This window comes from Ranitomeya variabilis, chromosome 4, assembly GCF_051348905.1.
Source record: "Ranitomeya variabilis isolate aRanVar5 chromosome 4, aRanVar5.hap1, whole genome shotgun sequence".
Taxonomy (NCBI): domain Eukaryota; kingdom Metazoa; phylum Chordata; class Amphibia; order Anura; family Dendrobatidae; genus Ranitomeya; species Ranitomeya variabilis.
Genome location: NC_135235.1, coordinates 290,867,232 through 290,939,320, shown reverse-complemented (window position 1 = coordinate 290,939,320; position 72,089 = coordinate 290,867,232). Strand labels below are relative to the sequence as shown.

The 72,089-nt window shown below is 45.7% G+C and overlaps 1 protein-coding gene across 2 annotated transcripts; it reads left to right on the top strand.

Moving 5' to 3' along the window:
• The first annotated feature begins 19,486 nt into the window (after positions 1–19,486).
• SLC35E2B (solute carrier family 35 member E2B) lies at positions 19,487–70,835 on the top strand. Of its 2 annotated transcripts, none has more exons than XM_077250173.1 (9): positions 19,487–19,615; positions 46,460–46,920; positions 59,508–59,643; positions 61,342–61,469; positions 62,533–62,653; positions 66,321–66,374; positions 67,327–67,399; positions 68,921–69,066; positions 70,068–70,835. In XM_077250173.1, the coding sequence occupies exons 2-9, from the start codon at positions 46,599–46,601 to the stop codon at positions 70,297–70,299; spliced, it is 1,212 nt and encodes a 403-aa protein (XP_077106288.1). In that variant the 5' UTR covers positions 19,487–19,615; positions 46,460–46,598; the 3' UTR covers positions 70,300–70,835. The 2 variants fall into 2 exon arrangements, with proteins under 2 accessions (XP_077106288.1, XP_077106289.1); XM_077250174.1 differs by lacking the exon at positions 19,487–19,615 and adding an exon at positions 37,669–37,777.
• Positions 70,836–72,089: the final 1,254 nt, after the last annotated feature.

Genomic DNA, 72,089 nt, shown 5'->3' with positions numbered 1-72,089 from the left:
CCCAGCCACCCCAGAAAAGGCACATCTGGAAGATGCGCCTATTCTGGCACTTGGCCAATCTCTTCCCACTCCCGTGTAGCGGTGGGATATGGGGTAATAAAGGGTTAATGTCACCTTGCTATTGTAAGGCGACATTAAGCCAGATTAATAATGGAGAGGCGTCAATTATGACACCTATCTATTATTAATCCAATAGTATGAAATGGTTAATAAAACACACACATTATTACAAAGTACTTTAATGAAATAAAGACACAGGTTGTTGTAATATTTTATTATACTGGTAATCCACCTGAAGACCCTCGTCCTGTAACAAAGGAAAAATAAAAAAACAACAATATCTCATACCTTCCGTCGCTCAGGTCAAGTCCCACGAAGTAAATCCATCTGAAGGGGTTAAATCATTTTACAGCCAGAAGCTGTGCTAAAGCAGTGCTCGTGCCTGTAAAAACCCCGGGGAATGGAAAGCCGGGTGACCTGTAGTTACCTTGAGTTGCGGTGATGCGCCCTCCGCTGGATGTCCTCATATGAACTCGAGCGTGGGAAACGTTCCCAGGCTCCAGTTCATGAGGACATCCAGAAGAGGGCGCATCACCGCAACTCAAGGTAACTACAGGTCACCCTGCTTTCTGTTGTGAATTCCGTTCTCAGGCTCCCTCCTGTGGTCATGAGTGGTACTGTGTGAGTTCTGTTCTTGGGCTCCCTCTTGTGGCCCTTAGCGATACGGCTGGTCTGTAGGTGGCTCAGCTGTCCCGTTTCCTGCTATTTTTGTTCCTATTTAATTCACCTGGACCTTTACTGGTTGCCTGCTGTCGTTGTATTCAGTACTGGTTCTGATCTCTCCTGGACTTCACTTGTGACCTGTCTCCTCCTTGAGAAGCTAAGTCTTGCTAGTTCATTTGCTCATTGTTTCAGTGAAAATGTTTCTCACTATCTGATTAGTTCAGTCCAGCTTGCTTATATGTGATTTTCTCGCTTGCTGGTAGCTCTGGGGTGCGGAGTGCGCCCCTCACATCGTGAGTCGGTGTGGGGGTTCTTGTATTCTCTGTCATGAATCCCCAATGGCTAGGGATAGCACAGGACAAGCAAAGTATAACACAATATCGGACGAGCTCTAGGGTGATGGAACCTGGGCTGACCGCTGCCCTACGCCTGACAAACGCAACTAGAGATAGCCAGGGAGCGTGCCTACGTTGGTTCTAGACGCCACGCACCAGCCTAAGAGCTAACTAGTACTGCAGAGAAAACAAGACCTCACTTGCCTCCAGAGGAATTAACCCCAAAGGTATAGTTGCCCCCCACATGTATTGACGGTGAAATGAGAGGAAGGCACACACATAGAGATGATGTATATAGCTTTAGCAAATAGAGGCCCGCTGAAAACTAGAAAGCAGAATGATACAAAAGGGGACTGAGCGGTCAGCAAAAAATCCTAATCAAAAAAACCATCCTGAGATTACAAGAACCCATGTGCCAACTCATGGCACATGGGGAGAATGTCATGATCTCCATGGCCAGAGAACTAGCATAAGCCTCTATAGGAACAAGCTCTTGGAAGATGTAACTGTACTGACCATGAACTAAACCAACCGCATCATCTAGAAGTAGCCAGGTAGCATGTCCTACTTTTTATCCCTATATGCCCAGCGCCGGCCGGAGAACTAAATAATGCTAGCAGAGGGAAATATAAGACCTGACTCACCTCTAGAGAAATGCCCCAAAAAAGGAGACAGAGGCCCCCCACATATATTGGCGGTGATTTTAGAAGAAATAACAAACGCAGCAGGAAAATAGTTTTAGCAAATTTGAGGTCCGCTTTCTAGATAGCAGAAGACAGAAAGCATACTTTCATGGTCAGTAGAAAACCCTAACAAAACACATCCAGAAATTACTTTAGGACTCTGGCATTAACTCATAATACCAGAGTGGCAATTCCTGATCAACAAGAGCTTTCCAGACACAGTAACGAAACTGCAGCTGTGAACTGGAACCAAAATACAAAAACAAAACATGGACGAATGTCCAACTTATCTAGTAGATGTCTGGGAGCAGGAACAAGCACAGAGAGGCTTCTGATAACATTGTTGACCGGCAAGCATCTAACAGAGAAGCCAGGTTATATAGCAACACCCAGATCTAATCAGAACAGGTGAACAGGGAAGATGATGTCACAAGTTCAATTCCACCAGTAGCCACCGGGGGAGCCCAGAATCCAAATTCACAACAGTACCCCCCCCTCAAGGAGGGGGCACCGAACCCTCACCAGAACCACCAGGGCGATCAGGATGGGCCCTATGAAAGGCACGAACCAGATCAGAGGCATGAACATCAGATGCAGTGACCCAAGAATTATCCTCCTGGCCATATCCCTTCCACTTGACCAGATACTGGAGTCTCCGTCTGGAAACACGGGAGTCTAGGATTTTTTCCACAACGTACTCCAACTCACCCTCAACCAACACCGGAGCAGGAGGCTCAACGGAAGGCACAACCGGTGCCTCATACCTGCGCAATAACGACCGATGAAAAACGTTATGAATAGAAAAGGATGCAGGGAGGTCCAAACGGAAGGAAACAGGGTTAAGAATCTCCAATATTTTATACGGACCGATGAACCGAGGCTTAAACTTAGGAGATGAGACCCTCATAGGGACAAAACGAGAAGACAACCACACCAAATCTCCAACACAAAGCCGAGGACCAACACGACGGTGACGGTTGGCAAAAAGCTGAGTCTTCTCCTGGGACAACTTTAAATTGTCCATCACCTGCCCCCAGATATGATGCAATCTCTCCACCACCGCATCCACTCCAGGACAATCCGAGGATTCCATCTGACCGGAGGAAAATCGAGGATGGAACCCCGAATTACAGAAAAACGGGGAAACCAAGGTGGCAGAGCTGGCCCGATTATTGAGGGCGAACTCCGCCAATGGCAAAAAAGCAACCCAATCATCCTGGTCAGCAGACACAAAACACCTCAGATATGTCTCCAGGGTCTGATTAGTCCGCTCGGTCTGGCCATTAGTCTGAGGGTGAAAAGCAGACGAAAAAGACAAATCTATGCCCATCCTAGCACAAAATGCCCGCCAAAATCTAGACACAAATTGGGTTCCTCTGTCAGAAACGATATTCTCAGGAATACCATGCAAACGAACAACATTTTGAAAAAACAGGGGCACCAACTCGGAAGAAGAAGGCAATTTGGGCAGGGGAACCAAATGAACCATCTTAGAAAAACGGTCACACACCACCCAGATGACAGACATCTTCTGAGAAACAGGCAGATCTGAAATAAAATCCATTGAGATGTGTGTCCAAGGCCTCTTAGGAATAGGCAAGGGCAACAATAATCCACTAGCCCGAGAACAACAAGGCTTGGCCCGAGCACAAACGTCACAAGACTGCACAAAGCCTCGCACATCTCGTGACAGGGAAGGCCACCAGAAGGATCTTGCCACCAAATCCCTGGTACCAAAAATTCCAGGATGACCTGCCAACGCAGAAGAATGCACCTCAGAGATGACTTTACTGGTCCAATCATCAGGAACAAACAGCCTATCAGGCGGACAACGATCCGGTCTATCCGCCTGAAACTCCTGCAAGGCCCGCCGCAGGTCTGGAGAAACGGCTGACAAGATAACTCCCTCCTTAAGAATACCTGTGGGGTCAGAGTTGCCAGGTGAATCAGGCTCAAAACTCCTAGAAAGGGCATCCGCCTTAACATTCTTAGAACCTGGTAGGTACGATACCACAAAATTAAACCGAGAAAAAAATAATGACCAGCGCGCCTGTCTAGGATTCAGGCGCCTGGCGGTCTCAAGATAAATCAAATTTTTGTGGTCAGTCAATACCACCACCTGATGTCTGGCCCCCTCGAGCCAATGGCGCCACTCCTCAAACGCCCACTTCATGGCCAAAAGCTCCCGATTCCCAACATCATAATTCCGCTCAGCGGGCGAAAATTTACGGGAAAAGAAGGCACAAGGCCTCATCACGGCGCAGTCAGAACTTTTCTGCGACAACACTGCCCCAGCTCCGATCTCAGAAGCGTCGACCTCAACCTGAAAAGGAAGAGTCACATCAGGCTGACGCAACACAGGGGCAGAAGAAAAACAGCGCTTAAGCTCCTGAAAGGCCTCCACAGCATCAGGGGACCAATTAGCAACATCAGCACCCTGTCTAGTCAAATCGGTCAATGGCTTAACGACATCCGAAAAACCAGAAATAAATCGACGATAAAAGTTGGCAAAGCCCAAAAATTTCTGAAGACTTTTAAGAGAAGAGGGCTGCGTCCAATCACAAATAGCTTGAACCTTGACAGGATCCATCTCAATGGAAGAGGGAGAAAAAATATATCCCAAAAAGGAAATTCTCTGAACCCCAAAAACGCACTTAGAACCCTTGACACACAGAGAATTAGACCGCAAAACCTGAAAAACCCTCTTAACTTGCCGGACATGAGAGTCCCAGTCATCCGAAAAAATCAGAATATCATCCAGATACACTATCATAAATTTATCCAAAAAATCGCGGAAAATATCATGCATAAAGGACTGGAAGACTGAAGGGGCATTAGAAAGACCAAAAGGCATCACCAAATACTCAAAGTGGCCCTCGGGCGTATTAAATGCGGTTTTCCACTCATCCCCCTGCCTGATCCGCACCAAATTATACGCCCCACGGAGATCAATCTTAGAGAACCACTTGGCCCCCTTTATGCGAGCAAACAAATCAGTCAGCAACGGCAATGGGTATTGATATTTAACCGTGATTTTATTCAAAAGCCGATAATCAATACATGGTCTCAAAGAGCCGTCTTTTTTTGACACAAAGAAAAAACCGGCTCCTAAGGGAGATGACGATGGACGAATATGTCCCTTTTCCAAGGACTCCTTTATATATTCTCGCATAGCAGTATGTTCAGGCACAGACAGATTAAATAAACGACCCTTTGGGTATTTACTACCCGGAATTAAATCTATAGCACAATCGCACTCACGGTGCGGAGGTAGTGAACCCAGCTTGGGTTCTTCAAAGACGTCACGATAATCAGACAGGAACTCAGGGATTTCAGAGGGAATAGATGATGAAATGGACACCAAAGGTACGTCCCCATGAGTCCCCTTACATCCCCAGCTCAACACAGACATAGCTCTCCAGTCAAGGACTGGGTTGTGAGACTGCAGCCATGGCAATCCCAGCACCAAATCATCATGTAGATTATACAGCACCAGAAAACGAATAGTCTCCTGGTGATCCGGATTAATACACATAGTCACTTGTGTCCAGTATTGTGGTTTATTATTAGCCAATGGGGTGGAGTCAATCCCCTTCAGAGGAATAAGAGTTTCCAAAGGCTCTAAATCATACCCACAACGATTGGCAAAGGACCAATCCATAAGACTCAAAGCGGCGCCAGAGTCGATATAGGCGTCAGTAGTAATAGATGACAAAGAGCAAATCAGGGTCACAGACAAAATAAATTTAGACTGTAAAGTGCCAATGGAAACGGATTTATCAAGCTTTTTAGTACGCTTAGAGCATGCTGATATAACATGAGTAGAATCCCCACAATAGAAACACAACCCATTTTTCCGTCTAAAATTCTGCCGCTCGCTTCTGGACAGAATTCTATCACACTGCATGCTTTCTGGCGTCTTCTCAGTGGACACCGCCAGATGGTGCACTGGTTTGCGCTCCCGCAGACGCCTATCGATCTGAATGGCCATTGTCATGGACTCATTCAGACCCGCAGGCACAGGGAACCCCACCATAACATCCTTAATGGCATCAGAGAGACCCTCTCTGAAAGTAGCCGCCAAGGCACACTCATTCCACTGAGTAAGCACAGACCATTTACGGAATCTTTGGCAGTAAATTTCAGCTTCATCTTGCCCCTGCGATAGGGACATCAAAGTTTTTTCTGCCTGAAGTTCCAAATGAGGTTCCTCATACAGCAAGCCCAAGGCCAAAAAAAACGCATCCACATTGCGCAACGCAGGATCCCCTGGTGCCAATGCAAAAGCCCAGTCTTGAGGGTCGCCCCGGAGCAAGGAAATCACAATCCCAACCTGCTGTGCAGGGTCTCCAGCAGAACGAGATTTCAGGGACAAAAATAGCTTACAATTATTTCTAAAATTCTGAAAGCTAGATCTATTCCCTGAGAAGAATTCCGGCAAAGGAATTCTCGGCTCAGATACCGGAGCATGAATAATAAAATCTTGCAAATTTTGTACTTTCGTGGTGAGATTATTCAAACCTGCAGTTACACTCTGAAGATCCATTATTAACAGGTGAACACAAAGCCATTCAAAGATTATAAGGAGAGAGAAAAAAAAGAAAGACTGCAGCATAGACAGACTGGCAAGTGATCCAATTAAGAGCACAGAGAAAAAAAAAAAAAACTCTCAGCAGACTTCTTATTTCTCTCCTTTCTCAGCCAAGGATTTTAACCCTTTAGTGGCCGGTCAAACTGTCATGATCTCCATGGCCAGAGAACTAGCATAAGCCTCTATAGGAACAAGCTCTTGGAAGATGTAACTGTACTGACCATGAACTAAACCAACCGCATCATCTAGAAGTAGCCAGGTAGCATGTCCTACTTTTTATCCCTATATGCCCAGCGCCGGCCGGAGAACTAAATAATGCTAGCAGAGGGAAATATAAGACCTGACTCACCTCTAGAGAAATGCCCCAAAAAAGGAGACAGAGGCCCCCCACATATATTGGCGGTGATTTTAGAAGAAATAACAAACGCAGCAGGAAAATAGTTTTAGCAAATTTGAGGTCCGCTTTCTAGATAGCAGAAGACAGAAAGCATACTTTCATGGTCAGTAGAAAACCCTAACAAAACACATCCAGAAATTACTTTAGGACTCTGGCATTAACTCATAATACCAGAGTGGCAATTCCTGATCAACAAGAGCTTTCCAGACACAGTAACGAAACTGCAGCTGTGAACTGGAACCAAAATACAAAAACAAAACATGGACGAATGTCCAACTTATCTAGTAGATGTCTGGGAGCAGGAACAAGCACAGAGAGGCTTCTGATAACATTGTTGACCGGCAAGCATCTAACAGAGAAGCCAGGTTATATAGCAACACCCAGATCTAATCAGAACAGGTGAACAGGGAAGATGATGTCACAAGTTCAATTCCACCAGTAGCCACCGGGGGAGCCCAGAATCCAAATTCACAACAGGAGAACCTCAGTCCACTAGAGCAACCAGCTAGCATAGAGACATTCTAAGCAAGCTGGACCAAAAACCAAACAACTGAAAATCAGCACTTAGCTTATCCTGAAAGATCTGGGAGCAGGTAGGCAGGAACCAAACAGTGCACATCTGAACACATTGATAGCCGGCAAGGGAAATGACAGAAAGGCCAGGTAAAATAGGAAACACCCAGCCTCTGATGGACAGGTGGAAACCAAAGGCCGCAACCCACCAAAGTCACCCAGTACCAGCAGTAACCACCAGAGGGAGCCCACCAACAGAATCCACAACAGTACCCCCCCCTTGAGGAGGGGTCACCGAACCCTCACGAGAACCCCCAGGGCGATCAGGGTGAGCTCTATGGAAGGCGCGGACCAAATCAGTCGCGTGAACATCGGAGGCGACCACCCAGGAATTATCCTCCTGACCATAACCCTTCCACTTAACCAAATACTGGAGTTTGCGTCTGGAAACACGAGAATCCAAGATCTTTTCAACAACATACTCCAATTCTCCCTCCACCAGCACCGGAGCAGGAGGCTCGACCGAAGGAACAACGGGCACCTCATACCTCCGCAACAACGACCGATGGAACACATTATGAATAGCAAACGATGCTGGGAGATCCAAACGAAAAGATACAGGGTTAAGAATCTCCGAGATCCTATAAGGACCGATGAACCGAGGCTTGAACTTAGGAGAGGAGACCTTCATAGGGACAAAACGAGAAGACAACCACACCAAGTCCCCAACAAGAAGTCGGGGACCCACGCGGCGACGGCGATTAGCAAACTGCTGAGTCTTCTCCTGAGATAACTTCAAATTGTCCACCACCTGATTCCAAATCTGATGTAGCCTGTCCACCACCACGTCTACTCCAGGACAATCCGAAGATTCCCCCTGACCAGAGGAAAAACGAGGATGAAACCCCGAATTACAAAAAAAAGGAGAGACCAACGTGGCAGAACTAGCCCGATTATTAAGAGCAAATTCGGCCAGTGGCAAAAAAGCAACCCAGTCATCCTGATCAGCAGAAACAAAACACCTCAAATAAGTTTCCAAGGTCTGATTAGTTCGCTCCGTCTGGCCATTCGTCTGAGGATGGAATGCAGACGAGAAAGACAAATCAATGCCCATCTTGGCACAAAACGTCCGCCAAAATCTAGACACAAACTGGGATCCCCTGTCAGAAACGATATTCTCCGGAATCCCATGCAAACGAACCACGTTCTGAAAAAACAAAGGAACCAACTCAGAGGAGGAGGGTAACTTAGGCAAGGGCACCAAATGAACCATCTTAGAAAAGCGGTCACACACAACCCAGATAACGGACATTTTCTGTGAAACCGGGAGATCAGAAATAAAATCCATGGAAATGTGCGTCCAAGGCCTCTTCGGGATGGGCAAAGATAACAACAACCCACTAGCCCGTGAACAGCAAGGCTTAGCTCGAGCACACACTTCACAAGACTGCACAAAGGTACGCACATCCCTAGACAAGGAAGGCCACCAAAAAGACCTGGCCACCAAATCTCTTGTACCAAATATTCCAGGATGACCAGCCAACACAGAAGAATGGACCTCGGAGATGACTCTACTGGTCCAATCATCCGGAACAAACAGTCTTTCTGGTGGACATCGATCCGGTTTATCCACCTGAAACTCCTGCAATGCGCGTCGCAAGTCTGGGGATACGGCGGACAATATTACCCCATCCCTAAGGATACCAGCAGGCCCAGTGTCTCCAGGAGAATCAGGCACAAAACTCCTGGAAAGAGCATCTGCCTTCACATTCTTTGAACCTGGCAGGTATGAAACCACGAAATTGAAACGAGAAAAAAATAATGACCAACGAGCCTGTCTAGGATTCAAACGCCTGGCAGACTCAAGGTAAATGAGATTCTTGTGATCAGTCAAGACCACCACGCGATGTTTAGCACCCTCAAGCCAATGACGCCACTCCTCAAATGCCCACTTCATGGCCAAAAGCTCCCGATTACCCACATCATAATTGCGCTCGGCGGGCGAGAATTTTCTAGAGAAGAAAGCACATGGCTTCGTCACCGAGCCATTAGAACTTCTCTGTGACAAAACCGCCCCCGCTCCAATCTCGGAAGCATCAACCTCCACCTGAAAAGGAAGTGACACATCTGGTTGACACAACACAGGAGCAGAAGAAAACCGGCGCTTAAGTTCCCGAAAGGCCTCCACGGCCGCAGGAGACCAATCAGCAACATCAGCACCCTTTTTAGTCAAATCAGTCAAAGGTTTAACAATACTGGAAAAATTAGCAATGAACCGACGATAAAAATTAGCAAACCCCAAGAACTTCTGAAGGCTCTTAACAGATGTAGGTTGTGTCCAGTCACAAATAGCCTGAACCTTAACGGGCTCCATCTCAATAGTAGAAGGAGAAAAAATGTACCCCAAAAAAGAAATCTTCTGGACTCCAAAGAGACACTTTGAGCCCTTCACAAACAGAGAATTGGCCCGCAAAACCTGAAACACCTTCCTGACCTGTAGAACATGAGACTCCCAGTCATCAGAAAACACCAAAATATCATCCAAATACACAATCATAAACTTATCCAGATATTCACGGAAAATATTGTGCATAAAGGACTGAAAGACTGACGGAGCATTGGAGAGTCCAAAAGGCATTACCAAATACTCAAAATGGCCCTCAGGCGTATTAAATGCGGTTTTCCACTCATCACCCTGTTTTATCCGCACCAAATTATACGCACCACGAAGATCTATTTTAGTGAACCACCTAGCCCCCTTAAAGCGAGCAAACAAATCAGTAAATAATGGCAATGGATACTGGTATTTGACTGTAATCTTATTCAGAAGGCGATAATCTATACAAGGCCTCAGGGAAGCATCTTTTTTTGCCACGAAAAAAAAACCTGCTCCCAGAGGGGACGAAGATGGACGAATATGTCCCTTTTCCAAGGACTCCTTAATATAATTCCGCATGGCAGTATGCTCTGGCAGTGACAGATTAAATAAACGACCCTTAGGGAACTTACTGCCAGGAATCAATTCTATAGCACAGTCACAATCTCTATGAGGAGGGAGCGAATTGAGCTTAGGCTCCTCAAAAACATCCTTATAATCTGACAAAAACGCAGGGATCTCCGAAGGAGTCGATGAAGCGATTGAAATCGGAGGTGCATCATCATGAACCCCCTGACATCCCCAGCTTAGCACAGACATTGTTTTCCAGTCCAGGACAGGATTATGAGTTTGTAACCATGGCAGACCAAGCACTAGTACATCATGTAAATTATACAGTACAAGGAAGCGAATCACCTCCTGATGAACGGGAGTCATGCGCATGGTCACTTGTGTCCAATACTGCGGTTTATTCATAGCCAATGGTGTAGAATCAATACCCTTCAGAGGAATAGGAACTTCCAGAGGCTCTAGACTAAAACCGCAGCGTTTAGCAAATGACCAATCCATAAGACTCAGGGCAGCGCCTGAATCCACATAGGCATCGACGGAAATGGAAGACAGTGAAAAAATCAGAGTCACAGACAAAATGAACTTAGACTGCAGAGTATCAATGGCAAAAGATTTATCAACCCTTTTTGTGCGTTTAGAGCATGCTGATATAACATGAGCTGAATCACCACAATAAAAACACAAACCATTTTTCCGCCTATAATTTTGCCGTTCACTTCTGGACTGAATTCTATCACATTGCATAGTCTCAGGTGCCTGTTCAGAAGACACCGCCAACTGGTGCACGGGTTTGCGCTCCCGTAAACGCCGATCAATCTGAATGGCCATAGCCATAGACTCATTCAGACCTGTAGGCGCAGGGAACCCCACCATAATATCCTTAATGGCCTCAGAAAGACCATTTCTGAAGTTTGCAGCCAGGGCGCACTCATTCCACTGAGTAAGCACCGACCATTTCCGAAATTTCTGACAATATATTTCCGCTTCATCATGCCCCTGAGAGAGGGCTAATAAAGCCTTTTCAGCCTGAATCTCTAGGTTAGGTTCCTCATAGAGCAATCCCAATGCCAGAAAAAACGCATCCACACTGAGCAACGCAGGATCCCCTGGTGCCAATGCAAATGCCCAATTCTGAGGGTCGCCCCGTAGGAACGATATAACAATCTTGACCTGTTGAGCAGGGTCTCCAGAGGAGCGAGATTTCAAAGAGAGAAACAATTTACAATTGTTCCTGAAATTCAGGAAGGTAGATCTATCTCCAGAAAAAAACTCTGGAATAGGAATTCTAGGTTCAGACATGGGAGTGTGAACAACGAAATCCTGTATGTTTTGAACCTTTGCCGCGAGATTACTCAGGCTGGAAGCCAAACTCTGGACATCCATGATAAACAGCTAAGATCAGAGCCATTCAAGGGTTAAGAGGAGGTAAGAAGCAGCTAGACAGCAATTAAGGGCTAGGCAGCAAAACTCTGAAGGAAAAAAAAAAAAATTTTTCCTTGAACACTTCTTTTCCTCCTGCTTCAGCCCAAACAATTAACACTTTGTGGGCCGGCTATACTGTCATGAATCCCCAATGGCTAGGGATAGCACAGGACAAGCAAAGTATAACACAATATCGGACGAGCTCTAGGGTGATGGAACCTGGGCTGACCGCTGCCCTACGCCTGACAAACGCAACTAGAGATAGCCAGGGAGCGTGCCTACGTTGGTTCTAGACGCCACGCACCAGCCTAAGAGCTAACTAGTACTGCAGAGAAAACAAGACCTCACTTGCCTCCAGAGGAATTAACCCCAAAGGTATAGTTGCCCCCCACATGTATTGACGGTGAAATGAGAGGAAGGCACACACATAGAGATGATGTATATAGCTTTAGCAAATAGAGGCCCGCTGAAAACTAGAAAGCAGAATGATACAAAAGGGGACTGAGCGGTCAGCAAAAAACCCTAATCAAAAGAACCATCCTGAGATTACAAGAACCCATGTGCCAACTCATGGCACATGGGGAGAACCTCAGTCCACTAGAGCAACCAGCTAGCATAGAGACATTCTAAGCAAGCTGGACCAAAAACCAAACAACTGAAAATCAGCACTTAGCTTATCCTGAAAGATCTGGGAGCAGGTAGGCAGGAACCAAACAGTGCACATCTGAACACATTGATAGCCGGCAAGGGAAATGACAGAAAGGCCAGGTAAAATAGGAAACACCCAGCCTCTGATGGACAGGTGGAAACCAAAGGCCGCAACCCACCAAAGTCACCCAGTACCAGCAGTAACCACCAGAGGGAGCCCACCAACAGAATCCACAACAATTCTCTGCGTGGATAGTTTTTGATAGTGTTTTTTACTGACCGCACAGATCCCTTGCTATCTTCTGTCTATTTAGTATTAGCGGGCCTCATTTTGCTAAAACCTGTTTTCATTTCTATGTTTGTGCTTTCCCCTTAACTCACCGTTATTATTTGTGGGGGGCTGTCTAAACTTTTGGGGTTATTTCTCTGAGGCAAGTGAGGCTTGCTTTCTCTCTAGGGGTAGCTAGTTTCTCAGGCTGTGAAGAGGCATCTAGGATTTTAGGTAACGCTCCACGGCTGCCTTTAGTGTGTTTGGATAGGATCAGTGTTGCGGTCAGTATAGTTCCCACATCCCCAGAGCTTGTCCTATATTCCGTTTACCTATCAGGTCAGTTTTGTGATCCTTGCCACCAGGATCCATAACAGTACATCAGGCCATAAAGTGTTAATGCATCGCAGAAGAGGGATAAGAGAAATCCTGAGTTCATTTTTTTTTCTCTGCAGTGTGTTTTGCTTCTCTCCTCCCCTTAATCTCTGGGTGGTTCAGAATTCAGCTGCAGATATGGACATTCAGAGTCTGTCCTCTAGTGTGGATCATCTCTCTGCAAGGGTACAAAGCATTCAGGACTATGTAGTTCACAGTCCTATGTCCGAGCCTAAAATACCAATTCCTGAGTTATTCTCTGGAGATCGATGTAGGTTTTTGAACTTTAAGAATAATTGTAAGTTATTTCTTTCTCTGAGACCTCGTTCCTCTGGTGACCCTGTTCAGCAAGTTAAAATTATTGTTTCTTTGTTGCGTGGTGACCCTCAGGATTGGGCATTCTCTCTGGCGCCAGGAGATCCTGCATTACTAAATGTGGATGCGTTTTTTTCTGGCGCTCGGATTACTCTATGAGGAACCAAATCTGGTAGACCAAGCAGAAAAGGTTTTGCTGACTCTTTCTCAGGGTCAGGATGAAGCAGAGGTTTATTGTCAGAAGTTTAGAAAGTGGTCTGTGCTCACTCAGTGGAATGAGTGTTCCCTGGCAGCGATTTTCAGAAAGGGTCTTTCTGAAGCCCTTAAGGATGTTATGGTGGGGTTCCCCACGCCTGCGGGTCTGAATGAGTCAATGTCTTTGGCCATTCAGGTTGATCGGCGTTTACGGGAGCGCAAACCTGTGCACCATCTGGCGGTATTTTCTGAACAGAAGCCTGAGTCTATGCAATGTGACAGGATTCTGACCAGAATTGAACGGCAAAATCACAGACGTCAGAATGGGTTGTGCTTTTACTGTGGTGATTCTGCTCATGTTATCTCAGCATGCTCTAAGCGCACAAAAAACTTCGCTAAGTCTGTCACCATTGGTACTGTACAGCCTAAATTCATTTTGTCTGTTACTTTGATTTGCTCTCTGTCATCCTACTCAGTTATGGCTTTTGTGGATTCAGGTGCTGCCCTGAATTTGATGGATTTGTCTTTTGCCAGGCGCTGTGGTTTTATCTTGGAGCCTTTACAATTCCCTATTCCACTAAAGGGAATTGATGCTACTCCATTGGCCAAGAATAAACCTCACTACTGGACTCAGGTGACCATGTGCATGACTCCTGCACATCAGGAGGTGATTCGCTTTCTTGTGTTGCATAATTTGCATGATGTTGTCGTGTTGGGTCTGCCATGGCTGCAGGCTCATAATCCAGTCCTGGATTGGAAAGCAATGTCTGTGTCAAGTTGGGGTTGCCAGGGGATTCATGGCGATGCTCCTTTGGTGTCAATTGCTTCTTCTACTCCTTCTGAAGTCCCTGAATTTTTGTCGGACTACCAGGATGTATTTGATGAGCCCAAATCCAGTGCCCTACCTCCTCATAGGGATTGTGATTGCGCTATAAATTTGGTTCCTGGTAGTAAGTTCCCTAAGGGACGACTTTTTAATTTATCTGTGCCAGAACATGCCGCTATGCGGAGTTATATAAAGGAGTCTTTGGAGAAGGGGCATATTCGCCCGTCCTCGTCCCCTTTGGGTGCGGGGTTCTTTTTTGTGGCCAAGAAGGATGGTTCTCTGAGACCCTGTATAGATTATCGCCTTCTAAATAACATCACGGTCAAATTTCAGTACCCTTTGCCTCTATTGTCTGATCTGTTTGCTCGGATTAAGGGGTCCAGTTGGTTCACCAAGATAGATCTTCGTGGAGCGTATAATCTTGTGCGTATTAAGTAGGTCGATGAATGGAAAACAGCATTTAATACGCCCGAAGGCCATTTTGAGTACTTGGTGATGCCTTTTGGGCTTTCTAATGCCCCTTCTGTGTTCCAGTCCTTCATGCACGACATCTTCCGAGAGTATCTGGATAGATTTATGATTGTGTACCTGGATGATATTTTGGTCTTTTCTGATGACTGGGAATCTCATGTGAAGCAGGTCAGGATGGTATTTCAGGTCCTGCGAGCCAATGCCTTGTTTGTGAAGGGCTCTAAATGTCTCTTTGGAGTCCAGAAGGTTTCCTTTTTGGGCTTTATTTTTTCTCCTTCTACTATTGAGATGGATCCAGTCAAGGTCCAGGCTATTCATGACTGGACTCAACCTACATCGGTGAAGACTCAGTCTTCAGAAGTTCTTGGGTTTTGCTAATTTTTACCGTCGCTTCATCACTAATTTTTCCAGTGTGGTTAAGCCTTTGACGGATTTGACCAAGAAGGGTTCTGATGTTACGAATTGGTCTCCTGCGGCCGTGGAGGCCTTTCAGGAGCTGAAACGTCGGTTTTCTTCGGCTCCTGTTTTGCGTCAGCCGGATGTCTCTCTTCCCTTCCAGGTCGAGGTTGATGCTTCTGAGATTGGAGCAGGGGCTGTCTTGTCGCAGAGAAGCTCTGATGGCTCTGTGATGAGACCATGTGCTTTCTTTTCAAGAAAGTTTTCGCCTGCCGAGCGGAATTATGATGTTGGTAATCGGGAGTTGTTGGCAATGAAGTGGGCATTTGAGGAGTGGCGACATTGGCTTGAGGGAGCCAAACATCGTGTGGTGGTCTTGACGGATCACAAGAATTTGACTTATCTCGAGTCTGCCAAGCGGCTAAATCCTAGACAGGCTCGTTGGTCGCTGTTTTTCTCCCGTTTCGATTTCGTGGTTTCGTACCTTCCGGGTTCGAAGAACGTGAAGGCTGATGCCCTTTCTAGGAGTTTTGTGCCTGACTCTCCGGGAGTTTCGGAACCAGCTGGTATCCTCAGAGAGGGGGTGATTTTGTCTGCCATCTCCCCTGATTTGCGACGGGTGCTGCAGGAATTTCAGGCCATTAGACCTGACCGTTGTCCACCGGAGAGACTGTTTGTCCCGGATAGATGGACCAGTAGAGTCATTTCCGAGGTTCATTCTTCAGTTTTGGCGGGTCATCCTGGGATTTTTGGCACCAGGGATTTGGTGGCTAGGTCCTTTTGGTGGCCTTCTTTGTCGCGGGATGTGCGTTCCTTTGTGCAGTCCTGTGGGATTTGTGCTCGGGCCAAGCCTTGCTGTTCTCGTGCCAGTGGATTGCTTTTGCCCTTGCCTGTCCCGAAGAGGCCCTGGACGCATATTTCCATGGATTTTATTTCGGATCTTCCAGTCTCTCAGAGAATGTCTGTCATCTGGGTGGTTTGTGATCGTTTTTCTAAAATGGTCCATTTGGTGCCCTTGCCTAAGCTGCCTTCCTCCTCCGATTTGGTTCCACTGTTTTTTCAGAATGTGGTTCGTTTACATGGTATTCCGGAGAACATTGTGTCTGACAGAGGATCACAGTTTGTGTCCAGATTTTGGCGGTCCTTTTGTGCTAAGATGGGCATTGAATTATCTTTTTCGTCAGCCTTCCATCCTCAGACGAATGGCCAAACCGAACGAACTAATCAGACCTTGGAAACTTATCTGAGATGTTTTGTTTCTGCTGATCAGGATGATTGGGTGACTTTTTTGCCTTTGGCTGAGTTCGCCCTCAATAATCGGGCTAGTTCTGCTACTTTGGTTTCGCCTTTTTTTTGCAATTCTGGTTTTCATCCTCGTTTTTCCTCAGGTCAGGTTGAGCCTTCTGACTGTCCTGGGGTGGATTCTGTGGTAGATAGGTTGCAGCAGATTTGGGACCACGTGGTGGACAATTTGACGCTGTCACAAGAGAAGGCTCAGCGCTTTGCCAACCGCCGTCGCTGTGTGGGTCCCCGACTTCGTGTGGGGGATTTGGTATGGTTGTCTTCTCGTTATGTTCCTATGAAGGTTTCCTCTCCTATGTTCAATCCTCAGTTCATCGGCCCTTATAAGATTCTCGAAATCCTCAACCCTGTGTCATTTCGTTTGGACCTCCCAGCATCGATTGCCATTCATAATGTGTTCCATAGGTCTTTGTTGCGGAGGTATGTGGTGCCAGTGGTTCCTTCTGTTGATCCTCTTGCTCCGGTCTTGGTCGAGGGAGAACTGGAGTATGTGGTGGAGAAGATCTTGGATTCTCGTGTTTCAAGACGGAAGCTTCAGTACTTGGTCAAATGGAAGGGCTATGGTCAGGAGGATAATTCCTGGGTTGTTGCCTCTGATGTCCATGCGGCCGATTTGGTTCGTGCCTTTCATTTGGCTCGTCCTGATCGGCCTGGGGGCTCTGGTGAGGGTTCGGTGACCCCTCCTCAAGGGGGGGGGGTACTGTTGTGAATTCTGTTCTCAGGCTCCCTCCTGTGGTCATGAGTGGTACTGTGTGAGTTCTGTTCTTGGGCTCCCTCTTGTGGCCTTTAGCGATACGGCTGGTCTGTAGGTGGCTCAGCTGTCTCGTTTCCTGCTATTTTTGTTCCTATTTAATTCACCTGGACCTTTACTGGTTGCCTGCTGTCGTTGTATTCAGTACTGGTTCTGATCTCTCCTGGACTTCACTTGTGACCTGTCTCCTCCTTGAGAAGCTAAGTCTTGCTAGTTCATTTGCTCATTGTTTCAGTGAAAATGTTTCTCACTATCTGATTAGTTCAGTCCAGCTTGCTTATATGTGATTTTCTCACTTGCTGGTAGCTCTGGGGTGCGGAGTGCGCCCCTCACATCGTGAGTCGGTGTGGGGGTTCTTGTATTCTCTGCGTGGATAGTCTTTGATAGTGTTTTTTACTGACCGCACAGATCCCTTGCTATCTTCTGTCTATTTAGTATTAGCGGGCCTCATTTTGCTAAAACCTGTTTTCATTTCTATGTTTGTGCTTTCCCCTTAACTCACCGTTATTATTTGTGGGGGGCTGTCTAAACTTTTGGGGTTATTTCTCTGAGGCAAGTGAGGCTTGCTTTCTCTCTAGGGGTAGCTAGTTTCTCAGGCTGTGAAGAGGCGTCTAGGATTTTAGGTAACGCTCCACGGCTGCCTTTAGTGTGTTTGGATAGGATCAGTGTTGCGGTCAGTATAGTTCCCACATCCCCAGAGCTTGTCCTATATTCCGTTTACCTATCAGGTAAGTTTTGTGATCCTTGCCACCAGGATCCATAACAGCTTTCCATTCATTCCCCAGGGTTTTTACAGGCACGAGCACTGCTTTAGCACAGCTCCTGGCTGTAAAATGATTTAACCCCTTCAGATGGATTTACTTCGTGGGACTTGACCTGAGTGATGGAAGGTATGAGATATTGTTGTTTTTTTATTTTTCCTTTGTTACAGGACGAGGGTCATCAGGTGGATTACCAGTATAATAAAATATTACAACAACCTGTGTCTTTATTTCATTAAAATACTTTGTAATAATGTGTGTGTGTTTTGTTAACCATTTCGTACTATTGGATTAATAATGGATAGGTGTCATAATTGACGCCTCTCCATTATTAATCTGGCTTAATGTCACCTTACAGTAGCAAGGTGACATTAACCCTTCATTACCCCATATCCCACCGCTACACGGGAGTGGGAAGAGAGTGGCCAAGTGCCAGAATAGGGGCATCTTCCAGATGTGCCTTTTCTGGGGTGGCTGGGGGCAGATGTTTGTAGCCGGGGGGGGCCAATAACCATGTGTAATCCGTATTTTTCTCGCCCCCATAGACTTTCATTGGCGGATTTTTTACGCAATACGCTGACAAACGCAGTATGCTGCGATTTTCTACGGCCGTACAAGACCGTATAATACGGATGCGTAATATATGGCAGATAGGAGCTGGGCCATAGAGATTCATTGTGCCATGTGCAATGCGTATTTTACGGACGTAGTTTATGCGCTCATACGTCCGTAAAACTCGCCAGTGTGACGCCGGCCTAACACTGATGTTATGTGACTGCTATTTGGATTGGGTGCCAAACAGATATATAGCCAATATGACTTATAGTGGGTTATACTAGTACCATGGTCTTGGTCTATATAAATTCACTGGTTATGCCGGGGACTTACTTGTTTCTAAACTAGGGCCTCTTTTTTGTTCTACTTTTGCGTTATTCTGTGATTTATTGTGTGAACAGTATTTATAATAAAATGTACAATTTTTTAATTTTCTTCGTGTATGTATCTCCATTTTCTTTGTGTTTAAATGTGTATCAGGAGTATACACTTACTATCCGGTCACTCTATGGGCAATTATATGAAGTCATTCAGACATTACTTTTTATTATATGGGACCCATATTTTTTCTGTGAGTTTGAGTATATTTTTCGATGGTAGTGTGACCCTAAAGGCCACCACATGGAGTGCGGCCCTCTGAGCCCTTCTGCGCCATAATGTGCGATGGACGCTGGGTCCTGGACCGCACACTGGTGACACATGGATGGAAAACTGACCCCATCGCTGCTGGATCTTCGTGTTCAGAGTTTATAGAAACGTGTGAGGAAGGTCTCAATATAGTGACAAGCAGTTACCCTAAGGGCCTAAGGATATGTTCACACTGATTTTTTTCCAGGAGTTTTTTGAGAAGAAAGTCTCCAAAAACCACAAGGAGTTAAAAAAACAACAACCTTTTTCCAAGCTTGATTTCATTGCATTTTTTCTTTCTCAATCACAACTCAAAAAAACGACTCCAGAGCCAGATGTGAGCAGCAGGAGGGGCTGCACTGTGCACACTGCCACCTGTACAGTCAGTGATGGCGCAGTGCCGCCAGTCACCGCCAGGTGTCAGTGTAGCCGCGGCGCTCACTCCTCTCCGCCTCTTGGTTACGGCGTCGCTATGGAGGAGGGCAGAGTGAGGGCGGCCGGGCGGACTACTGTGGTGAGTACCCGCCGATAGCGGCACAGAAGCCGTCACACAGCCGCAGGTGGGGCGAGGTTAGGGGGCTTGTAATTAGGACAGTCCCCGGAAGTAGCAGGCCGCCGCCAGCTCAGCTGTGTGCAGCAGTCCGGCCATTATACGCTATGTACAGGCGGGCCTGGCTCTACAGAGCACCTTCTGTGGCTGCGAGGAAGCTTTACGGTAAATGTCGTGAAGTTTAACCCTGTCCTGTCCAAGCTGCAGATAGCAGCAGCCCCTTTGTCTGAGCGCTGTGTGCGCCCACCACATGGCACCGGCGCTGTACTACTCACATAAGTGATGCACCGCACCTTCATGGCGCCCACCTTTACCGAAGTTATTAGGGTACGTAAGTTTGTGTTTTTTATATGTGGATCTGCTGCAAAATCCATGTATGAAAACCCCAAAAACTCCAAAGTGAACATATCCTTAGGTCTGTACAGGGACGTACACTCACAGCACACGTGTCACATCGAAAATAAAAATAACCCCACTCTATTAGGGTCTGCTAGGAGGTGGCGGCGGCACCTGGCGGGTGTGTTCCGGGAGGTGGCAGAACCTGACGGAGAAGCCGGCACCTGGGGGGGTGGTCTGCCTGGAGGCAGTGGAACCTGGCAGAGGAGTCAGCACCTGGCACGGGGTCTACAGGGGGGTGGCACATCACCTGGCGGGGGTGTGCCGGGAGGTGGCAGAAGCTGGCGGAGGAGTCGGCACCTGGGGGGGGTCTGCCTGGAGGCGGTGGAACCTGGCGGAGGAGTCGGCACCTGGCACGGGGTCTACAGGGGGGTGGCACATCACCTGGCGGGGGTGTGCCGGGAGGTGGCAGAAGCTGGCGGAGGAGTCGGCACCTGGGGGGGTGGTCTGCCTGGAGGCGGTGGAACCTGGCAGAGAAGTCAGCACCTGGCATGGGGTCTACAGAGGGGCGGCACGGCACCTGGCGGGGGTTTGCCGGGAGGCGGCAGAGCCTGGTGGAGGAGTCGGCACATGGGGGGGTCTGCCTGGAGGCGGTGGAACCTGGCGGAGGAGTCAGCACCTGGCAGGGGTCTACCGGGAGGCGGCGGTACCTGGCAGGGGTTTGCCTGGAGGCGGTGGAACCCGGCGGAAGAGTTGGCACCTGGTAGGGGGTCTACCAGGAGGCGGTGGCACCTGGCCGGGGTCTGACGGGATGCGGCAGCACCTGGAGTTGGCACCTGGTGGGGAGTTTGCCGGGAGGCGGCAGAACCTGGCGGAGGAGTTGGCACCTGGCGGGAAGTTTGTCGGGAGACGGCTGAACCTGGCGGAGGAGTTGGCACCTGGCAGGGAGTTTGCCGGGAGGCGGCGGCACCTGGCGGGGGGTCTGCCGGAAGGCTGTGGCACCTGTCGGGCAGTCTGCCGGGAGGTGGCAGCGCCTCTAGTACTGTCCATTCACAGCAGGTAGTTATGCTGATGAAAGAAAAAGGTGAGATCACAGTTGGTGCAAATGAATTGTCCGGACTCAGTCCAGCGGCCACCGCTTCAGTAATCTGTGACCTCTGAGATATGGCTCCTAATACACATTAGACTAATGTCCGCTGATACCGACCACTTCGGCCAACAGTCTGATGCCAGCTGACTGATGGTCAGGAGATATGTGTTGATGATCGCACATGTCCGTTTCAGACTGTTGATCACATTGTTCTCCATACGACGGCTTCCTCATAAAGATCACAGGAGCGTTCGGTCGAGAGAGGGTGTCTGTGTAAGAGAGTTGGTAGAGATGGTTGTCAGGGGAAGCATCGTATAGCCGACAGACATCTGATGTGTATGTGCGGCCTTAAAGGGACTCTCAGCACAGAATGACTGTTCAAACTAAGTCCTGCTGCTCCGTGCTTCACGGCGGAGCCAATCATTTACTTACAGCTTCCTACCTGCTTGGTTTCACACTCTCTATCCCCCCTCTTCTTTGATAGCCCTGGGAAGATGTATGTAATATAAATGATTGTCCCCATTGCTTGGTTTGAACAGTCATTCTGTGCTGACAGTCTCTTTAAGTGATGGCACCCGCGGCTCCTTGTTTTTTTTTATTGTCCGATCTTCCAGTCTCACATCTTCCCGGTGGCTGCTCATCTTTCCAGCGTTCCCAGGGGGGAACTTTTGACCACAACGTCAGTAAATCATGCAGAATTCTTGACCTTTCATATGTACGGAATCCTCTGGATTGCTGGCTACAATAGTGTAGCCCACAATACTACAGTCACTGCGCTCATGGAGGATTTTGCACTCTCTTCTGTGGGGAGGACGCTGTTTGTACTTTCTATTTGGTGACTGGTCTTTGTCATCGGAGGTAAATATACTTACCTTTAGGCAATATTTCCATGTTTGCTGCCTGGTCGGGTAGTGACTGGCTTTAGCTTCTTGCTGTGTTATAGCAGTAGAGCTGTATAGAGTTTAGGGGAGTTTATCGAGGATTTACAGGATGCGTGTATAATAAATGAGTTGGTGCAATTGATTCGCTGCACCCATCACGTCGGCGACCACGTTAGTAATCTGTAGGAGCCCAGAGAACCACCTCTTGTCTGATGACATCCCTGTTTCCATGGTGGATTGGACCAGCCTGGCGTGACGCACATGTGACACCGTGCCAGGCTGGCTAATCAAAAGAAGAGCTGCAGATATCAGGAGGTAGGACGCGATTCTCAGGACACCCCCGATGGCGACAGATTACTCAAGTGACCGGTGCACCGACCTGAGAATTGTATGTATGTATAAATATACTGTATATAAGTAAGCACACCTCCGTCAGGAATAATTGTGATAAGGCATCGCTTCATGATCATCACTGACGGCAATATTCCTCGATGAAACTTAAGGCTGAATGACAGGAAATTTACTGTGTTTGGCGACTACTAGTTCTGCGGTTTCCAGGAGCCATGTGTATAAATCGGGAGTATATGGTAAGACTCCCTTGATTGCCGTGAAATGTTATTTACCACTTGATATCCTAGGAAGGGTTATATTATCCTAATCACTATATTATTCAGAATATTTCTCTGCAATTGGGGTCATTTAAACGATTACACAGCAGCTACATAAAGAATGGGGCATTGATTCTGCATTTCACCAGTGGTGTAGATAGATTAGCCCATGTATACTCCTGACCGATGTTTATGATATATGCCACTGTGGAAGACTAGCTGCAACGTGGTAGGAAAAATGGGACAGACAGTGACACCGAAGTTGTGACCCTTTTTTTTTTTTTTTTGTTGGCATCTAAAATAAATGTACTTGGTACAAACGATCCTTTGCAAAACCGTCCATATTTGACATCAGTATGTTATCAGTGTGTTAATCTTTTACTCCCATATGGCAAACAACAAGAAAACTAAACCAGCAATGTGAACTACACCATTACCTTACACAGGGCCGTATGCTATAATTTTCCTATACATATACATAGCACATTGGTGTTTAATTACGCTCGTTTAAGCACTATTTAATCCCTGCTTGGCTGAGCACTTCACTGACTATACAGGTGGCTTACTAATTGCCCAAAATAAAAACACAAGGTTAGACCGGCTTCACACGTCCTGATATTTCTGGTACCGGAGATGTCCGTGTGTAATACATGTGGCAACCATGTGCCACATCACTACAACACGCAGTACAATTAGCGCTGAAGACGGCTCTCATCATTCTCCCGGCGATCAGCGCGAGCAGGGGAGAATGATGAGTTACGTTCAAGTGATAACAATGATAGCAGGTGGCAGCTGATGAAACTATTACTCCCATCAGCCTACACCTGCTGCTGCTAATAACAATGACAGCTGGAGCCGCTGATGGGAGTATTCCTCACCCGCCTCATGTGCTTTAAATAAATAAAAAGCCCGGCGTCGGTTCCCCTGCATTTTCTATAACCAACCAGGCAAAACTCACAGCTGGGGCTGCAATCCTCAGCTGTCAGCTTCAGCAAGGCTGGTTATCAATAGATGGATCCCCATGCTGTTTTTCTTTAAATTATTTAAATAATTAAAAAAAAAGTGTGATTTTTTGACAACGAGCCAAGAAAGCTGACAGGGAGCTGGTATTCTAAGGCTGGTAAGGGACCACGGATATTGATCCCCCAGCCCAAAAATAGCAGCCTGCAGCCACCCAGAAAAGGCGCATCTATTAGATGCGCCAATTCTGGTGCTTTTGCCAGGCTCTTCCCTCTTGCCCTGTAGCAGTGGCAAGTGGGGTTGAAGTCACTTTTATATTGTCCGGTGACATCAATCCCACAGGTTAGTAATGGAGAGGCGTCTATAAGTAAGACACCTTTCCATTACTAATCCTATAGTTACATGGTAAATAAAGATACAGCCAGAATAAAGTCCTTTATTAGAAATATAACAAAACACACTTTTCCATTTTTATTTAAAAATATCAAACACCGTTATACTCACCTAACGCCCATTCCATTGAATCATTCTTCTCCTGTAATAAAACTAAAATAAAAAACAACAATATCCCTATCCCTCACCTGTCCGTAATTCTGTCCTACGCCGTAATCCATGTCTGGGGGATAGATCGTCCAGATGCGATCGCCCTGGTTAAAGAAAATGCAGGGGAACCCACACCAGATTTTATGTATTTATTTATAGCGCAGGCGCGTAAAGAATACTCCTATCAGCCGCCTCCTGCTCTCATTGTTATCACGTGAATATTACTCTCATCTATCTCCCTTGCTCGTACTGATCGCCGGCAGAGCAGGGGAGAATGATGTGAGCAGTCTTTAGCACCCAGTGCCGGGGAACAGTGCTAACTGTACCGCTGCTTCTCAGGCGACGGTGCGTGTCACATGGTAGTACACATTTCTACACCCACTAATGAATCAGCCAATACTAGGACTGACTGAGGCCCTACAGAGAAAAATGGTCCAGGAAGAATGACCGCTCCTTTACCAAATCTGCCCCTTAGAGATGAGCTAGTCGATTCATAGGACCCGAGTGCTAACCTTTCACTAATGCTATGTTGCGTATTTGCTGTATTTTCTTTTTTCTGCAGGAAGATCTGCTCTCTTGGCAGTAAAGTGGTTGCTTACAAAAACAAAGGTTTTGCTGCCTTTTTCAGGATCTCAAAGTTCAGCTTTGCTACCACACAGAAGCATGAACACAGGTCATCAATGCAAGGAACATGTGAAACCCAAAACGATGTTTGGAGAATGTTCAGATAGGGGGGAGGTGAATTGTAGGGGAATAGTTTACCTAGTCATTGACAGAGAATTGAGTTTGTAGGACACAGTTTACATTCACACTTTGGCCACTGGCATTGTTAATTTTCACACCTTGGTCCGCCAATAGTTACTTTGTGCACCTCACTAATTTTATTAAACTGTAATAATCCTATTAAATTGTACTAATCCTAAACTACCATTCTCAACTGTCATGAAGAAGACATTATGGTTTAAACTTGGGGAAAAAAAATCACAGAAAAATAGGCCTCACATCCTGCTGTATCTTCTTTTTGTCTACTAAAAACACAGCAAAACAATGCAGCAAATTCTTGGCCGCCCCAAGGGTGCACTGAAGCCCCCTCAAGTGCATATAAGTTGTCGTTTCCACATGCACTGTACCAGTGATAGGCACAGTGCTAGTATCATTTTTCTAGGGTCGAAGTGCAATACAGGTCCTTCTCAAAAAATTAGCATATAGTGTTAAATTTCATTATTTACCATAATGTAATGATTACAATTAAACTTTCATATATTATAGATTCATTATCCACCAACTGAAATTTGTCAGGTCTTTTATTGTTTTAATACTGATGATTTTGGCCTACAACTCCTGATAACCCAAAAAACCTGTCTCAATAAATTAGCATATTTCACCCGTCCAATCAAATAAAAGTGTTTTTTAATAACAAACAAAAAAACCATCAAATAATAATGTTCAGTTATGCACTCAATACTTGGTCGGGAATCCTTTGGCAGAAATGACTGCTTCAATGCGGCGTGGCATGGAGGCAATCAGCCTGTGACACTGCTGAGATGTTATGGAGGCCCAGGATGCTTCAATAGCGGCCTTAAGCTCATCCAGAGTGTTGGGTCTTGCGTCTCTCAACTTTCTCTTCACAATATCCCACAGATTCTCTATGGGGTTCAGGTCAGGAGAGTTGGCAGGCCAATTGAGTAGGGTTGAGCGAAACGGGTCGTTCATTTTCATAAGTCGCCGACTTTTGGCAAAGTCGGCGTCTCATGAAACCCGACCCGATCCCTGTGTGGGGTCGGCCATGCGGTACGCGATCTTGGCGCCAAAGTCGCGTTTCGTATGACGCGATTAGCGCCATTTTTTCAGCCAATGAATGAGCGTGGGCAGAGTGATGACATAGGTGTTAGGGGAGTGAACGCCTATCGTCATGTTATCGCTTGTGCGCAGTAGCGATTTGGAATGTGGAAATCGAAATTTTCTGTTCTGGGACGGAGGAGAGAGAGAGAGAGAGATTAAAAAAAAAAAAAAATTATCTTCACTGGGTTTCGTGTTTCAGCCGAAACCTGACTTTTCACTGTGGTCGGCCGATTTCACTCGACTCGACTTTTAAGACAGTCGGGTTTCACAAAACCCGACTCGACCCTAAAAAACTAAAGGTCGCTCAACCCTACAATTGAGCACAGTAATACCATGGTCAGTAAACCATTTACCAGTGGTTTTGGCACTGTGAGCAGGTGCCAGGTCGTGCTGAAAAATGAAATCTTCATCTCCATAAAGCATTTCAGCCGATGGAAGCATGAAGTGCTCCAAAATCTCCTGATAGCTAGCTGCATTGACCCTGCCCTTGATGAAACACAGTGGACCAACACCAGCAGCTGACATGGCACCCCACACCATCACTGACTGTGGGTACTTGACACTGGACTTCAGGCATTTTGGCATTTCCTTCTCCCCAGTCTTCCTCCAGACTCTGGCACCTTGATTTCCGAATGACATGCAAAATTTGCTTTCATCAGAAAAAAGTACTTGGGACCACTTAGCAACAGTCCAGTGCTGCTTCTCTGTAGCCCAGGTCAGGCGCTTCTGCCGCTGTTTATGGTTCAAAAGTGGCTTTACCTGGGGAATGCGGCACCTGTAGCCCATTTCCTGCACACGCCTGTGCACGGTGGCTCTGGATGTTTCCACACCAGACTCAGTCCACTTCTTCCTCAGGTTCGGTCACCTCTTCTCGTTGTACAGCGTTTTCTGCCACATTGTTTCCTTCCAACAGACTTACCATTGAGGTGCCTTGATACAGCACTCTGGGAACAGCCTATTTGTTGAGAAATTTCTTTCTGGGTCTTACCCTCTTGCTTGAGGGTGTCAATGATGGCCTTCTTGACATCTGTCAGGTCGCTAGTCTTACCCATGATGGGGGTTTTGAGTAATGAACCAGGCAGGGAGTTTTTAAAAGCCTCAGGTATCTTTTGCATGTGTTTAGAGTTAATTAGTTGATTCAGAAGATTAGGGTAATAGGTCGTTTAGAGAACCTTTTCTTGATATGCTAATTTATTGAGACAGGTTTTTTGGGTTATCAGGAGTTGTAGGCCAAAATCATCAGTATTAAAACAATAAAAGACCTGACAAATTTCAGTTGGTGGCTAATGAATCTATAATATATGAAAGTTTAATTGTAATCATTACATTATGGTAAATAATGAAATTTAACACTATATGCTAATTTTTGTAGAAGGACCTGTATATAACAGTATTGTGGGTTTTTATTAAGAAGCAAAGGTGATGGATTTTCAAGCATTTTGCAACTTGACCAATTTAAGAACTTGAGCATAACCCCTTAAAGGAACACTCAATGGCCTCATTGGCGGAATCTTTTCATTGAATGGTTCACTAAAGTGCAAGTGATACTTTCTAGTAGTTTTAGGAGTTGGCTACTAAGGCTAGTTTCACACTAGCGTCGGGAACAACCCGTCGCTGTGCGTCGGGCCGACGTTCCCGACGCTAGGGTGGTCTCCGCCGCACAACGGGGGCAGCGGATGCATTTTTCCCACGCATCCGCTGCCCCATTGTGAGGTGCGGGGAAGTGTGGGGAGGTGGGGGCGGAGTTCCGGCCGCGCATGCGCGGTCGGAAAAAGTGGACCGTCGGGAGCAAAAAAAGTTTTTTTCTCCCGACGGTCCGCTACCACACGCCCAAGCGTCGCAAAACGGACGCGACGTTTTGCAATGCGTCGCAAATGCGTCGCTAATGTTAGTCTGTGACGAAAAAACGTATCCAGCAAGAACTTTTGCTGGATGCGTATTTTCGGCAAAACGACGCATTTGCGACGTATTGCAGTTAACGCTAGTGTGAAACTAGCCTAACTGGTGGTGGACAGATCGGGAACTTTCCCCTATCACCATGCACCTTATAGATGTGCCTGGACACTTGACCCACACTGGAGAAGACACTTTCTTGGCTTCATTAATCTGCCAGCCTTACTATGCCATTTATTGGGCTGCTATTATTCCAGTTTGCCCTTTAGACTTATTTTACTTTGCTCTGGTAGACATTACATTGTACACAGCGTATTGCTATTTGCCGTACCTACTGGCAAGTTCTTGACAAATATTAGCAAATTGTTCCGAATGATATTCCTCCTTCATGTTCCTCCTCGCATCCGGAGCTCTTCAGTCAGGTGCTGCAGAAGGCTAGATACATTTAATAGGCATATTTCCTTTCATCCTGTGGTTTGCACTAGGAGGTGTTTTTTTTTTTTTTTGTTTGTTCGGTTTTTTTGTTTTTTTTTACAGTTACAACTTAAGAAAATTCATTAGGGGCCTGGGGTATAAAATAAGGTGGATTATTACATGGAATAGAACTGTATAGAACTTCCTTTTAGGGTTCATTCAGATGAGCGTATTATACATACATGTTCTCCACGGCCTCCGCACGCAGGGAACAAGCGCCCATTACAACCAATTTGCAAATGCACATGGCCAGTTTTCCTTAGACCAATGGTCTGCATGTAAAAGGTGTCTGCATGCTTTAGTTTTTTTCTGATTTATCGACCGGACTAGTGCCTGTAAATAGCAGGCTGCTCCAGCACAAGTCTGCAAGTTGCGGATGTGACTAGCCCGAGAATGGCCATCGGAACCCGGCCATAGGGCAGTGCTGGGAACTTGGCCTATCTGTGACTGTGCACTTAATGTAAAGTATTCGTCCAATGCAAAAGGGCCCAATAACAGTTTAGTTTCCGCCATGGTCCAGCTCAGCTCACACGAGCGTATAGCACGGCCGAAAGCTATGCAATGGTTTATCGGATAGCGCACGCACCCGTACACCTCTGCTAGTAGTGAAGCACAGGAAAACCGTGATGGGCAACTTTCACAGTAAACCAGTTCTGGCTTTGCTGCACAGTTCTTGGCCTCCAGCAATACAATCCTTGGGTGCTCTGTTAGTTTGCAATTATGTTTAGAGTTGGGCAAAACAGTTGACAGGATCCTTGTCCAGCGGCCAAGTTATTGACGTACCAGAGCATTGTGAATTTACCTGCTCGGGCGCAAAAAGACAAAATTAGCCAAAGATGGATTACCCGCAAACCTCTAGATAATGAGAGCCAGACGCATATTATAGAAAAATACCAGGACCGAAAAATAAAACCAGAGTAAAAATGGCACAGAAACCATTATGAATTTGGTGCAACAGTAAAAATGTGTAAGTGAACATTTACTAAACATGAATGTAAAAAGTAAAATAAGGATGGTGAACCGCAGGCCCTAGTACAGGGGGTTTATAACATTTTTTTTTTTTTTTGGTCCAAGGGTCACCCTGAACTAATGCCAAGGATTGCAAAATGTTTTTTAAAAGAGGTAGTTGCATGACTACTGTACATAACCAGAACCACCATCAGTACACTTTATACATCACCAGAACCAAATTTTGAGTAGTTGTGTTGGATTTAGAGACTTCTGTGCCAAAAAAAATGAGTGTAAGCTTAAGCTAACTTAACTGAGTTGTTTGGAGCATAAACCAAATTCTCCTCATAATCTCAAATCCCGAAGTTTTGATAGATTTTAGGTTTTAACATGGCCATGAAACACGTTAGGGATTACTGCCTGTGTACAAGATGAAAACCACTGTCTGCACACGAGTGCGGCTCCAAGCGATCAGTTGTAATGTCTGGTCAGCCTCATATACATTTGTATTGCATGAACCTACAATGCCCAGTATGTCCTTAAAGGGAACCTGTCACCCCCAAAACCGAAGGTGAGCTAAGCCTGCCGGCATCAGGGGCTTATCTACAGCATTCTGTAATGCTGTAGATAAGCACCCGATGTATCCTGAAAGGTAAGAAAAACAGGTTATATTATACTCACCCAGGGGCGGTCCCAGTTCTGTTCTGGTCCGATGGGTGTCGCGGTCCGGTCCGGGGCCTCCCATCTTCTTACGATGACGTCCTCTTGTCTTCACGCTGCGGCTCCGGTGCAGGCATACTGTCTGCCCTGTTGAGGGCAGAGCCAAGTACTGCAGTGCACAGGCGCCGGGCCTCTCTGACCTTTCCTGGTGCCTGCGCACTGCAGTACTTTGCTCTGCTCTCCACAGGGCAGACAAAGTACGCCTACGGCGGAGCGTGAAGACAAGAAGAGGACGTCATCGTAAGAAGATGGGAGGCCCGGACCGGACCGCGACACCCATCGGATCGGAAGAGAACCGGGACCGCCCCTGGGTGAGTATAATATAACCTCTTTTTCTCATCTTTCAGGATACATCAGAGGCTTATCTACAGCATTACAGAATGCTGTAGATAAGCCCCTGATGCTGGTGGGCTTAGCTCACCTTCGATTTTGGGGGTGACAGGTTCCCTTTAACAGTGTCAATGAGATGCTGGGAGTTGTTACCAGCCACCATCAGACTGCGGACCATACAGGAACCACAGTACTGATAAAACGCCGGCAGGATCACAAATAAATATTACCTTTATAAGTGACATCTTCTCTGATTGAAGTTGTTCCGATCGCTTTTGTCTCCATGTAGCACAAATGCCATGATGAGATTTCACTTCCACAGTCTTTGCAGACATCCTTTTCTCCGTCTTCAGCAGCACTTTCCCACACTGTGCCCTTAATATAAAGGTATTCTACTGCCCCTGGATAAATAATTGCCCCTCACTTTGCTTCCTGTGCAAAATACCCACTCACAAACACTGCCGCCCTTCAAAATATCCCCTCCACCCTGCCTCTTTGTATAATACCACCAACGCTGCCTTTTCCATAGAATACTCCTCTCTATAATGTCCCCCTCTATAATATCCCCCACACACCCCTCTCCATATCTCCCCCAAACTGCCTTTTTCCATATCCTCCCCCAACCCACTGCCCCTCGCTATAATATGCCCCCTTTCCAAGCTTCCCTCAATTGCCCCATTACGTGCCCTTATAGTAACACAACCCTCCCCTCTCATTTAAAATAACATGACATTTAATCTTCAGCTCTTCCATGGAGCGCTTACTGCGCCGGACACCTCCTCTGCCCGTGCGGCCCCTGCGCCGGACGCCCCCTCTGCCCGTGCGGCCCCTGCGCCGGACGCCTCCTCTGCCCCTGCGGCGGACGCCCCCTCTGCCCGTGCGGCCCCTGCGCCGGACGCCTCCTCTGCCCTTGCGGCCCCTGCGCCGGACGCCTCCTCTGCCTGTGCGACCCTTGTGCCAGCAGCAGTATGATGACGTCAACAGCATGCTTTCCTCACTATTCTGCTGCAGGTTTGGGCCGGTACCGACACGAGCCTCTGCCCTAGTCCTGGCGCCACACTGTTTAAATGCATTCGCATCCGAAAGAGGTGAATATATTTGAGTATGGGAAGAAGGAGCTGGTGCATCCTGGACGGCTCCGAGGGCCGCACAACATCCTTTGGCGGGCCGTATTTTGGTATGGCATGATTATGTATATTTTCAAGAGTAAAGAAGGTGCGGGTTTTTGGGAAGCGAATTTTGCGATAAGCTGCTTCAAATTTCCATGTCCATCGCAGACCAAATGAAGCATTAGTTTTCTTTTTTTCCTGTATGTGTGGACTTGCCTGGTTCTTCAAAGCAAAGGACACTGTTTGTTGTACTCAGGCTTTTAGTAAAAGGACAGGGATATAAATGTCTTAATTGTTTTGACTCCCGATTGCCCGCCGCCAAACATTTCTTCAGACAATAGAAATTCTTACCTAAACTGAATCCATCATCTGATACATTGCACATCGCTGATTGTAAGCAAACAACCTGCTCATAACGTCCAGAGTCACGTGAAGGTCTCCTCTTTGTCTGGCCCGAAGTGTTTGACCATAGGTGCAGAATAATAGCATTCACCAATCATTTATAGTTCACTGGCCAACGGACAAAACAATACGCTTAATGGCGTCCTGGTTTTTAAGAGTTTGGAGAAGAGAAACGCTTGAAATTTAGTTTTTCTCGAGGTGTTAGCGGGTTGGGGAAACCCAAATCGAGCAACAAAAAATTGCACATCTATTGTATCAAAGGTGAAAAACTTAGGTGGGAGAGGGGGTGATTTAAAAAAAAAAAAAAAAAAATCTCATCTTGCTTGTTGGTTGCTTGCGGAGCGTAATTCATGCTCCTCTGAGGTTATAGGGACCCACCTACATTTAGAGGAGTGAACTAGGTGTGCCTAGCAAACACTATGGATTTTGGAAGGGAGATGTGGGAAGGACTGCGAGTATTGACGGCGATAAAGAATGTTAGAGACATTGGAGACCACTGTCCTGATGGTGACATAAAAAAAAGCCAAATTCCTGTATAATAACGTCTCTTCTAATAGGTCAATAGCCTGAATGTAGCTTTTGCTGGAAACATTACTGTGCCAAAAATGAGATAAACATCTCTGTGTAATTATTGATTTTGCACGGTAGATTAGACATGGTGTTTCTTAAGGAAAATTAGATGGTGGTTGCAGCGCTAAGCTCAGGATTGTTCCACTAAAGACATTTTGAAATTTTATTTAGAGCTATTCTTCGGGGCAGGGGAGCACCAGGCATAAAATAAAGAGCCCAAACTGACCTCTTTTTACCTGGTGACATTTATTTTTATTTGGAGTAAATTTGGGGGATATAATATTAAAACTGGAGATGGAATACCCCATTGTGTTTTAAAATGCAATAGCTGTATTTTTAGAATGAATAAAAACCATTGTATTTGAATAAGTTTAATGATGACAGTAAACATGCAGAGCTTCTTGGCTGTGCGCTTTTGAAAATGAGAAGGGCTCTGCTCTGAAGCCTGCAGAATTATGAGTGCAGCTCTGGGGTATAATACAGGATGTAACTCAGGATCAGTAATGTATGTACACAGTGACTGCACCAGCAGAATAGTGAGTGCAGCTGTGGAGTATAATACAGGATGTAACTCAGGATCAGTAATGTATGTACACAGTGACTGCACCAGCAGAATAGTGAGTGCAGCTCTGGAATATAATACAGGATTTAACTCAGGATCAGTAATGCAATGTATGTACACAGTAACTGCACCAGCAGAATAGTGAGTGCAGTTCTGGGGTATAATACAGGATGTAACTCAGGATAAGTAATGCAATGTATGTACACAGTGACTGCACCAGCAGAATAGTGAGTGCAGCTCTGGAGTATAATGCAGGATGCAACTCAGGATCAGTAATGCAATGTATGTACACAGTGACTGCACCAGCAGACTAGTGAGTGCAGCTCTGGAGTATAATACACAATGTAACTCAGGATTAGTAATGTATGTACACAGTGACTGCACCAGCAGAATCGTGAGTGCAGCTCTGTGGCATAATACAGGATGTAACTCAGGATCAGTAATGTAATATATGTACAAAGTGACTGCACCAGCAGAATAGTGAGTGCAGCTCTGGAGTGTAATGCAGGATGTAACTCAGGATCAGTAATGCAATGTATGTACACAGTGACTGCACCAGCAGACTAGTGAGTGCAGCTCTGGAGTATAATACACAATGTAACTCAGGATCAGTAATGTATGTACACAGTGACTGCACCAGCAGAATCGTGAGTGCAGCTCTGGAGTATAATACAGGATGTAGCTCAGGATAAGTAATGCATGTACACAGTGACTGCACCAGCAGAATAGTGAGTGCAGCTCTGGGGTATAATACAGGATGTAACTCGGGATCAGTAATGTAATGTATGTACACAGTGACTGCACCAGCAGAATAGTGAGTGCAACTCTGGGGTATAATACAGGATGTAACTCAGGATCAGTAATGTAATGTATGTACACAGTGACTGCATCAGCAGAATAGTGAGTGCAGCTCTGGAGTATAATACAGGATGTAACTCAGGATCAGTACAGGATCAGTAATGTATGTACACAGTGACTGCACCAGCAGAATAGTGAGTGCAGCTCTGAGGTATAATGCATGATGTAACTCAGGATCAGTAATGTAATGTTTGTACACAGTGACTGCACCAGCAGAATAGTGAGTGCAGCTGTGGAGTATAATACAGGATGTAATCAGGATCAGTAATGTAATGTATGTACACAGTGACTGCACCAGCAGAATAGTGAGTGCAGCTCTGGAGTATAATACAGGATGTAGCTCAGGATCAGTAATGTAATGTATGTACACTGTGACTGCACCAGCAGAATAGTGAGTGCAGCTCTGGGGTATAATACAGGATGTAACTCGGGATCAGTAATGTAATGTATGTACACAGTGACTGCACCAGCAGAATAGTGAGTGCAGCTCTGGAGTATAATACAGGATGTAGCTCAGGATCAGTAATGTAATGTATGTACACTGTGACTGCACCAGCAGAATAGTGAGTGCAGCTCTGGGGTATAATACAGGATGTAACTCGGGATCAGTAATGTAATGTATGTACACAGTGACTGCACCAGCAGAATAGTGAGTGCAGCTCTGGGGTATAATACAGAATGTAACTCAGGATCAGTAATGTAATGTATGTACACAGTGACTGCACCAGCAGAATAGTGAGTGCAGCTCTGGGGTATAATGCATGATGTAACTCAGGATCAGTAATGTAATGTATGTACACAGTGACTGCACCAGCAGAATAGTGAGTGCAGCTCTGGAGTATAATACAGGATGTAACCCAGGATCAGTAATGTAATGTATGTACACAGTGACTGCACCAGCAGAATAGTGAGTGCAGCTCTGGGGTATAATACAGGATGTAACTCGGGATCAGTAATGTATGTACACAGTGACTGCACTAGCAGAATTATGAATGCAGTGCTGGTGTATAATACAGGATGTAACTCAGGATCAATATAGGATACATACTGTTGATAAAATGTGATTTTATAAAAACTACAGCTAGCAACCCAGTAAGTGACACATTGCTTGGGTGGGGGTCTCTGCCCCTCCATTATTCTGCTCTGAGATCAGGCGGCAAAATACTGGTTATATACAGTGGGGCAAAAAAGTATTTAGTCAGTCAGCAATAGTGCAAGTTCCACCACTTAAAAAGATGAGAGGCGTCTGTAATTTACATCATAGGTAGACCTCAACTATGGGAGACAAACTGAGAAAAAAAAATCCAGAAAATCACATTGTCTGTTTTTTTATCATTTTATTTGCATTTTATGGTGGAAAATGAGTATTTGGTCATAAACAAACAATCAAGATTTCTGGCTCTCACTGACCTGTAACTTCTTCTTTAAGAGTCTCCTCTTTCCTCCACTCATTACCTGTAGTAATGGCACCTGTTTAAACTTGTTATCAGTATAAAAAGACACCTGTGCACACCCTCAAACAGTCTGACTCCAAACTCCACTATGGTGAAGACCAAAGAGCTGTCAAAGGACACCAGAAACAAAATTGTAGCCCTGCACCAGGCTGGGAAGACTGAATCTGCAATAGCCAACCAGCTTGGAGTGAAGAAATCAACAGTGGGAGCAATAATTAGAAAATGGAAGACATACAAGACCACTGGTAATCTCCCTCGATCTGGGGCTCCACGCAAAATCCCACCCCGTGGGGTCAGAATGATCACAAGAACGGTGAGCAAAAATCCCAGAACCACGCGGGGGGACCTAGTGAATGAACTGCAGAGAGCTGGGACCAATGTAACAAGGCCTACCATAAGTAACACACTACGCCACCATGGACTCAGATCCTGCAGTGCCAGACGTGTCCCACTGCTTAAGCCAGTACATGTCCGGGCCCGTCTGAAGTTTGCTAGAGAGCATTTGGATGATCCAGAGGAGTTTTGGGAGAATGTCCTATGGTCTGATGAAACCAAACTGGAACTGTTTGGTAGAAACACAACTTGTCGTGTTTGGAGGAAAGAGAATACTGAGTTGCATCCATCAAACACCATACCTACTGTAAAGCATGGTGGTGGAAACATCATGCTTTGGGGCTGTTTCTCTGCAAAGGGGCCAGGACGACTGAAACGGGTACATGAAAGAATGAATGGGGCCATGTTTCGTGAGATTTTGAGTGCAAACCTCCTTCCATCAGCAAGGGCATTGAAGATGAAACGTGGCTGGGTCTTTCAACATGACAATGATCCAAAGCACACCGCCAGGGCAATGAAGGAGTGGCTTCGTAAGAAGCATTTCAAGGTCCTGGAGTGGCCTAGCCAGTCTCCAGATCTCAACCCTATAGAAAACCTTTGGAGGGAGTTGAAAGTCCATGTTGCCAAGCGAAAAGCCAAAAACATCACTGCTCTAGAGGAGATCTGCATGGAGGAATGGGCCAACATACCAACAACAGTGTGTGGCAACCTTGTGAAGACTTACAGAAAACGTTTGACCTCTGTCATTGCCAACAAAGGAGATATTACAAAGTATTGAGATGAAATTTTGTTTCTGACCAAATACTTATTTTCCACCATAATATGCAAATAAAATGATAAAAAAACAGACAATCTGATTTTCTGGATTTTTTTTTCTCAGTTTGTCTCCCATAGTTGAGGTCTACCTATGATGTAAATTACAGACGCCTCTCATCTTTTTAAGTGGTGGAACTTGCACTATTGCTGAATGACTAAATACTTTTTTGCCCCACTGTATTCCCATTATTTGGTGAAAACAAGATGAATGGTTGATATTGAGGACAAAAGTACAGGAGTAGGACACGTAGCGAGATTATTGTCACATGTTAATGTTTTCTGAGTAAGGAGGTAACAGGAGTCACAGAAAAACATCTGGTCTTTGGACAAACCCTTTAAATTTCCCTACAGCCTTACCAAAGGGGAATAATTTTATGCCGTGCCATTTATAACACTGCTTTAGTAAATCCGCCCTGTAGCCTCCAGGCATTTATTGCTATTTTGGATATTTCTTTAAAGTCTAGCATTCTGTAACCTTCACTACACACGCAAGGTATATACGGTATATATATTTTTAGTAAACAGTGAGTTTTTCTCTGGCTTTTAGGACTCAAGATAGAATTCCTTCTCAAAACCTCATCCTAAGGCTAAGATCACACGAGCAAATAAAGAAAACAAACTTTTTTCTTCCGTATTGTCATATGACAGACATCCATATTTACGTATCAGCAGTTATTAACACATCCAATTTCCTATATTAAAGAATTGCATAGCCTCTGTAAAAGTCGGATGACCCCTGTGGGATACTTTTTTTTCTTTACTGCAGACAAAACTAGTGCATACTGCGATTTATTTATTCTTTTTTTTTTTTTAATGCAACGATTTAGGCCGTAAGAAAAAAGTCAAAGAATAACAGTCGGCTGAGCGTTGTCCAGTTTTTTGTTTTTTTTTCCCTCAGACACCACCTGTCCTGAAAATACAGTTGTGTAACACTAGTTTAAGGGCTCGTGCGCATGACCATATTTTTAGTCTGGCAAAACATTTGATCGCATTAAGAATCAATGTTGTTCTCCGAGGTTGCGCACTTGTCCGGTGCAGTCGGAGGAAAAAATCTCTGCATGCCTGAGTTTGATCTGATGCAAGTCAATGAGTCCATGGAAAGCATCGGACTGCACTCGGATGACATCTGAGTGCAGCTCTATTTCCACAATGGAGAAGATGGAGACATTTGTTTCTTCTTCTAACACTCTGATCAAACGTTTACGTCCAGCCGTAGCAGGAACTATCCGTCTCCTCTGTGATTGTGTGTGTAGCTGGGAGTTTCATGTGTCGCAGCCTTTGTGGGAGTGATCTCGGCACTCGTGGCATACCAGTCTGGCTTTTCTTGTAGGTAAATATTGCTGTGATCTGTGCACGGTCGTGTGGAAGTTGCGTCTCGGCTACCCGTCTATCGTCAGGTGAGCACGGCAGGAGGTGGGTTTAGCAGAAAGCTGGGTTTATGAATTAATAACACAATGAAGTTTTTTAAAATGGATAATTTGGGGGTAGTGGCCATAAGGAAGGTGTTCTTCTCCATATGTCAGGGCAGACATTAGCAGCAGGCAGCTGACCACACAGTAGGTGTGGGCTCGATCGCCTGCAGGGAAGATTGAGAGGCTGAGATCTGTCATGCTTCATCCATCGCTCACAGCTAGCACTTTGCAGAATACATTGCAGTCTTGGCAGGGCTCGACTGCCACGTTTAAGTCCGGATCAGCCTACAGATGAAGCCGAGCAGCAGCAGCTCACATCTATTGTCGTTGGGAAGCTTCTTTTAAGGCAAGATTTTTTACTCCTTTTTCCTTTCATGCACGGTTTGCTGCTAATGACAACTGTTTTGGAAAAAGTTCTTGGAAAAACTTGTGATTTTCCTTCCGCTTGCTTTGTGTGCTCTCGGGCCGTACAGGTTTGTCTACTGGTCAGTAAATGAGGTTGGCCAATGGTGAGGGTTGGTCAGAAGGGTTAAAGCCACTCATTATACATCCATTAAATTATTCGGGAAATTTGTCATGTTTTTAAACTTTGCATTTAAGATTGGAGTCCCTTGTTAATTGCAGATTGCTGAGGGTTTGGGTGATGAAACCCCTGTTGGGGGACAGCATCCATTCAAGTGAATGGGCTGAGGTCGGCAAAAACCGAGCTGCAGCACCCTAATGCCCTATTTATACGGTGGAAGGCCAGATCCAGAGAAGCATATGCAAAATTGTCTGTTTTTGTGCACAAATTTTTAATTTTTTTCTGTCTTTGTGCTTTTTTGTATGTCTGTTCTTGACATCTGTTTTTTTTTTACATCTGCAATGAAACAATAATAAAAGGCCTGATGCAATTTTCCATATAATCTTTGCATTGTTTATTTGTTTTAAATTACGGTAAGTTACCGTATGTAGATTGGGGTTACGTAAAAAAATAAATAAAGTAGCTCATATTACTTTTTTTTTTTTTACGTGGTAGTGAAAACTGGGAAACGGAAGATCGCACAATAGGGTTTTAAGTGTTAAAACAATACAGAAACCATCATGGAGCTGATCACCTGGTGTTGTTGCAACAAAGCAACATGTACCGAATGCATATATCAGCTACTGCAGGACACAGTCCAAAGGACTTAGAATAAAACATATCCAGGTGAAGTGTAACTGGATGTGCTGCTGATAGTTATATCCAATGAATATGTTCCTTGAAAACTTTATTTTTAACATGTTTACAAAGTCAACACGCTTCAAGGTCAATTCAAGACCTCTTCATCAGGTTTTTGTCACCCGGATATGGTTTTTTTCATGTGGTCGCTCAATTACATTCCTTTTTCTGTTCTGTGAAGGGGATCGGTATTTCAATCAGCAGAACTTCCTGTATGTTAAAAAAAAACAACAAAAAAAAACCAATGGCATGGACTGTACCAGTAAAGTTCTTAACAGGGGGACAGAATTTCCTATCACAGTTAATGATGATGATTAGACAGCTCCTCTCACTTATAATGTGGATGATAACCGCCATCAACTTTTTTGTTGTTATTGAACGTAGTTGGAATGTTCTGTTTTCATATCAATGTTGTTAAAGCACAATAAACCTATTTAAAGAGAAAACAAAATGTGGATGATGGTGTGAAAGGATATTTACAACTTAATTTCTTACTTGGGAGACTATAGAGTAAAGGCCCCGTCACACATAGCGAGATCGCTAGCGAGATCGCTGCTGAGTCACAAGTTTTGTGACGCAACAGCGACCTCAGTAGCGATCTCGCTATGTGTGACACGTACCAGCGATCAGGCCCCTGCTGCGAGATCGCTGGTCGTGTCGGAATGGCCTGGACCTTTTTTTGGTCGTTGAGGTCCCGCTGACAACGCTGAATCGGTGTGTGTGACACCGATCCAGCGATGTCTTCACTGGTAACCAGGGTAAACATCGGGTTACTAAGCGCAGGGCCGTGCTTAGTAACCCGATGTTTACCCTGGTTACCAGCGTAAATGTAAAAAAAAACAAACAGTACATACTCACCATCTGATGTCCGTCAGGTCCCTTGCTTCCTGCTCTGACTGAGTGCCGCCGTACAGTGAGAGCACGGCACAGCAGTGACGTCACCGCTGCGCTCTGCTCAGCCTCTCACTGTACGGCGGCACTCAGTCAGAGCAGGAAGCGGACGGCAAGGGACCTGACGGACATCAGATGGTGAGTATGTACTGTTTGTTTTTTTTTACATTTACGCTGGTAACCAGGGTAAACATCGGGTTACTAAGCGCGGCCCTGCGCTTAGTAACCCGATGTTTACCCTGGTTACCCGGGTGCTGCAGGGGGACTTCGGCATCGTTGAAGACAGTTTCAACGATGCCGAAGTCGTTCCCCTGATCGTTGGTCGCTGGAGAGAGCTGTCTGTGTGACAGCTCCCCAGCGACCACACAGCGAGTTACCAACGATCACGGCCAGGTCGTATCGCTGGTCGTGATCGTTGGTAAATCGCTATGTGTGACGGGGCCTTAAAGGACAGTCCACCTTGCGGGCCGGGCTGGCATTGTCCCTAGCTGCCCATGGGATGCTGTGCAGAAACGTCAGAGTTTTGTAGATTTTATCAGAGGGTGAAATTTGTGAATCAAGATGAAGGCTGAAAAGAAGCAAAACATGGGCTTTAGGTGTGGATGTAAATACACTATGTGTAAGAAGTATAGATTGTGACAATCAGTTGGGGGTGCAGGGACGGGAAGAAAAAAATATTTTGCTGGACTACTTTAAAAATGAGGTAGACACACAATGAGAACTCCTTCAATGACAGAAAAAAATCAAGAGTATTTGATATCAGCAGTAAATTTCTTACTGTATTGTTAAAGTACTTACATTGGCTAAAAGCGGTGTGTAGACGAGAGGAAAAGTGCTCGGTCCCATACACCCTCAGCTGAGCGTACGCTTTTATGGGGCAGTTACGATAAAAGGGTTGTCTGGTAACAGTATGTTGATGACCTATATATTTTGGATAGGTCACCAATATTAGATCTGTGGCGATCCAACACCTGGCACCTCTACCAATCTGCCACTCCTAGCTCCGGCGTCCGGATGTAAATGTACTTAATGGAGCTGCATTCATTGTACAGTGGGCACTGCCGGGTACAGCAGAACAGCTGTTCTCTTGAATAGGAGCTGTTCTCCAGTACTCTACAGCAGCTGCTACACACAGAGCGCAGCACCATTCAGTATGGCAGGGCTCGACTGCCACGTTTAAGTCCGGATCAGCCTACAGATGAAGCCGAGCAGCAGCTCACAGCCATTGTCCTTAGGAAGCTTCTTTTAAGGCAAGTTTTCTTACTCCTTTTTCCTTTCATGCACAGTTTGCTGCTAATGACAACTGTTTTGGAAAAAGGTCTTGGAAAAACTCGTGATTTTCCTTCCACTTGCTTTGTGTGCTCTTGGGCCGTACAGGTTTGTCTACTGGTCAGTAAATGAGGTTGGCCATTGGTGAGGGTTGGTCAGAAGGGTTATGTTCTGTTTTCATATCAATGTTGTTAAAGCACAATAAACATATTTAAAGTTAAAAAAAAAATGTGGATGAGGGTGTGAAAGGATATTTACAATTTAATTTCTTACTTGGGAGACTATAGAGGAAAGGACAGTCCACCTTGCGTTGATGACCTATATATTTTGGATAGGTCACCAATATCAGATCTGTATCGATCCAACACCCGACACCTCTACCAATCTGCTGCTCCTAGCTCCAGCGTCCGGATGTAAATGTACTTAATGGAGCTGCATTCATTGTATAGTGGGCGCTGCCGGGTACAGCAGAACAGCTGTTCTCTTGAATAGGAGCTGTTCTCCAGTACTCTACAGCGGCAGCTACACACTGAGTGCAGCACCATTCAGTATGTTTACATTCGTCCTCGGCAGCTTAGAACAGCTGTTCTCTCGAATAGGAGCTGTTCTCCAGTGCTCTACAGCAGCAGCTACACACTGAGCGCAGCACCATTCAGTATGTTTACCTCCATCCTCCGCAGCTTAGAACAGCTGTTCTCTAGAATAGGAGCTGTTCTCCAGTGCTCTACAGCTGCAGCTACACACTGAGCGCAGCAATATTCGGTATGTTTACATCCTTCCTCCGCAGGTTAGAACAGCTGTTCTCTAGTACTCTACAACGGCGGCTACGCACTGAGCACAGCACCATTCAGTATGTTTACATCCATCCTCCGCAGGTTAGAACAGCTGTTCTCCAGTACTCTACAGCGGCAGCTACACACTGAGTGCAGCACCATTCAGTATGTTTACATCCTTCCTCCGCAGCTTAGAACAGCTGTTCTCTAGAATAGGAGCTGTTCTCCAGTGCTCTACAGCTGCAGCTACACACTGAGCGCAGCACCATTCAGTATGTTTACATCCGTCCTCCGCAGCTTAGAACAGCTGTTCTCTTGAATAGGAGCTGTTCTCCAGTACTCTACAGCGGCAGCTACACACTGAGTGCAGCACCATTCAGTATGTTTACATCCGTCCTTCGCAGGTTAGAACAGCTGTTCTCCAGTTCTCTACAGCAGCAGCTACACACTGAGCGCAGCACCATTCAGTATGTTTACATCTGTCCTCTGCAGCTTAGAACAGCTGTTCTCTTGAATAGGAGCTGTTCTCCAGTGCTCTACAGCAGCAGCTACACACTGAGTGCAGCACCATTCAGTATGTTTACATCCATCCTCCGCAGGTTAGAACAGCTGTTCTCCAGTACTCTACAGCGGCAGCTACACACTGAGTGCAGCACCATTCAGTATGTTTACATCCTTCCTCCGCAGCTTAGAACAGCTGTTCTCTAGAATAGGAGCTGTTCTCCAGTGCTCTACAGCTGCAGCTACACACTGAGCGCAGCACCATTCAGTATGTTTACATTCGTCCTCCGCAGCTTAGAACAGCTGTTCTCTTGAATAGGAGCTGTTCTCCAGTACTCTACAGCGGCAGCTACACACTGAGTGCAGCACCATTCAGTATGTTTACATCCGTCCTTCGCAGGTTAGAACAGCTGTTCTCCAGTTCTCTACAGCAGCAGCTACACACTGAGCGCAGCACCATTCAGTATGTTTACATCTGTCCTCTGCAGCTTAGAACAGCTGTTCTCTTGAATAGGAGCTGTTCTCCAGTGCTCTACAGCAGCAGCTACACACTGAGTGCAGCACCATTCAGTATGTTTACATCCATCCTCCGCAGGTTAGAACAGCTGTTCTCCAGTACTCTACAGCGGCAGGTACACACTGAGCACAGCACCATTCAGTATGTTTACATCCATCCTCCGCAGGTTAGAACAGCTGTTCTCCAGTACTCTACAGCGGCAGCTACACACTGAGTGCAGCACCATTCAGTATGTTTACATCCATCCTCCGCAGGTTAGAACAGCTGTTCTCCAGTACTCTACAGCGGCAGCTACACACTGAGTGCAGCACCATTCAGTATGTTTACATCCTTCCTCCGCAGGTTAGAACAGCTGTTCTCTAGTACTCTACAACGGCGGCTACGCACTGAGCACAGCACCATTCAGTATGTTTACATCCATCCTCCGCAGGTTAGAACAGCTGTTCTCCAGTACTCTACAGCGGCAGCTACACACTGAGTGCAGCACCATTCAGTATGTTTACATCCTTCCTCCGCAGCTTAGAACAGCTGTTCTCTAGAATAGGAGCTGTTCTCCAGTGCTCTACAGCTGCAGCTACACACTGAGCGCAGCACCATTCAGTATGTTTACATCCGTCCTCCGCAGCTTAGAACAGCTGTTCTCTTGAATAGGAGCTGTTCTCCAGTACTCTACAGCGGCAGCTACACACTGAGTGCAGCACCATTCAGTATGTTTACATCCGTCCTTCGCACCTTAGAACAGCTGTTCTCTAGAATAGGAGCTGTTCTCCAGTACTCTACAGCGGCAGGTACACACTGAGCACAGCACCATTCAGTATGTTTACATCCATCCTCCGCAGGTTAGAACAGCTGTTCTCCAGTACTCTACAGCGGCAGCTACACACTGAGTGCAGCACCATTCAGTATGTTTACATCCATCCTCGGCAGCTTAGAACAGCTGTTCTCTCGAATAGGAGCTGTTCTCCAGTGCTCTACAGCAGCAGCTACACACTGAGCGCAGCACCATTCAGTATGTTTACATCTGTCCTCTGCAGCTTAGAACAGCTGTTCTCTTGAATAGGAGCTGTTCTCCAGTGCTCTACAGCAGCAGCTACACACTGAGTGCAGCACCATTCAGTATGTTTACCTCCATCCTCCGCAGCTTAGAACAGCTGTTCTCTAGAATAGGAGCTGTTCTCCAGTGCTCTACAGCTGCAGCTACACACTGAGCGCAGCAATATTCGGTATGTTTACATCCGTCCTCCGCAGCTTAGAACAGCTGTTCTCTTGAATAGGAGCTGTTCTCCAGTACTCTACAGTGGCAGCTACACACTGAGTGCAGCACCATTCAGTATGTTTACATCCGTCCTTCGCACCTTAGAACAGCTGTTCTCTAGAATAGGAGCTGTTCTCCAGTACTCTACAGCGGCAGGTACACACTGAGCACAACACCATTCAGTATGTTTACATCCATCCTCCGCAGGTTAGAACAGCTGTTCTCCAGTACTCTACAGCGGCAGCTACGCACTGAGTGCAGCACCATTCAGTATGTTTACATCCATCCTCCGCAGGTTAGAACAGCTGTTCTCCAGTACTCTACAGCGGCAGCTACACACTGAGTGCAGCACCATTCAGTATGTTTACATCCTTCCTCCGCAGCTTAGAACAGCTGTTCTCTAGAATAGGAGCTGTTCTCCAGTGCTCTACAGCTGCAGCTACACACTGAGCGCAGCACCATTCAGTATGTTTACATCCGTCCTCCGCAGCTTAGAACAGCTGTTCTCTTGAATAGGAGCTGTTCTCCAGTACTCTACAGCGGCAGCTACACACTGAGTGCAGCACCATTCAGTATGTTTACATCCATCCTCCGCAGGTTAGAACAGCTGTTCTCCAGTACTCTACAGCGGCAGCTACACACTGAGTGCAGCACCATTCAGTATGTTTACATCCATCCTCCGCAGGTTAGAACAGCTGTTCTCCAGTACTCTACAGCGGCAGCTACACACTGAGTGCAGCACCATTCAGTATGTTTACATCCTTCCTCCGCAGGTTAGAACAGCTGTTCTCCAGTACTCTACAGCGGCGGCTACGCACTGAGCACAGCACCATTCAGTATGTTTGCATCCATCCTCCGCAGGTTAGAACAGCTGTTCTCCAGTACTCTACAGCGGCAGCTACACACTGAGTGCAGCACCATTCAGTATGTTTACATCCTTCCTCCGCAGCTTAGAACAGCTGTTCTCTAGAATAGGAGCTGTTCTCCAGTACTCTACAGCGGCAGGTACACACTGAGCACAACACCATTCAGTATGTTTACATCCATCCTCCGCAGGTTAGAACAGCTGTTCTCCAGTACTCTACAGCGGCAGCTACACACTGAGTGCAGCACCATTCAGTATGTTTACATCCATCCTCCGCAGGTTAGAACAGCTGTTCTCCAGTACTCTACAGCGGCAGCTACACACTGAGTGCAGAACCATTCAGTATGTTTACATCCTTCCTCCGCAGGTTAGAACAGCTGTTCTCCAGTACTCTACAGCGGCGGCTACGCACTGAGCACAGCACCATTCAGTATGTTTACATCCATCCTCCGCAGGTTAGAACAGCTGTTCTCCAGTACTCTACAGCGGCAGCTACACACTGAGTGCAGCACCATTCAGTATGTTTACATCCTTCCTCCGCAGCTTAGAACAGCTGTTCTCTAGAATAGGAGCTGTTCTCCAGTGCTCTACAGCTGCAGCTACACACTGAGCGCAGCACCATTCAGTATGTTTACATCCGTCCTCCGCAGCTTAGAACAGCTGTTCTCTTGAATAGGAGCTGTTCTCCAGTACTCTACAGCGGCAGCTACACACTGAGTGCAGCACCATTCAGTATGTTTACATCCGTCCTTCGCACCTTAGAACAGCTGTTCTCTAGAATAGGAGCTGTTCTCCAGTACTCTACAGCGGCAGGTACACACTGAGCACAGCACCATTCAGTATGTTTACATCCATCCTCCGCAGGTTAGAACAGCTGTTCTCCAGTACTCTACAGCGGCAGCTACACACTGAGTGCAGCACCATTCAGTATGTTTACATCCATCCTCCGCAGGTTAGAACAGCTGTTCTCCAGTACTCTACAGCGGCAGCTACACACTGAGTGCAGCACCATTCAGTATGTTTACATCCTTCCTCCGCAGCTTAGAACAGCTGATAAGTGGCGGTTTTGAATGTCCTACAGATAGGTCATCAGTATATTCTGAGCAGACAACCTATTTTTGTCTGGTTTTTGAGGCATACGCCTGACCTTTCCCCTGTAAACTTACTGTCTAGCTCATCCATGATTAAAGAGGAAAGATTGTTCCATACTATGACCTTTCTATTTAGGAGTTTATTGTCAAGGTTGCTATTCTTATCCTTTACTGCTTTGATACAATGCTATAAACTAGTTTTTTTTTTTATATCTCTTGTTAATGTATAATTTTGGATTATATGCCGTGTACGTATATATTTATTTATGTATATCATGTAATCTTGTTTTTGCCACCTCCGTAGGATTTCCTGAGGCCACCAGCAAAGAAAAGGAGATCAGCCATGGGAGCCTTTGGGTTGACATTGCATTGAGCGGAGTTGCATCGCTGAGGCCTTTGCTGGTCAGACAGATGATCCTTTGGACTTGTCTATAACCACCAAGATGCCGTCTGGTAATTCCCAAGCACCAGATGACTGTAAGAATGTTGTATCTCAGGATAAAGCGAAGGGGAAGGTGCCGTATCACCATGGACCTCTGTTCCCTCACCGGGCCGAGAAGATTATAATCACCCGCAGTGATAGCGTTCCCGAAGAGCACGTATTGCAGATCACCATCACAGAGACAACGGTCATCGAGTCTGACCTAGGAGTCTGCAATTCCCGGGCGCTCATCTACCTCTCACTATGGTTTTTCTTCAGCTTCTGTACACTTTTCCTGAATAAATACATTCTCACCTTACTGGAAGGAGAGCCAAGCATGCTCGGTAGGTTTGCCTTTTTTGCATTTACTTTTTGGCAATCTAAAGCTAGAAATTTGCTGTGAGTCGCTGTGTAAAATTTTTTGAGTGTTTTGGTCTTTTTCCCCTCAGCACTCTACAGAAATGAAAGTTGTCTCCTAGAGCCATCCAACTTGTTCAGGTTCACACATGATTTATTGTTGCAGATAAATTCAGAGAAAGATTCCTAAAAAAGAAATGTATTTGCTTTTACAAACAATGCGATGGGTTTTGTCTAGTATTGCTGCTCAGTCCTGTGTCTAGAGTTGTAGCTGTCCGTCTTTTCTCTTTTTGAAAATATTTGGTTTCACATATGAATAAAGGAAAAACTCATTCTACAATATATTTTTAAATCTCTGAAATGTGGCATACCTCTGTTGTTCCTTCTGAAAATGTATAACTGACGGATGATAGCAGTGTGAACGTAGTCAGGACACCCCCATCTGTGCTAAATAGACTACGAGGGACACTCCATTTGGCAAGAAAATGGCAATAGTCATTGCTATTGCCATAATAGTATTGATGAGGAGAATCCTATTGCATGGTCATTTTTACCGCAAAGTATACAAAAAGTAAAAAATTGTACCCAAATAATGTCAGAATTGTTGGTGTTTTTTCGCAGTTTCAGCACACTTGGAATTTTATCACCATTTTTCTCGTACACTATGTGGTAAAATAAATATAGTCTTTCAAAAGAAAAACTCGTCCTGCAAAAAACGAGCCCTGATATGTCTATGTGGAGAGAATAATAAGAACTTTGGCTCCGGAAAGAAGGGGAGGAAAAAATGGAAATTGGCCCCGTCGTGAACGGGTTAAAGGGACACTGTCACCTGAATTTGGAGGGAACAATCTTTAGCCATAGGGGCGGGGTTTTCGGGTGTTTGATTCACCCTTTCCTTACCCGCTGGCTGCAATATGGGATTGAAGTTCATTCTCTGTCCTCCGTAGTACATGCCTGCACAAGGAAATCTTGCCTTGCGCAGGCGTGTACTATGGAGGACAGAGAATGAACTCCAATCCCATATTGCAGCCAGCATGCAGCCAGCGGGTAAGGAAAGGGTGAATCAAACACCCGAAAACCCCGCCCCTATGGCTAAAGATTGTTCCCTCCAAATTCAGGTGACAGTGTCCCTTTAAGGGGAGTCAGTCAGTATAGTGTTGTAAGGAAGCTCGGGCGATCCACCCTCTTATTCCTGATTGACGGCTTTGGCTTTACAGGAACCAGAGAATGGCCAACAAGGAAATCAAGGAGTTGGGAAGGGGCACTGATCTGTTTGGCCACGACATGGGGACACCGAGTGTTTGACAAGTTATTTTGTGCTGTCAGACTCCTTTGAATATCATATGCAAATTCCGGACATATTTTCACAATGTGCAAAGCCATTTGACTTGATGTTTTTCATTTATTTTGTGCATTCTGGCTCTGGCTTTCCAGCAGCTTCAGGTATTAAAGTTGAGTTTAAGGAGGTTGTCCACCACAAGGATATTGCTGATCTGTTTTTAAGATAGGTCATCAATATTGTATTGGTAGGAATTTGACATCCATTATGGGGTTTTGCAGTTGGTGGAAGTCCTCAATGTGCCAGAACTGCTCAGCCCCCTGCACTATATAGTGACCGTTTTCGGATATTGTAGCTCAGCACCTACTAAAGTGACTTATAAGAGACTGCTTAGCCCAAAAACAACCGCTACACAGGGTTCGGAGATGTGCACTCAGCATGTCGGGAAACCAGCTGATCCGTTTTGGTGCTAGATGTCCTGTGGTCTAATATTTTGGACAATCTGGAACCTAGTATTAAGGTGTCTGTACCCTTCAAGTAGAAGTCAGCTGAACGATCATTCGGCCTACCACTATTACTCCTGTACACATGCACGTAACTGAGAGTGCACGTGCCATCAGTAGAAAAAGGGGGTGCTATGGTGCGTCACCTACCATGAAGGATTAGGCATGGTATCCGCTCTCTCCCTTGACATCTACTTGTAATTGGAGACGTTTTATACCCTAATCTAGTTTTTCAGGGGCAGGGACAATCGAGTTTTGGACACCCTGCATATTGTGGCCCTGACCAGAGAGCTGGTTACAGATGGGTCACCATCGGAGGACTGACCCATCTGCTACTGTCAATAATCTGAAGACCAGTCAAAAAGTCCCGTCACCATTGGCCACACCACCTAGCCTTGTAAACAAAGGCCCCAGGGGATGAACATTCATGGTAGTTTTCTGGGGTAAAACACATTCATTTGTTGCAAATTTTTTGTTCAATTTTGTAAATTGCTTAAAAATGTTACCACATTCTGCTTTTTGAGGCCTGTCTTGGATGTGACTAGGTCAGGCCGTCTAATTTAATGCAATTTACACTAATAATGTTCTCCAGTCCCTCACAGGAGGACATATCTGGCGAGGGCGTATGCCAGTTAAGAAACGTGCCTAATCCATTTAGTGTTGCCTTGCCTTGTACACGCATTGTACTCCAGCGAGCCTGTTCATTGGGACTGGCATGCACAATGCTGACCTGGATGATCCTGTTGTGCATTATTGGATGGCCGCCACACAAGGATGTCCGAGTTTTTGGATGAGGTGTAGGTGTAAGATACTGATGCCACCGTTGCTTTGCTCGGTAATTTCCACCTTGTGAGATTACATTACCGTCCCTGTGTTCTGCTGCCCTGCTGTGTTCCTGTATACTCAGGAAGTGAGTGCAATAGCCAAGGAGAACCAGACTAACCGGAAAGATGCCCCCTCGGGTTGTTTACCTGTATCTGGAAGACTGTGTGCTACTAAAACAATAATTCTTGCCAAGGAAAACATATGCAGATCTTTTCTTTTAGGTGGTACTTAGGTGGTACTGTGTTTTTTTTCCCGTTTGGTGATGACTGCAGCTTTGGGTGTTCATTGATTCCAATAATCAAATACCCTTCTGGGTGAGCATTATTTACAGTTGCTTGCAAAACTATTCACCCTCCTTGGATTTTTACCTACTTTGTTACATAGCGACCTGTGTTTAAATATTCTTGTAACCTGATTTGTGTGTGATGCATCAGCGCTAAATAGTCTTATTTGGTGAAGTGAGAAAAATGTAGGCATGAATTACTTTTATGGAATAAAAATTGGCATATGTATTCACACCTTTGGCGATGAAACATCTAACAATTTCCAGTGTAAACAATTACCTTCATAAGTCCCATGCTTAGTGATAGGACGTCTCCCTGTGTGCAATCTAAGTGTCACATATCGGCCAGTGTATCCACTTTTTACCTTTTCTGAAAGGCCACAGAGGCTGCAGCACCATTAACAAGAGGCTCCACTAACCAAACACCATGAAGATCAAGGAGATCTCCAAACAACACCATGAAGACCAAGGAGATCTCCAAACAACACCATGAAGACCAAGGAGATCTCCAAACAACACCATGAGGACCAAGGAGATCTCCAAACAACACCATGAAGACCAAGGAGATCTCCAAACAACACCATGAAGACCAAGGAGATCTCCAAACAACACCATGAAGACCAAGGAGATCTCCAAACAACACCATGAAGACCAAGGAGATCTCCAAACAAGTCAGGGGCAAAGTTGTTGAGAAGTACAAGTCAGGGTTGGGTTATAAAATAATATTCCAATCTCTGATGATCCCCCGGAGCACCATCAAACATTACATACGGTACATTATTATCAAATAGAAAGAACATGGTACCACAACAAACCTGCCAGGAGAGGGCCGTCCACCAAAACTCTCATCCCGGGTAAGGAGGGCATTAATCAGAGACAGCACAGAGACCAAAGCTAACCCTGAAGGAGCTGCAGAGTTCCCAAACAGAGACTGGAGTATCTGTTTATACAATAAGCTGTACACTCCATAGAGGTGGCCTTTATGGAAGAGTGGGCAGAAAAAAAGACTTTATTTGCACACAAAAATTGTAAGGCTCGTTTTGACTTTGCATGTGGGAGACTCCCCAAATGTATGGAGGAAGGTGCTATGGTCAGATTACCCCAAAATTGAACGTTTTGACCACCAAGGTAAACGCCTGTGTCTGGTGCCAAACCAACACAGCTCATTACCCTAAAAACACAATCCCCAGAGTGAAAAATGGTGGTTACCGCTTCATGCTGTGGGCATTAAGGACAGGGAAAATGGTCCAAATTAAGAGGAAGATTGAAGGTGTGAAATACAGGGATATTCTTGAGCAACACCTGTATCGGTCTGTCATTGATTTGAGACTGGGACGGAGGTTCGCCTTTAAACAAAACAATGTTTCAAAGCATACTGCTAAAGCAACACTGGAGAACTTTTCAGGGGAAATGTGTAAATGTTTTGGAGTGAACTAGTCAATGCCCAGACCTTAATCCAATTGAGAATCTGTGTTCAGACTTGAAAATTGCTGTTCACAAGAAGAAATTTGAAAGAGCTGGAGCGGTTTTGCATTTAGGAATGGGCAAAAATCCCAGTGGTGAGATGTAGAAAGCTCATAGAGACTTATCCAAAGGGACTTTTTGTAATTGCCATAAAAATAGGCTCTCCAAAATACTGACTTTATGGGGGTGACTAGTTATGCACACTGAAGTTTTCAGTTACCGTAGTTTGTGCTATTTGTTGTTTGCTTCACAATAAACAGAAACCCAAATGTTCACAGTTGAAGGCATGTTCTTTACATGAACTGATCCAACCCTCAAAAAAAAACTGTGAAATTCCAGGTTGTGCTGTAGCGAAATATGAAAAATGCAAAGAGGTGAATACTTTTGCAAGCCACTGTAGCCGTTTTGCGGTGTAATTGTGTAATTATTTTTTTTTTATATCGGGTTCCTCACTTTAACAGCCCCTTGTTATTGAACAGTTCTGGTGGTAGTTAGTTTACTGCTGTCATGACCAGACAACAGGGTATTACGTGAGCTGGTCATATACATTAGTCTTATGTCTTCTGACCCCGCTGATCTAGCCTGGTTCAGCTGACGATTACATTTATATGGTGGGATCGGCCAAATGATGGCCTGGAATGATGTCGATCAGACATGGCCGATCTCAGGCTACCGATCACATTGTTCTCCCTGAGATAAGCCGCCGGCTGACATGACAGCTGGCGGCTTTCTCATAGAGAACACAGGAGCGTTTGGTCGAACGATCACTCCTGTATATGGGAGAGTCGGCAAAGATGGCTGTCAACGGCATGATCTTTTGGCCGACAGCCATGTAATGTGTAAGACCGGATTTATTGTCTCAAGAATTGAGGGGGTCTTTACTTAAAGAAGTTGTCCACCACTTGGACAACTTTTTGTCATACTCCTCACTTGGGAGCGATAAAATATTAAAGCTTATACTTGCTTCCCGTTCTGGCGCCATTCCCGCAGTGTCGTGGAGTTATTTTCTTTTCTACGATATTCCCGCGGTGTCGGCACTCGTTCACCCCTGGGTTCCCGTGCTGTTGTTGTGACAAGTGACACCAGTGTCCAATCAGTGCTTGGGTCACTGTTCCCGACTACTGTCGAACTGAGCATGAAGAGGAAGTGAGAGATCCGCTGCAACCCGGACATCCTCTTCATGTTCAATTCGACAGAAGGCAGGGACAATGACGTTAGCGCTGCTTGTCATGAGTGGAGGAGCGGTGCCAAACTAGGAGGAAAGTATATATTTTGTATTTATTTATTTATTTTTATGATGAATTCTGGGCTAGTGGTGGGTGAACCCCTGGATGTTCGGATTCGGGAGAACAGGTAAAGAAAAGTTTTTCTCCATCGCCACATTGGGGGACACGGGACCGTGGGTGTATGCTGCCGCTGCCACTAGGAGGCTGACACTAAGTAAATACAAAAAGGGTTAGCTCCTCCTCTGCAGTATACACCGCCCACTGGCTCCGGATAATACCAGTTCTTGCTTAGTGTTCGTAGGAGGCACACTGTGTCTGTTTTTTTCAGACTTTATTTGTATGTTTATTTTTACCTTTTTGTGCAAAATGATGATGGGGCGACGGACCCTTTTAAGGGGGCCGATCTCCCCCAAAACATCAACAGGCGAGCACAGCGAGTTTCACCTCCCCGTATCCTCTCCTGCGACGTGGGATTTACGGCCGAGACCTTGCCCTGTGAAATCCTAGGGGAGCGAACCCTTAGGATACACAGAGGCCACCTTTCATATGCACAGTCCGGCTGCCCTCCCTCTGCTCCACCACTGAAGAACAGCTGTGCTGCATGGAGCTCCTTAGTCCCTCTCCACCTCCTCATCAAGAGGGTGGTGGATAGAGGGTTACTGCACCTCCCCTCATACTTCGCCTGAAGAGGACCATCAGCGGTCAGTCTTGCAGGGGTGGGAGTGGGGCTCCTGAGCGCACCGCGGGCTTGGCCACATCTTGCGGCCGGGCACTGCTAATTTAGTCCCCGTCTTCAGCCCCAGCTAGGCCGCTGCTATGCCCACAGCGCGCGTCACGCTCGAGGCCCTGCCTACCGGTTCAGCGGTTCTCGCACACTTCGAGGAGCGCTCCACATAATCTCGGCAGCCATCTTTGATGCAAGGAGCTTCTGGACGCCGGCTGAACTCCTCTTCTCCCGGTCAGCACAGCGCTGCGACAGGACCTGGGTAGGTGCTCTGCACGCTAACACAGGCCCTCCTCCTCCTGCACACAGAGTGCTCTGCTATTTTAGCTGCACATAAGTGCCCCACATCAGCCCTGTACGAAGGTTAGCAGGTACAACATGTCTCTGCCTAAACCCTCCAAAAAATCTGCAAAAACGTATACGGTGCTCTTCACTTCTTGCACGTCCTGTCAGGCTGCGCTACCAAGCGGGCATACTGCTCCGCTCTGTAATGCTTGTGACCCTAAATGCGCTCAGGAGCCCCCCGCCGCAAACGAGCCCGTGGTGACCAGTCCCCCTGAGTGGGCTTTGTCACTTTTGCAATCTGTGGCTTCTTTGACTAAAGCTATCGAGTCCCTCCAGGATCCATCCAGGAGCAGGACCACTAATCCGCCTATTCAGGAAATTTCCCCTATGGCTGCGGATTCTTCAGCCTGCAGGGGCCGCTCTCATTCTAGGCACAAGCGACCATCTAGGAAGCGCATCCATAGCTCGTCCCCCAGGCCCTCTGGTGCCTCGGCGTCCGTTAGCTCTGCTTCCCGCTCTCGCTCCCCAGGCACCTCTGATGGGCCTCTTGATCTGGAGTCGCCAGGTTATCAGACTACTATAGATAGTCTCATTGAGGCAGTCAACCAGTCCCTTCAGGTTGATGAGGAGCCTGCGACCTCCTATATGGATAATTTGGTGTCCTTCAAAAGGACCAAGCGTCCTCATAGGGTGTTTGCCAATCACCCGGAGTTCCAGGACATAGTCCAGCGACATAGGGAGCGTCCGGACAAACGCTTTGCAGGCCAGAGATCTCTGGAGTCCAAATATCCTTTTTCTTCTGATCTCTGCAAACAATGGACAGAATGTGGATCCTCCTGTTTCACGTTTGTCCTCTAAAACTCTCCTATCCGTGCCGGACAGATCTTCTATCAAAGATCCCACAGATCGCCTAGTTGACAGTCTCGCCCGTTCAGCGTTTGAGGCTTCTAGCTCGGCACTCTTTCCCTCCTTCGCTGCTACCTGGGTAGCCAAAGCCGTGACTTTTTGGGCAGACTCTCTGCATAAGACCTTACAGAACAGTGATCTTCCCTCTGACATAGCGGAGCTAGCAAATCAAATTTCATTGGCTGGCGATTACTTAGTAAACGCTTCCCTGGACGCGGCAAACTGCTCTGCACTTATGGCTTCAAACGCTGTTGCGATTAGGAAAGCACTATGCTTGAGAAACTGTCGAGCGGACTCCGCATCTAAAAAGTCCCTCGCGTCCCTTCCATATCTCAGTGGCCGCTTATTTGGTGAAAAGCTGGACAAGCTGATTTCAGACGCTACAGGAGGGAAAAGTACTTCCTTTTCCCAGCAGAGATTCAGACCACCGTTCCGTCCACAGCCGCAGGCTCGTTTTCAGTCCTTTCGTGGAAATTACATATGGCACTCCTCGGCCAGTTCCCCTGGTTCGGGGCGCCGTGCCGGCAAAGACAAAAGCCCACAGGCCTCATACAGGCCCAACCATTCCTGGTGGGGCCGCACCACGCAGTCTAGGTCCAGGGGATGCAGACCCCAACCATCTTCTAAATGACTCTCAACCTTGTCCGGACGACACCAGCAAAGTAGACGGACACCTTCTCTTGTTTCGTCATACCTGGCTCGCAGTCATTCACGACGAGTGGGTCAGGGATCTGGTGTCCTCCGGTTACAAAATCTATTTTTCCTCCCCCCCCTCCAACCCTGTTTTTCGCTTCCCGCCCTCCCGAAGCGGGAACGCGTGCTCGGGCTTTTTCCCAGGCCATCAAGTTGCTCCGCTGAGACGGGGTCATTGTCCCTGTCTCAGAGGACGAAAGGTTCCGCTGTTTTTATTCAAATCTGTTCATGGTCCCCAAGAAGGATGGAATGGTCAGGCCCATCCTGGACCTAAAGCTCTTGAACAGATTTGTCAAAGACCGACATTTCAGGATGGAGTCCCTCCATTCCGTCATCGCCTCAATGCAACAAGGTAAATTCTTAGCCTCCATCTACATCCGGGATGCGTACCTCCACATCCCAATCTTCCCATCTCACCAAAGGTTTCTTCGCTTTGCCGTCAGAGGGGAACATTTTCATTTCATGGCCTTGCCTTTCGGCCTCGCCACCGCCCCCAGAGTCTTCACAAAGGTCACGGCGGCGGTCATGGCCATTCTACATTCTTGGGATCTAGTTATGCTTCCCTACCTACATGACTTACTGGTCAAAGGCCCATCTTTCCAAGCCTGCAAGGAGTGCGTACGCATTTCCTTGGATAGTCTTTCTCGGCTGGGCTGGTTGATCAACTTAAAAATGTAATCTCCAGTTCCAGCTCAACGGATCTCCTTCCTGGGCATGACCCTGGAAACCTCCCGAGGGTTGGTGCTTATTCCTCGGGACAAGGTCCTGGCTCTTCAACAGGGGGTCTGGAAACTTCTCCAGCCGCCTCCCTGTTCCATCCGTTTCGGCATGAGGATTCTCGGGAAGATGGTGGCCGCAATGGAGGCAATTCCATTTGCGCAACTACACCTCCGTCCCCTCCAGCATGCTCTGCTGGACGCATGGGACGGGAGTCCATTTTCCCTCGACCGACTGTGTCCTCTCTCTCTCCTCGGGTCAAGCAGGCACTCCAATGGTGGATGCTCCGAACCTCTCTTCTCCAAGGGAGGTCCTTCCTCCCAGTCCATTGGCTGGTAGTTAGTACCGATGCCAGCCTCCTTGGCTGAGTAGCAGTCTTTCGCCATCACACTGCGCAGGGAACCTGGACTCATTACGAGTCTCACCTTCCAATCAATATCCTGGAGATACGTGCAATTTGTCTGTCCCTAAAGCTTTTCCATCATCTCCTAGCAGGCCGCCCCATCCGTATCCAGTCGGACAATGCCACGGCTGTGGCCTATATAAATCATCATGGGGGCACCCGCAGCAGAGCTGCAATGCGCAAGGTAGAGCACATCCTTCGCTGGGCCGAAAACAACCACTTGGTCATATCGGCCGTTCACATTCCAGGAGTGGAAAATTGGGCCGTGGAGTTCCTCAGCCGGCAAGGTCTTGCCTCAGGAGAGTGGTCTCTCCATCAGGACATATTCCAACAAATCTGCCTTCGTTGGGGTACTCCGGACGTAGACTTGATGGCTTCCTGGTTCAATGCCAAGGTACCTCAGTTTTTAGCCCGGTCTCGGGACCCGAGAGCAATCGAGGTCGACGCACTGGTCCTTCCTTGGAGTCAGTTTCGCCTTCCTTATCTGTTTCCTCCAATGCCCCTGCTTCCCAGAGTCATCAGGAAGATCAGGGCGGAGGGTGTGTCGGTGATTCTCATCGCTCCGGATTGGCCTCGCCGGGCGTGGTATGCAGAGCTGGTCCAACTCATCGCAGACGTTCCTTGGCGTCTACCAGATCGTCCGGATCTACTTTCCCAGGGTCCGATCTACCACCAGAACTCAGAGGCCCTGTGTTTGATGGCTTGGCCGTTGAATCCTGGGTTCTGACTCAAGCAGGTTTCTCCCGCAAAGTAGTTTCCACTTTGATCAATGCCCGAAAGCCGGTGTCATCGCGCATCTATCATCGGACCTGGAAGACTTTGTTTGAATTGTGCAGTCGCCCTCTTTTGGTTTTCAACATCCCTACCATCCTGGATTTTCTCCAATCCGGTCTGGACTTGGAGCTTTTGCCGAGTTCCCTTAAAGGGCAGGTCTCAGCCTTGTCAGTCCTTTTTCAACTAAAAATTGCTTCCAAACCCCAGGTCAGAACGTTCTTTCAGGGAGTCTTCCACGTGGTGCCTCCCTATAGAGCACCTTTAGAGGCTTGGGACCTCAATCTGGTCCTAGGTATCGTGCAGGAATCTCCCTTTGAACCGTTGCAGGACATCTCTCTATCTCTTCTTTCTTGGAAGGTGGTTTTTCTTGTCGCTATTACTTCGATCAGACGTGTCCGAGTTGGCTGCCCATTCCTGCCAAACACCGTTCCTTACATTCCACCGAGACAAAGTGGTTCTCAGACCGTCCCCTACTTTCCTTCCCAAAGTGGTATCTTCCTACCACCTTAACGAGAATATCATACTTCCGTCGTTTTGTCCTGCTCCGACGCACCTCGTGGAGAAGGTCCTTCACTCCCTGGATCTTGTCAGGGCTCTCAGGAAGTATGTGATTAGGACTGCACCTTTTCGGCAGACGGAAGCTCTGTTCGTGTTCCCGGCAGGACACCGGAAGGGCCTGGCCGCTTCTAAGTCGACAATCGCCAGGTGGATTCGGTCAACTATTCAAGAGGCTTATCGCGTCAGAGGCAAGCCTATCCCAGCGGGTCTCAGGGCACACTCCACTCGGTTGATGGGTGCTTCCTGGGCCATTCGGAATCAAGCGTCTGCAGAGAAAGTTTGCAAAGCTGCGACCTGGTCTAGCCTGCACACTTTCTCAAAGCATTACAATGTCCATACTCAGGCATCTGCAGATGCAAGCTTGGGTAGACGTATTCTGCAGGCAGCGGTAGCGCACCTTTAGACAGCAGGTGCCATGAGTTTACACTGTTATGTTGTTATTTCCCACCCAGGGACTGCTTTTGGACGTCCCACGGTCCTGTGTCCCCCAATGTGGCGATGGAGAAATAGGGATTTTTGTGTACTCACCGTAAAATCCTTTTCTCCGAGCCACTCATTGGGGGACACAGCACCCACCCTTTTTTTGGCCTGTTGCCTATGGTGAGTGTTTTTAGTCTATGATATGTTGTACCTACGGTTAATTTTTGTTAATCTCCTACTGCTTTGTTACTGAGCTGGTATTATCCGGAGCCAGTGGGTGGTGTATACTGCAGAGGAGGAGCTAACCCTTTTTGTATTTACATAGTTTCAGCCTCCTAGTGGCAGCAGCAGCATACACCCACGGTCCTGTGTCCCCCAATGAATGGCTCGGAGAAAAGGATTTTACGGTGAGTACACAAAAATTCATATGTTTCGGGTACCAAGACCCAGACCCGATTCTAATGGATGGGGGAGCCCGAACATCCTTTGTTTGCCACGCTGCCTCTGACAGTAAGATCATTACGGCTGGTCAGAGAGCTGTGGTAACCACGTTGTCAGATGACCGCATGAGCCAGCGGCTGTGAGCGGAGGTTAAACATTTAAGTCTAATTGATTTCTTGGGTGGCTGCGGACTGCTATTTTTAGGCTGGGGGGCAATATCCATGGCCCTTTATCAGCCTGGGAATGCCAGCCCCCAGCTGTCTGCTTTAGCTTGGCTAGCTGTCAAAAATGGGGGGGGACACCATGCCATTTTTTTTTTATTTTTATTTACATTTTTTCTTTGTACATGGTGTGGAGACCCCTCTATTCTTGATAACCAGCCATGATAAAACTGACAGCTGAGGGTTTCAACCTGCAGCTGTCAGTTTTGCCTGGCGGTTTATCAAAAATACAGGGGAACCCACCGCGTTTTATTTTTTAAATTTAATTAATTATTGCGCATGTGGCAGCTGATGAATACTCCCATCAGTGGCGCCTGCTCTCCCTGTTATTAGTGACAGCAGGCGTAGGCTGATGTGAGTAGTACTCCCATCAGCCACTGCCTGTGACCGGAGGTAAATTTTTTACCTCCGGTCACAGCTGCTGGCTCACGCTGCTCTCTGACCTGCGGTAATAATCTTGCTGCCAATCGGAGCCGCCAGTGTTTCTCACGCTGTCATGCAGATGACGGCGTGGGAAACATCCAATGTTTGGAGTGCTGAACCTGAGCAATATGAAACACTTTCTGGTGAACTCCTTGCCCGAACAGTCAGTGTTCGGTATGGACACCAAACTTTACCCCAAACCATTCTCTGCTCTCTCTGGGCCCATTCACAAGTGCACAGCCCCTTTAGTGACACTAGACATCCGCTCTTTGCCGTACCTCAATATTTTGCTGATGTATTGTAGACTCCCTTCTTACCTTCATGGGCAACAAAAAAGAAAAGGGTTGTTCAATATTGACAACATCTTCTACTTACACACTAATTTTTCATGATATTCACGTCTGTTCTGTTTTTTTTTCTTTTCTGCAGGTGCCATCCAAATGTTGACAACGACGTTCATCGGCTGCATCAAGATGTTCATTCCCTGCTGCTTATATCAACATAAGACTCGTCTCAGTTACCCCTCAAACTTCCTCATGATAATGCTGTTTGTGGGGATTATGCGGTAAATATCCACGTGAAGATATTGTGAAAAACCCACAGGGACTGGGAGCATCCAACTCTCTACAAGACCGACTCCACCAAAGTTATCTTCTCATGTCAGAATATGCTTTGATGGGAATCTGTCACAAGGATGGACCATTTCACTATAGTTTTTTTTATTTATTATCTTTAGAATTTTCTATATGTGAAAATACTTGCGCTGCAGGTACATTAAGAATTCCCCTTAGAGTTACAAATAATAACAATAATGATCCAGGATAGCGCAGAAAGAATTTTGTACCGGAGAGTACCTAATAGTATTCCTTTCACACACTTTTACCTTGCTCTAGTGTGGTGGTTACAAATTTCCATAAAGCCTTGTCGAAGGTCTGAGGAAGGAGTCTGTTGACTCCGAAACGCGTCGGATGAATTTTGGTCTATGGTGCAGTCCGTATTCACCCTCTAGCCGATCACGTGAGGCATCACGTGTTTGTGACGTCACGCGAGGTCCTGCAGCTTCACTGCACCTCGCCGGCAAGCTGCTATTGGAAGCGCGCATCACTGGTCAGTGAGCGGGTAACTATTCACAACAGAATAGAGGTGCCTGTCACCGGCCGGGACAGGTTTACACCTCATTATCTACATCTTGGAAGGTTTGCGGATCTATTCAAGCAAAGTCTGGAGATATCAACATGGCAATCTGAAGACGTCAAGGACCTTCGACAAGGCTTTATGGAAATTTGTAACCACCACACTAGAGCAAGGTAAAAGTGTGTGAAAGGAATACTATTAGGTACTCTCCGGTACAAAATTCTTTCTGCGCTATCCTGGATCATTATTGTTATTATTTGTAACTCTAAGGGGAATTCTTAATGTACCTGCAGCGCAAGTATTTTCACATATAGAAGATTTATTTTGGCTTTTTTGCCTGATATTGGCCTATTTGGTAGTTAGGTCTTAATATTTGCTGCAGCAGGTCTATTTAATATATTTGTTGTGCAGCGCCCTTTATTTTTGTTTTATCTTTAGAATTTGTCCACACAGGGAAGGAAAAAAATATTTTGAAAATTGTAATTCTATTCCACAAGAAAAATACTGCATGTGTTACTTGGATATCTTGTGGCGGCTTTGCTTTGGATTTCACCCTAAACATTGCAAAAAGTGACATTTGCAGGAAGAATTGACAGATGCACACCTCCATATCAGTTTTCACATGGAATTATTATTATTATTTTTTTAGTGTCTTTAAAGGCACCTACTAATCAATTCATGCTGCCCAAATCACAGGTAGCACAAACTAAAGAATAAGTGATTGCAGCCAGGTTGGTGTTTCTGAGAAAACATAGGTCCTGATTTATTAAAACTTGCATTGTTTTGGAGTAATAAGCTCCTGATTTATTAAGAGGTGCATTTTACAAGTGGTGTGTACCTCCGTGCACCTACCCCCCAAAAAATCTCGTTTGGACAATAAAATCTTTTATTAATTGTGTAACAACTGTTAGCACTCTTTCATCTAATAAGATTCCTACTCTCTCTTATCAAAGCAGTGAAAAAAGTCTGATTTACTGTACCGAGACCCACAGAGAAATAAGCCTCATAACATGCAGTGTGTAATATATATATATATATATTTATTTATTTATTTATTATGTGTGTGTCCAAAATAATGCTAGTTTTCATTTGTCTGCTTTTTGAACTATGATCGCTCCTTATATTCCAGGTTCTCCACTGTGGTCCTGGGGCTGGTGAGCTTGAAGAATGTAGCCGTCTCGTTTGCAGAAACAGTTAAAAGCTCAGCCCCCATCTTTACAGTCATAATGTCCAGGCTGATTTTAGGAGAGTACACCGGTGAGTATCCGCTGCTTTACCATCAGCCTCTTCTTAGGCATTGTGCACATGGAGTTTTAGTGACAGTTCAAGCAGAAAGTTCTTCAGAAAAAGCTCCATCTATTTTGTATTTTTTAGTGTTTTTTTGTTGTTTTGACACATTTTCTGCAAATATTTTTTTGTGTAGATTTCCTCCTGTTTTAGGCTTTTTGTAGCCTCACCTTAAAGGGCCACTGTCACCCCCCTCCAGCCGTTATAAACTAAAAGAGCCACCTTGTGCAGCAGTAATGCTGCATTCTAACAAGGTGGCTCTTTTAGTTTTAGGTTCAAGCATACCCCAAATAAAACGTTTTTATACTTAGCCACAATTCACAAGCGCAGGAAGATGTGAGTGACGGCAGAGGAGCTGGCCAAGCTGGGGAGGGAGGACCCGCCTACGTGGCTAGAGACAGGAATTGTGGCTAAGTATAAAAACGTTTCATTTGGGGTATGCTTGAACCTAAAACTAAAAGAGCCACCTTGTTAGACTGCAGCATTACTGCTGCACAAGGTGGCTCTTTTAGTTTATAACGGCTGGAGGGGGGGGTGACAGTGGCCCTTTAAGCTTCTATTGCGATAACCGCCAATAAAAATTGATCGGTCACTTTCTTATTTTTTTTTAATGAAAAACAATTAAAAGACTGAACAGGAAGATGTTTTACAATAGAAATAAATCTTAAGAGTCCTTCAAGCGTGTTTTTTTTTTTCTTTTAAAGTGCTGACTTGTTCCAAAAGTCTCTTAAAGAACTCAGTATGCACGAAGCCTTATGGGTCAAAGCAATGGTTTTCCCTTTGCTTGCTGGTTCATATGAGGTCATGTGTTCCCCATAGTAGTCACAATAGAGCCCTTGGTTACAGCAGTGCCCTTCTGCCGCGTAGTAGTTAACATTAGGCCTTTTACACTTTTTTGGTAGCCGTAGCAGTCCCCCCAGTCCCTATACACCACAGCTTGGGCTGTAGTGTAGGTACAGTATATGTTCCTTATTGTATGGGTCGGGTGTCGCTTCTGACTTCTCGTAATTCCTGATTCCTTTGGTCTCTACAGGAATGATGGTGAATCTGTCCCTCTTACCGGTCATGGCAGGGCTCGCCCTTTGTACTGCAACCGAAGTCAGTTTTAATGTGCTTGGATTCACTGCAGCATTATCCACAAATATCATGGACTGGTAAGATAACATTGTGCCTTCCTGGATTGTGAGAGATGCCATTAAAGGGGTTTTCAGTTTTCAGAAAAGTTGTGTCCTTTTGCATCTACATGGGCTGATCCCACTGATTGGCTGCAGTGCTGTCGACGTGATATTAGCACTGTACAACAGCAGACCTCAGGAGCAGTGGCAGAGACTCAGCGCTGGACCTGGGAAGGTTGAGTGAAACAAATTTGGTTTTTTTTTCTGTTTTTTAACAACAAACCTTTAGGGCACCTTCTCACTGTTCCTTTGGCTTATCTGGCACACATTGCTGTGTGATGATGCATCCTATAGCCACATTGCAATACCGACGGGTGACGTTATGATAAAATCATATCTATTTAGTCTCATTTGTAAAGCTGAAAATAACTTTCTAATATATATATTTTCATGTCTTTTATTAATTAAACACTCGGGATTAATAAAATTGTTGCGTTGCAGTAGCATATAATTTCACTATTTTTTCGGTGTGGTCCTTCCACCAAGTTTTCCATGTGGACATGGACACACAATGTAAGTTTCTTCAGAGCGCAAATACCCCCACTCCCTTTTTTTATTTTTTATTATTATCATTATTATTTTGTTTCTTTTGGGAAGTGATTAGCAGCCAAATATTTGGCACTTAATGAGCTAACTAAAATTACGCTCATGTGGGTGTTATTAGATATTTTTCACTGGGGGCCTACAGTTATACCTCCTGTATGATGCTGACCAATCATAAGCAGGCAGCAACATATAAGTGCTAAAGGATGCATGATGTCATCATGGTCATATGACTTGAGTCCACAGGTCCTGCCAACAGGAGTGTGCAGCCTAAGTATGCCCTGAAGATATTGCACTGAAGTGTGGAGCTATTAACTCCATTTAATATTTCTGGAGCTTTTGTGCTGTGCAATCTATATGTAAGTTTCACGCTCCGGCTGGCAGGACATGTGAACTCACGTCATGTCACCCTGATGACATCATCACAGGTCCTTCTGCACTATGTTGCTGCCTGCTTATGATTGGTCAATGTCATAGAGGAGGCAGAAATACACAAAAAGTATCTGATAACTAAAGTTAAGTCCAAGTGGGTGTCAACTCATTAGGCGCCAAATATTTGACTTTCTTATATCTCCACAACAGAGAGGCAAAATTAAAAAAACAAAAAAAAGGTTTATTCTTGCTCTGCAGCTGAAATTACATGGTGTGTCCAGGTCCACATAAAACATTTGGCGAAAGATCTTCTTTAGTTCCCAATGTCCAATCAGCAGCTATGATGTGGTGCTGGCTTGCTACCCATGCCATAATGTTAAGGTACCGTCACACTCAGCGACGCTGCAGCGATATAGACAACGAGCCGACCTAAACTAGATCGCTGGAGCGTCACTGTTTAGGTCGCTGTAGAGACGTCAAACACAGCAACTCCAGAACGATGCAGGAGCGATCCAGTGACGTAACGGTGACTCACTTATCGTTCTCGCTGGTTGTTGGCTCCATGTCAAACAGCCGGAGTGTACCGACTGGCTAGAAGGAGACGCTGCGACGCCCCCTATGCTCGTTGCTGGCGTCGTTGCTTTTGATGTCAAACATGACGATACACGCCGACCTGGCGACGAAATAACATTCTGGACTTCTAGCTCCGACCAGCGATGGCACAGCGGGATCCAGATCGCTGCTGCGTATCAAACACAAAGAGATCGCTATCCAGGACGCTGCAACGTCACGGATCGTTGTCGTTCTCGTTGTAAAGTTGCTCAGTGTGAAGGTACCTTTACACAAAATCAGTGCTAGGAGGCAAAGAGATCTTAGTGGTAGAACTGCACTAATTATCGTTGTAAAAATTGGATCCTCACAAATACCATTCCAGATTTTGCAGCAAATCTGCTGCATAATCCACATTAATAACATGCAAATTCTGCTGTGCAAACACTTATCATGCTGCAAATATAAAAAATCAGCTCCGCATGTCAATTTCTGTGCTGAAATTTTCTGAAACACGTCTGACATTTTTTTTTTTTTTCTTAAATCTCATCTACCCACCTGGTATTGCTCATAGGCTGCAAATTTTTCACAAGCAAATATGCTCTGAAATTCTGCAGTAAATTTCCACACATACATTTACCTTTTTATTGTGCAAACATGAAATGGTGAAAACATAATCACATGTTTGCACCAAGACATTATATCCTCCTGTTTAATGGTTCAAATGCTGATAATAAAAGACAATTTCTGTAAAAAATAGTCAAAAAGTTACGATGTCTGTAACGTTCACATCAATAGTTTTTGAAAATATTAGATATAATGTAAAATATTAGTTATTCATGTTGTTCCGGAGTTTCATGGAAACCAACTGGTTTTACAGGAAGAGCAGTCAAGAAAGACTTTGAAGATCCCACTTCGATCAAAATCTGATCAGAGTGTGAGTAGCATAATTGGTCTGATTTTCTCGGATGGAGAGAAAGCGGTCGTGTGACCCTAGCTTTATAATGAAAAAAAAATAGAGGCTTATTCAGCTTTGGAAAAAGGCACCTGAGGCCAAGATGAGCGTTAGTAAAGGAAAGGGTCATCAGACTGTGGAATTAAATAGTAGCAACAGATACAGAATCAACGCCTGGATGCATAACTCATAATAAATGTTATCCACTAGAGGTGAGCAAAACCATTCTATACTACTCAAATTCACTATGAATTTCCCCCCAAACATTTAGACTCTTAATGAATTCTAATTTTTGAAGATTACATTTCCACAGCCATCCGGGCTGAATCCTGATGGCCTGGTAGGGGTTAAAAAAAATCCAACAAATTCTTATACTTGCCTTTCCTTGGCCCTCCACACTTTTCCTGCAGCCGCCACTCCTCCTTCTTCTTTTGTCACCGGTCTTCCATTGGGCGCTGCCACTGACTACTAGCCACTCTGTCACGTGAAGTGCATTTACATAAATGATCAACATCACACCCTACATGAGTGTGAGGGGTTTAATGAGTCCCGACGCCATCCAGAAGACCACAGGGAGAAGGAAGTGGAGCTGATCGGAGAAGGAAGTGGGGCTGATCGGAGAAGGAAGGGAAGCTGATTGGAGAAGGAAGGGGAGCTGATCGGAGAAGGAAGGATAGCTGATCGGAGAAGGAAGTGGGGCTGATCGGAGAAGGAAGTGGGGCTGATCGGAGAAGGAAGTGGGGCTGATCGGGGAAGGAAGTGGGGCTGATCGGAGAAGGAAGTGGGGCTGATCGGAGAAGGAAGTGGGGCTGATCGGAGAAGGAAGTGGGGCTGATCGGAGAAGGAAGTGGGGCTGATCGGAGAAGGAAGGGGAGCTGATCGGAGAAGGAAGTGGAGCTGATCGGAGAAGGAAGTGGGGCTGATCGGAGGGTCAACAGAACAAGTATAGAGTGGGCTGAGGTCTGCATAAGAGTATATCTGTTTACCCTCTTCCTGGCAGACTCTGTTTGCCGTGAATTTATTCGATGTGATTCAAATCTCTTTCCTGAATTGAGCAAACCTGCCTGAATCAAATTTCGGGAGATCCTCTTAACTCTAGTGAAGAAGATTGTAAAACTAACCAGGAATGGTTGATTGTGATGTTCCTGTGTCTTCTTCAGCCCATAAAAGTATGATGTTCCTGCTATATTCTTTAGTTTAACGATTATATTGTACCTGTCATTTCAGCTTGCAGAATGTCTTCTCCAAGAAACTCCTCAGTGGCGATAAATACAAATTTTCGTAAGTATTTTGTACCCTAAGTTATTTTAGCTGCCTAAGAGCCAAGGGAATAGGGTATGTCCACCATTTTCAAAGTTAAATCATGTACAGGAAGGCAAAACTTTTCAGTTCTCTCAGTATCCCCCTACTTGTTCAGTGCTGGGACGAGCTAAGCGCTCTGGATGCCTCTTCTAAAAAGCGTCTATGCAGAAAAGGCTTCAGGTGTTGTCATTTCCTCTAAGCAAATCTCCAGTACTCCAGTTATTTTTTCCTCTGGTTTCTCTAGCAGAAAGTTCCTGCTTTTCGTTTATTTGAATGAGTTGCAATAGGTTGATGAATTTAGGGAAGGGAAGATGCCAGGATGGTTTACAGTTTGTCCCTACATCATTATGCACGCAAACAGATGTATAGCTTTTTTAGTCAGGACAGGTATAGTCACTAGGCTAGGTGCAGCTCGTGGTTGTAGTGTGTGGTCGGACTGTCTTGGATGATTAGAAAATTTAGATTTTTTTTCTCACCATCTTCTACGTGCGCAGAAATTGCACTGAGATGTCCTCAGAGTGCAGTCTATTTTCCATGGACTCGTTGACTTGCATGGCCGAGTGTGATCTGAGTATCAGATCTAATATGCATCATGCATGCATCAATTTTTTTTTTACGTTGGACCAGTTTGGTCCGAGGAAACAATTGGACATGTACACGGCCCCATAGACTAATGTTCTTCCTAGTGCGATCAGATAATTGATGAAGACTCACAGCACAATGGAGGTAAACGAGGAACATGTAGGTGCTCCTGAAAGCGATGGAATGTACAGTTATTTTTTTTTTTACTTTATTCTTTCTTTCCTGGGTGTATGAATGCAGAATACCATTCTATTCCTGGTAATGCAACAAAGCTTTATTTTTTTTTTTTTAAGATTGCATTTTTCCTGCCTTTTGTAAGTGAAGTTGTGTTTATTTCTTTTTTTTGCAGACCGCCTGAACTGCAGTTTTACACCAGTGCAGCAGCGGTGATCTTGTTAGTCCCAACATGGATTTTCTTGATGGTAAGTTATGGACACTTCTGGAAACAGGTGAACCATCACGACAGTAAAATCTGGCCAGAATCCAGCTTTTACGACGTTTTCTGCAGTATCACGCCATAGTGTCATAACGCAATTAGGTGTAATGTACATAGCAAAAGTACAGTCACACAGAGAATCCAGGGTTCAGCGTGTTCATTGCTGTCACAGAGGTTGCTACTGCTGTCTTTTAGCACTCATAATACTAAAGTCCACAATACGTTCACCGACTGATCCATGGACCCCCACATTAACTCAACAGGTGCTAAAAGAGCGTCTTATGGCCTCTGTTGGGGTACAGTGTGGAGGTATAGGAGCAGACTACAGACCCCATTTACCTGTACACAGGGCCGTCACCCAAAAGACTGTCTATAAAGGGGCAGAAGTTGAAGCCCTTCATCGGAGGAGCGTTCCAAGCAGAAGATCAACATATACTAAATAATACAACATAAACCCCAACACTCAATGACCATGAAAAAGTGAGATTTTCCTTGTGCCTGATGCAGCAATTACTAATAGTTAAGGATGAATTACATAAATATCATCATTATTTTGCAAGACTGGGTGTTGTCCCACAAGGATGTGGAGATAGATCTCGTTGGCACCCTTTATAAAAACTAAGGCGTGTCATAAAGGCATTAGGCAACCTATTGTTTACATCAGGTTTTTATGTTGAAGACATTCTTTTTTTCCAAATATAAGACAGATAAGGTTTGTATGCACAGTAGATAACACAGCATTCATAAAAGGTGATATCACAACTCACCTCCTCCTCCTCCTTTCATAATTACCATTGTCCTGACCCGCACATGCCCATTAAATACTTCAATAGGGGCAGTGTATCAGTGCAGGAAGGTGCCCTAGTGGCCAGTGTGAAAATTGCAAGTTTTTTCTGTATACTTTTTAATATAGTGATATAAAAAAAACATAAAAACTTAATTTAAACATTTTTAATAATTTTCTGCATTGACATTTTCTCATCCCCCATGGTAGGGAAAACAATGCAATGATAGGTTTGCAAGCTTGAGACCGGACCCACCTAAATAGGACATCTCTGGGGTCTGTTTCTTCTTTTTTTTTTTTTTTTAAGGACTTCCTCAAGAAGATAAATGCAGTCTTATCAGCACAAAATCACTGTTCAAACCAAGCACAAATGCTCCTCTGTACATTCTAGGCGTGGTGAAGTAATCCAGTGTCCCTTCCCACTGGCTTGTTTTCCTTCTGTCTCCACCGGCTCTTGTTTGTCAGCTTTGGCTTTATAGAAGCCATAGTACAGGCGAAGGTAGATGGGAAACAAGTAAACTGGAAGGTGCATTGAACTGCTCGACCATACGAGCAGCCTGTGCTTGGTTTGAACAGTCATCTTGTGCTGGAAGACTCCTTTTTAAAGTGATGGCATCTATATGCATGGTTGTTTGTTTTTTTTTCTACAATTTTTGTCTATACAAGAAGGTGTAGACAATCCAATCATTCAGGTCTTCTTAGCTTTGTATCTGTTTGCCATAGGACATGCCATTGATTGGGAGAAATGGCAGAAGATTCAGCTACAACTGGGACGTCATCGTGTTACTTCTCATCGATGGGGTCTTATTCCACTTACAAAGCGTCACAGCATATGCACTGATGGGGAAGATATCCCCCGTCACATTCAGGTATTAAACCGACTACATTGTGTGTATCTAAGTAATGGAAATGTCTTCAAGTATGACAAAGCCGGATCAGAACCCAAATCTATAGGCTGGACGATTAGTGGATTGGGAAGGAGTAGAAAATACAATAAAAATGAGATACAAGTATATTTAGACCCCATTATGTCTTCCATTTTTTTGTGTGAAAAATACGAAACAGTTTCCATCACTCTCATTGGTATTTGGTCTGAATGTCAGTTTTTACCAACATTGTGTCATCTGGTTTTTTTGTATTTAATGCATCACTCCAGCAGGTTTTTTTTTTTGTTTGAGCGGTGCCATTAACGTAAGTTCTCTGACCCTAGTCTTATACTTCCCAGCGTCGCTCAGGTCCCGTACTCCCATCTTGCACAAGTCCTGACTCACCAGGAGCCGGAGATAACGGTACAAGCTCTCTGTGTAAGTCTATGAGAGTCTCGTTCTTGCTCTCGTAGGTTTACATTGAGTTGTGACCTCCCGATCGCCCAGCAAATATCGGAGCGATCTGGCGGGTCACAAACTGCTGGAGACCGACGGGAGCAGCGCTAATTAAGAGATGAAGATGGCGGCTGATAAGTATAAGACGGGGGCAGGGAAATTAGATTATGGCACCACTCCACTGGTAAAAAAAACCCACTGGAGTGGTGCTTTTAAAAAAATAAATAAATAAAATTTCACTTCTCCTTCCCATTAAATGGTAGAAATGGGAAGAGAGAAAAAAAATAAAGGCATGGACATGTGAACAACACGAAAGATTATAATGGGTATCGGTTCTGTCTGTCGATAACACAGAAGATGGACATGGAAAATCATTTCACATGGGCGTCATAGGTTTTGGGGTATTTTTGTATGGAGTTAATGAGTGTTTTGGGAGCATGACAAAACTTCTTAGATTTTCTGATACAACTGAGAAAAAAAAAATATATGATCAAAGTTTTCACTGCACACACAACCTGATTTCTGACCCGTGGCCTCTGTTGTTTCAGCGTCGCCAGCACTGTGAAGCACGCACTTTCTATATGGCTCAGTATTATTGTTTTTGGAAATAAAATCACCAGCCTTTCTGCCATTGGGACCGTATTGGTGATCATCGGCGTCCTGCTCTACAACAAAGCTCGGCAGCACCAGCGAGAATCCATCCGAATGATGACAGCCTCGTTCAACAGCGAGGACTCCGAACCACTAATAGGACAGGACCAAAAATCACACGAAAAATAACAAGGAATCTGCTGTGATAACGGCCATTGTTCCTCTGCCATTCACCCTAATATTAACTGTTGTTCTGATGCTATAGGGCGGCCATCATGTCACCATCACCCGGAGGTAATGGTAGAAGATCTTGCAGTGGCTGCAGCTCTGACGTTGGATATCGCAGGAGCTCAGTACAAATAATACCTGATATTTTTCCATTTTCCCAGATTTTTCAGGCTGATATTTTAGCGAGCATCACTTGCGGTTATGTGACTAATTGCGTGTTCCTAAACGACCCTTGATGGACAGATAGTTAGTTGAAGCCATACCAGTGGGTGCAATAACATTCCAGCCCAGCGGCTGCAACGTGGGACGTACCACTATGGAAATGGAAGCAAGCAGCAATGCAGAGCTAGCGGATGTACGTAGGGACCAGGCAATGTGCTGTGTACTGACTGTATCTTTTTTTTTTTTGTCCAGTTTTCAATATTTTTATATTACTAAAATCTTTTTTTTCTTGGTCTAATAGTGTTTACGTTAACAATAAAGGTGTTTTTTCCAGGCCAGATATAAAATGACGCAGGGAGACTAATAGGGGGAAGCCTAACGGTGTGTAATGTACTATTGAGTAGGAGCTGAGACCTGCCATATGCAGTGTATGGTAAAGCCTTACAGTTTACATCTGGCCACTGCCAGGCGTTGGACCCCCACCGATCTGGTATTAATGATCAGGTCGTTGGGGGTCCGAGTGTTGCACGTGCTTATGAGGCACGATCAGTCCCTATCCTTGGACTTGCCCTGCCATTGGTCATCTAAACAGTCCCTCTTAGAAGACCAACAGGACAGGCTGCAAACCATACTCGTCAGTGCCACTCGGAGAGGCATGGCTAGAAGATTGGAGACAGGACAAGTCTGGGGGGAGAGCTGCCTTGCCGGACTCGTCCTGCCACATTGATATGTGAAACGCTGTGGATTAAAAGCTAATTTCTCAACATTATAGAGCTGATCAGATTGAAGAAATCTGCATGCATAGAGCCATAGTATTTATTGGGGACAAGAACTGTGTAATAGGAGCACCTAGAGTGCTCGCGCTGAGCTCAGGGCATAGTTTTGGTTCCTGTACTTTATCAGCTCCACTTATCCTTTTGTCTTTTAATACATTGAAAAAAATAACTTTAGAAAATGTTTTACATGTATACAAACACCTTATCTATTTGTGTTATATGCCAACAAGAAATCATTTCACATAATGGTAGCACTTCAGTGGCGTCGTCGTCACACCCATGTTACAATGACCACCGGTCGTCTTGGTTTGTAATGAATATTTCCCCGGTGGTTTATCACACCCTGTTACTACATTGTAGGGCTATTCTTCTCTTTATCCAGATCCATCCTCACCAGCAGACGTCACCTGTGAGCCACCATTACAACCGCTCTCTAAAACTGCGCCTTACTCCCCCTCCCAGGGTCCAGCGCTGAATCTCCACCTCTGCCCGTGGTCTCTTATTGTCTTAATTGATCCAGTCTATCGGTGGCAATTTGGGCAGAGTTATTGGCTGCACCACAGACAATAGCAGACCAGAAGCCGTGGTAGAGACTCAGTGCTGGACCTGGGGAGGGGAGTAAAGTGATTGAAATGCAGCCATACACATTAGACACGATGATTGGACCTGCCTTCAGAACTGGCTGAACAACTAATGGGTATGGTTATTTTATTGCAATGCCTGATCTTTTTTGCTCTCGGGGGAGATGAGACCCCCAAGTGTCTGGCAGCGTCATACTTGCGAACACATCCATGCTTGGCTGAGCCAAAAGTT

What these genes read in the sequence shown, in the direction of transcription:
- SLC35E2B (XM_077250173.1), top strand. Translation starts at nt 46,599, where the DNA reads ATGCCGTCTGGTAATTCCCAAGCACCAGATGACTGTAAGAATGTTGTA. An exon ending in CTGTTTGTGGGGATTATGCG is followed by an intron (nt 59,644 to 61,341) that starts GTAAATATCCAC and finishes CTTATATTCCAG; the next exon opens with GTTCTCCACTGTGGTCCTGG. An exon ending in ATATCCCCCGTCACATTCAG is followed by an intron (nt 69,067 to 70,067) that starts GTATTAAACCGA and finishes CTGTTGTTTCAG; the next exon opens with CGTCGCCAGCACTGTGAAGC.